The sequence below is a fragment of the Furipterus horrens genome, unplaced genomic scaffold (genome assembly GCF_987537825.1).
Source record: "Furipterus horrens unplaced genomic scaffold, mFurHor1.1.pri manual_scaffold_7, whole genome shotgun sequence".
Taxonomy (NCBI): Eukaryota; Metazoa; Chordata; class Mammalia; order Chiroptera; family Furipteridae; genus Furipterus; species Furipterus horrens.
In genome coordinates, this window is record NW_028327177.1 from 57,817,777 (window position 1) to 57,889,865 (window position 72,089).

The 72,089-nt window shown below is 42.2% G+C and overlaps 1 protein-coding gene, 1 non-coding gene and 1 pseudogene across 2 annotated transcripts; 2 read left to right on the forward strand and 1 right to left on the reverse strand.

Annotated features, from left to right (window-relative positions):
• The first annotated feature begins 265 nt into the window (after nt 1-265).
• RDH10 (retinol dehydrogenase 10) lies at nt 266-26,298 on the forward strand. The gene is made up of 6 exons (XM_090283729.1): nt 266-1,317; nt 2,929-3,164; nt 22,991-23,089; nt 24,240-24,385; nt 25,815-25,946; nt 26,041-26,298. Exons 1-6 carry the CDS (start codon nt 1,029-1,031, stop codon nt 26,162-26,164), a joined length of 1,026 nt encoding a protein of 341 aa, XP_090139855.1. The 5' UTR covers nt 266-1,028; the 3' UTR covers nt 26,165-26,298.
• An 11,820-nt stretch (nt 26,299-38,118) lies between these two features.
• On the forward strand, nt 38,119-39,417 carry LOC150004507 (small ribosomal subunit protein eS27-like pseudogene; annotated as a pseudogene).
• A 3,412-nt stretch (nt 39,418-42,829) lies between these two features.
• On the reverse strand, nt 42,830-42,933 carry LOC150004508 (U6 spliceosomal RNA). The gene has a single exon (XR_016512495.1). It is a non-coding gene; the product is annotated as a U6 spliceosomal RNA (small nuclear RNA).
• Between the last annotated feature and the right edge of the window lie 29,156 nt (nt 42,934-72,089).

Sequence of the window (72,089 nt, forward strand, 5' to 3'; positions counted from 1 at the left end):
CGTCCAGAGTCCCACGGTTAAGGAAAGTAGTAAGACAGGGTCAGTGAAGATCGGACGCCCGGAGGAGGATGGCCTGGGCACTGCCAACAGCTGGGCCTGGCAGGCGGAGGCTAGGACACCCCACGGCAGGGGGCGTGAGCAGAGAAGGGAGGTGCGACGAAGGCTGGAGGCTGCGGCCACGGCCATGTGAGAGGGTCTGTCCCGCCGCAGTTCGGCGGACGACGGGCGGGCAGGGGGCTGGGCTGGGGGCGGGGTGCGCCCGGGGGCGGGGAGGGCCGAGCGGAGGGAGGGCAGATGCCGCCGCTGGCTCTTCCCGGTCGCGGGTTATATAGCGCGGAGCGTGGAGCCCGTTCAGAGGCGGCCAGGAGTGCTCCGATTTGCGAGTGGTTCCTCGTTGGGGAGTCGGGTGCCCGAGTGACAGCCGCAGGGAGTGCAGGGCAGGGGGACACTAGACTGCGAGGGCAGCTGCAGGCGGTGCAGCAGTGCTCGCCTGCGCGGAGCGACTCTCCCCTTCCCGGCGCTCCCGCTGCCCCGCACCCCACTCTCTCACCCTCTCGCAACTTCGGTCAAGTTGACAACTCGCGCAGCGTCCAGGCTGCCGGCGCCTTCTCCGCCGCGCGCGCCCCTCCTCCGGGGTGAGAAGGAGCCGCCGCTCCGGCTCCGGGGACTCTTGGGCTGCGACGGCTTGGCCATGAGGGCAGCGCGAGCCGCCTAACTAGTGGCTGTCACCGCTGCTGCAGCGGGACCAGCCGGCCAGGCGGGCGCTCCGGGACGGGCAGGCGGCCGCCAGCAGGAGGCGCCGAGCCGGATAGCCACCGCAGCGAGCACAGCCCGGGGCCACCGCGCCGAGCCCAGGCGGGAGTGACCCCGTGCACTCCAACCCGGCGGGCACCTCGGGGGCGGGCACGGGGCGCAGCCTTCTAGTACCTGCCACTCTTACAGACGCCCCGGGGCGGGGAGCCGGGCTGTCCTGCGCGGGGTGAGCGCGGACGAGGGTGCTGGGCTCGTGCGTTGCCTCGGGCTTCGCGATGAACATCGTGGTGGAGTTCTTCGTGGTCACTTTCAAAGTGCTCTGGGCTTTCGTGTTGGCCGCAGCGCGCTGGCTTGTGCGGCCCAAAGAGAAAAGTGTGGCGGGCCAGGTGTGCCTGATCACTGGCGCCGGCAGCGGCCTGGGCCGCCTCTTTGCCCTCGAGTTTGCCAGGCGCCGGGCGCTGCTGGTGCTCTGGGACATCAACACTCAGAGCAACGAGGAGACGGCGGGCATGGTGCGCCACATCTATCGCGACCTGGAGGCGGCGGACGCCGCGGCACTGCAAGGTAACTCGGAACTGCGCCCGAGCATTGTTGGGTCAAGTCCCTCCCCGCCCCCGCGCGCACCCGGGAGGGCCCCGGAACCCCACTGTCACGGCCAACCCGGCTCTCGAGGAAGAGAACCACCTGCCACACCGACTCGGACTTCAGCGAGTGGATTTTTCCCGATAAAGGAACATGATCTCTGTTTTAGAAGGGGAAAGGTGTGCCAAACAAACCCTTGTCTTAAGGAAGGTCCTGTCTCTTTCGGGACGACTGTGGGGTTTCCTAAACCCTCTGAGGACAGTGAAGGCAGAGGGAATTTGTTTTCACAGGTTTGAACTTCAAAGAAATGCCTCCATCGTCTTTGCGATGGGAAACTTGTCTGGGAAGTTGTTCTCAGAGTCGATGGATGCACGTATCTATGTTAATGTGGTATGAACCTCTTAGATTAGGGGCAGCACTGATTTCACTATAACTTAACCAGGAGAAAATAATTACATTGTTTCAGTAAAGATAAGTAAGTAGTACTTCAGTTACACACTTAGCCTGACTGAAAGACGCTCTGCCTCTTAAGACAAAGCGTTAGAAGGATTTAAGCCTTCTTATAAATTTATTCCATGTTTTTGGTAACCTCAAGAAATCTGCATTTTTGCATATTTATGAACTGGCCTGAAGCTGAGACTTTTTAAAACAAATTTAAATGGGGACCATAGCAACCATAAGCATTGGTCCAGGAAATTTGATAATCACTTGCTTTTTGACAAAATTTTTCATTTCCAGGGTAAACATTGAACTATACAGTTAAGATTAACTAGGGCACCACTCCTACCCCATATTGATCATTTGTCACCAAAATTATTGGCACTGCTTTTTAGGTCAGGAAATCAAAAGTTAAAAATGTTACATTTTCAACAATGGTTTGGAGGGCAGCAAATAAAGATTTTTGTGCTCCCTGCCAAAACCTAAGAGATAGTATTATTTGTTTTCCCAGGAAGAGATTTTTGAGTTTTTAATTGGGTCCTTGTGTGATAAAATGGCATATTTACCTGTGAACTTGATTTGTGTTATGGTGCTATGCTGGTTAGAACACACAAGTGTGACCTCCACTTTTCATGAAAAACTTTAGGTTCATTTATTGGCTTTGAATGAATTCAGATTATTAATTACAGTTATAATTTGTGAGCCTTGAGGTGAGTTTCCATTTTAAAGGTGCTCATACTAAAGAGTAAAAGCCATTTTTGGCCACTTTTCCCCCCTGAAAAAGAGGAGTGTGTTTGGGAGGAGGGGTGTTAACTCCGGGCTGAGATCAGTTCTTTCCAGGTGTCTTTAGCTCCAGGAAGCTGATCCCATAAGGTCTGACTTGTATTGGGCTTGTCACAGTTACATGATTTTCCCCTAAGCAAAGTTCTCCAGCAAATTGCTGTAATTCCCCAAGACTTTTAGGGGAGGAAGGCAGCTGTAAGTTCAGTCATTGGCAAGCCTCACAGTGTTAGAAATTTGAAGCTCACTGTAGTATTTTTGTTTTGTGTGATCTTTGTCCTACTGATTGCCATGTGACTCACGTTTTGCAATCCCCCCTCCCCCATCCCGTTGCATTTTTCCCCCCACCCCGCTCATCTGGACTTCTGAAAACAGCTGGGAATGGTGAGGAAGAAATTCTGCCCCACTGTAACCTGCAGGTTTTTACCTACACCTGTGATGTGGGAAAGAGGGAGAATGTCTACCTGACAGCTGAAAGGGTCCGCAAGGAGGTTGGCGAGGTCTCAGTCCTGGTCAATAATGCTGGTGTGGTCTCTGGGCATCACCTCCTGGAATGTCCTGATGAGCTCATTGAGAGAACCATGATGGTCAATTGCCACGCACACTTCTGGGTAAATATAAACATCCTTATTTTCATTTCTGGGCCCTCCTCCAATGAGAAGCTTGGGAAGGAGAGAGACTTCAGTACCAGCCTGAAAGCCACCTGCACATTTCACCACAAAGCTTCCTTCTAACTCACTATTCCCCATGGTGAATTACTTCGTACACCAGTTACTATTAAATAGCTGTTTGCTTCCCCTCCTCCCCTACCCTACCCTCCCCCCCAGTTCAGTATTTCTTGAGAGGGTAGAGGACTGAACATTTTGAATTAGTTTGAAAGACTGCCATAAAAATAACAAGAGGAAGCATAAAATCCTGGGTTTGTTTATTTTACTTTCTGTTAAGTTTGTAAAACATCGGTTGTTCTTATGAATTCCTAAAGTCAGAGTTTAGGCTTCCAAATTACTGCTCAGCCACATTTTGGGAAGTGCCAAAGAGTTTGAGATCAGCATTTGTGGCCCACTGTGAGTGGTCATGCCACCCTGGCAGGCACTTAACATCCATTGGCCATCTCAGGGTCTGTGGCATTGTCCTGTTGGAGTATACCTCAGCTCAGAAGGTGCCTCTCTCAGGACAGAAGTCACTCTGATAGGACCACAGAGTCAGCATATAGGGCTCAGGAAGATTGTGAGATCTGGTAGACCAGGGAATTAAATCATAGCAGCTTCTAGATGGTTAGAACGTGAGAGCTACTATAGCAACTAAGGATGAGAGGGAGGGCTTTCTACTGCTCTGGGGACAAAACTAACCTGTTTTCAGCTGAACTGATTCAGTAATGGCAGGTGTGAAACCCTTCCCTATAACTATGTTGTTGACCCATTTTATGCTTTTCTTCCTCCATAGTATTTTCTCTTTACTTTTGTAGACAGATAGGATTCGATAAAGAGAAGGAGAGAAGGTGGTGTGTTTTGTTTTGTTTTCCCATAGGTGGATTAGCCTTCTAATCAAACATAACAAAGAACTGTTTCTCCTAAATAGGTCACATTAAACCTCATTAATTTTTTAGCAACTGCTTAAAAACTTAATCTGGTTTTAGAAGTACTTATTCAGATGTTGCTTTTTGAACATCAAAGCCACTTTCCTGATCCTGGAAGAGTTTATATATTTTATTTTCAAACATGAACTTTATTTAGTTCATTTCCAAACCTCTAGAAATGAACATATAAACGACATGAACTATCATGTTTCCAAGGAGGAAGGAGATTACCAGATACAGTTTCGGGAAATTAAGTGTGCTTATGTGTGTGCATAGGGGTGTGTGTGTGTGTGTGTGTGTTGAGGGCAGTGGGGGTGGGGAATGAGTAAAAGTCCTTGCTGCCTGGGGGTCCACAAAAACAGGTGGTGAAGTGGGGTGGGGTCAGACAAGGAAAGGCCAGTACAGCTGAACAAACTGGGCAATACAGCTTATTAAGAATCTTGTGTGTTTGTAATTCTGAGTAAAACAATCACCATTTGAAATAAAAGATGTACATAATTTGCAGGTGGACTAGTTTTCTTATTTGAAGATGTTAACAGTGAAGCTGACATAGAAACTTGAGTTGATTTTAATTAACTTTTTTATCCTTAAACATATATTCAGCCATCGATAGGCTAGTTATGAACCACAGACACCCAGACTGGTCTTTTCCAATAACATTTGAGATGATGCACAGTTTCTGAACTATAAACATTTACCTACACAAAATACTCCATAAACTCTAACCATCATGCCTACTTTCTCTGCATGATTATTTTGCTGAATTATAAAAAATTTCAAAGGGAACCAGATTTTTAAAGGAATACCATATGACCTGCAATTAAATACTTATAAGAGAAAAGCAGCTTCTCTTCTCTAAATGTCCTGTGAAATGAGAGCTAATTTAGAATGTGTTAAGTACAGAAAATCCATAGCTTCAGCTTTGAAAATGCACATCAGTTGATGTACTTTAAACATTAGGTTACTTTCTAGCTAAGGAGAAAATTAAATCTCCAGTAGCAAAATTATTGAGGAGCTGAATCTATACAGCAAGAAGAAACAAATCACCTTCCCAGAGACTTTTTGGCTTTGAGATGTTGCTTAAGTACACAATTTAGGGAGTTCTTGGAAGCCTTGACAGTAATGACGTCACTTCGTATTAAAATATGGGAGGCTCCTGAATTCTCCAGCTGTTTTTCCCCCAAGCATCTAAACTTAAGAATTTATTTTCAATATTGAGTCAGAAAATTCATTTTCAAATTGGAATTGTTAACTTCTTCCCGAGACTTAGAAACCTTTTAAGAAGTTGAGATCTATCAACTAAAATGTAAAAGAAGTCTTACTATAACTTTCAGTGATTTTTTGAGGGGTAGGGGTGGAATTTACATGGCTTCAGAGGCACCTGGATTCAGCTTCCCTTCCAGTAGTCTGGATGGGAAAATGCTCATGGTAACTGTTCAGAGATGTACAGTGTTGGCATGTGCTATTCCCTTCCAGAAAAATAACCAGTATGTCTTTCTACTATATCCAGGTAGGGAAAAGAAGTTGCCCCAAACGTTTTAAAAAGTACATCGGCTGAGCAAAGACTTATTTGGTCATTTGAATAGATCTTGAGCCAGTCTCTTAAGTAGTCTGTTTTCATAGATTAATCAATAGTATGCAATCCTGACCCTGAGTTAAAGACATACGCAGTGAAATAGAAAACCATGTCAGTTTCAAGTGGGCATTCACCCAAAAGCTGTGTTTGCTGCTACTTCCAAACCATTCTTCACACTGTTGCCCCTGCCTAGAGGGAGGCCTTTCCCACTCCAATTACCTTTGAAGGCCTAGCCCAAGTTCTTCCTATAACCTTCCCTCCCCGCTCCAGCCGTTTTCTGGCATTTTTGCACATTAGAGCTTCAAGGGTCCTTAGAGATCATCTTGTCCAACCTCTTGTTTTCTTATGAAGGTGCACTTAAATGACTTGTTGAAGCTTTTTCTCTTCTTACCATGACTCTTTTGCAGCCTTTGTTGTCATTCCCATCCTCTGGTGCACAGTACGTTTTCTTTGATGTAACTTTTTATACCTTGTACTCTGAAACCCAGACGTAGATGGCAAGCTGTCTGAAGGCAGTTTATTATTTGCATCTATTTGTTTTCCCCCACTGGGCACCGATCTCTATTCATAACTCACTCAATAAATGTTTGATAATAAAGGCAAGGCTTCTGCTTAAATATTTAGAAAATAACCTATTCAGAGAACGCTCACGTGGGTCTGTCTTCTGAAATTTCAAAAGGTAAGCATTATGCTAGACTAATTTAAGCTGGGTAAGATGATGAGATTTCAAAGAGGGACTGGCTCACATTCGTTATTGTTTGTATCTCCTTTTGTTTTCCTACACAATTTCCATTCTCCCTGCCCCACCTGCATGCTCATCTCTACCATAATGTAATTAAGTCTGCTCAGTGGTGTGAGGCTAGCAACTTTGAGAAGGCTGATGTGGATATACCAATATGAAATTAAGCTCAAGTTTAATGTCTGGCAACTATTCCTATTTCCCAGTGATTGGGCCTCAAGGAGAGGACTCCTACTCTCTTTTCTTGCTTCTTGCTATTTCCGTGCATGTTGGCAGTTTTTACATTATTTGGCATTATTTTGCACAGTCCTCCAGTCTGCTGTGATTCTTCATCCTCCAGTATTCTTCCATCACCAGCTTTCCTAGAACCCTTCTCTTGGTCACCAGTCAAGGAGCGGTAGATTTGGAGTAGGTTCTAGTCAGCATAATCTGTTGTGCACCATTCACGGTGGGGACAAGACCATGAAGAATGTATACAATCAATGCACTTTGTTTGCCATAATCATAGAAACCATCTTAGGCTCTCTGTACTTTGATGAGATGCAAAAGCTTGAAAATGCCTCCCTAGTCTTCCACACCTGCAAACCCATGTTTTTCCCTGAACATTACCATGGCTTCACTTGTTTTTTTTTTTATAAGAGGAGTAGAATCCCAGCTTGCTCTTTCTAAAAGATAAAGTCATTTGTCCTTTCTACGTGAGCAGCACACTGATCCCTGATTAACCAAAAGGGGGAAGCAAAAGCATTTAGCTGCAGGCCTTTTATGTTCTGAAAAAATTTTGCATTGCAAAGGACTAAATCTGTCAAATAGCTAGTCGGTAATTTACTTCTATTGATATGGTAGTAAGACAAGATAATTGGTAGTTAATTAATAGACCACTTAACTTAAAAGGTTTCACAGTTTTAAAATACTAATTACTGAATTTGGCATTTATCTATATCCAACTGTCTAAAGTCTATTTAGTTAAAATCCATCCAGGAAAAGTAAAAGCCCACCAGTAGACCTGAGTAATGTAGCACTTAACTACATTAGTACCTAATATCTCATGAATGGTTCCTAATCATTAATGTTCAAGTTTTCTTTTTGTGATTTACTAGATTTTAATCTCAAATACTGTAATTCTCTTTTCTCTGGTTAGAGAAACCTAGTTTTTAAAAAAATTATTTCTAAAGTATTCATATAAAATTATATAGCCAATGCTTTCTCCTCCAAGCCATAATATTAAGAATTGTGTTTAAAAATTGTTAGACTATATATTATAGAGCATTGTTTTCCTGTCTTATGATAACTCCTCAAAACTTGCAATTAAAGGCCTCTTTTAAAGTCTATACTAGGACTGGCTTCTCTTAGTAAATAAATATATGTATAAAGATCAAATGTTTAAGCTTTAGAAATACTTTTTATGTCTTGAACTGAACTATAAATTGACATGGGGTAAGCTTACTTTGTCTTATTAATTCTTGTGGTCACAGTTAAAAACTGAGTAAAGCATTTATTGAGATAGCAACTACAGTAGTCCCTCACTATATCGTGGTTTATTTATCACGGCCTCACTGTATCGCGGGATTTTTAAAAATATATTTAATTATTTATCGCGGATTTTTTGCTGTATCGCAGGATTTTGCGGTACTGTACAGTAAATACTAAAATAAATGTAAGGTTCCTACTTCGTGGATTTTCACCTATCGATAATACCTGTGATAGGTGAGGGATCACTGTACTTGGGTACCTGGGACTGTACCTAACAAAGTTCTGTCATAGCCTTCTTTCCTAACACAGAAAAAGAGCACATGCTCATTGACTTTGAGGACTATTTTTGATATATTTCATGCTGGGCCCATGTCTGTTGTTAGTAGAAGTCAACATCTATGACATGATAAAATGTCACTTTACATACTGGTGTGGGCAGGGAACCATCCTATAAAAGTCTCCCCTACATCTTTGATATATGTTCTCATCTGTCTGGTTATCTCAGTTGTTTAGACGATGTTACTAAGTAACCAGTATCATAGGAAAAAATAACAGTGCTCCCCTATTGCCAAATCCAATGTGTAGCTTGGTCTTTCTGCTGAAGGTGACCCTGTTGACCATCTCCTTAAAACTTCGTGCTTTAACTTCCATGATAAGCCCAGTTCCTTCTGCTTCTCTTCCTGGGAATACTCTTAGCCTCCCTGCCTCCAAAATGTAATGACTCTTCAGCATTGCATGCTCAAACCTCTTCTCACTGTGCACTTCTAACTGGATAATCTATTTATTTCAGTGGCTTCAACTGATTTCTGTGGCAGTTCCCAAGTTTACACTACTATCTTGTGTGTTCCACACATTCCCTAATATCATCAAGTCTCAGTACCAGGTTTGAAGATATAAGCAGTATCTTTAATTGTCCATCCTGCACACATGCACAGGTCACCAAATCCTGACTGCTCTGTTGCTTCCATGTCCTTTGATCCCTGCTTTCCACTCTGGCCTCCACCTGTATGCTTCCATCACCTCTTGCCTGGACTCTGGAAAGTCTCTCCCAATGTCTTTCCCTGTTTCCAGCCATTGGTCTCCAACCTAGGGTTACCTAAGCATACTTGGGTTTATGGTATACCTGTTTAATGGTTATACTGACTGGAACCTACCCCAAGCCCCTGCTTGACCATTGTGTTCACAGCATGAAGTCCAGGTTCATTCACATGGCAGCTGATTTCCACCTGCCTTCAAGCTCATCACTTAAATATCCCCTGGTGTGCCTTAAATAAGGTCCAGCAGGGCTGGACACCTCACTGTCCCTTAAAGGAGCCCTGGCCTCTCACCTGTTCTGCCATTTGAGTACTGTCCTACTGGGAGACACAGTTAAATAGTTCAGACAAAATGTATCCCTACTCCGGTGAAAGAAAAACAAACACAATCAAAATGTTTTCATGTTGACTAACTAGAATCTTTATATATTAAGGGTCAGTCCTTGTAGAATTACCTCCAATTCCTAGTCCAGGGAATGCCGCCTTATTGGATTATGTGCTGTTCATCTCAACTGCTGGAAGCAAAGTTGGTATTTGTTCTTTTCTCCCTGGTTATTTCTGTGTCCAGGGCCTTAGCCACTATCTGACCAGGTAGAAATGAATCTATAGGACACGTCAAAGTGGAAGCAATCTTTACCTTGTGCTCATGCTAACACTGACTTAATAGCTTTTTCCAAAAGACTATCTACATTGTCCAAAACAGTCCTTCCCTGCTCACGGTGGGAGTGGGCCCCCAGGGCCTGGAGAAGAGCTCCAAATCCAATGGCTAAATGCTCAGCTGCCCACATTCTCTCTGTTCTCTTCCTTTAACTTTGTTTTTACCCTAATCATTCTTCAGATTTTCAAGTGAACTGACTTTAGTAACTTGACTGTATCTCTTAAGATATGGCAACCAGAAAATTCCTTCCAAGCAGTCTTAATAACCTCACTTGGGAGTTAGAATACATTTTTTAAGTGGGAAACCCCTTTTTAAGTTTTTCTTATGTTAAAGGATGTTAATAGATTCATCTAAAATTTGTCTCTTGTAAACTACAATTAAATCTTTCATCTATCATAAATAGCCAGTTTGCCTCTGTCTAATCCAGATAGCTGCCTGTATGTGGGGATGTACAGATTTGTGTGTTGGCTTGTTTTGGAATGCCCAGTGAATGATAAATGCCAAGGGTCATGGCTGTGGTGCAATTATACCCTCTGGACTTGAGAAAGTCCATCTCAGCCTGTGTTAAGTCCTCAATACTCAGGATGTTTTGGGACCACCCCACCCCCGCACCCCATTCCCCACCCACCCACAACCCCACCACCCACCCCACCCCCGCCACAAATTGTACTATGCTGAAATTCCACTAGGGGGTGTACTGGCAGGGTGGATTTGTATCTTATTTCCTTCTAAACACAGTAATTTTCCCAAGATAAAGGGCCTTTTGTAGCTAATCTTTGAAGTGTGACAAACTCTGATAGTCCTTAAGAAATAGGAAACTATTCCCTGCTTCCACTGAATTGGTTAAATCCAGTGTTTTAAGCCTGTAACTCCTGGGATTGGTTAAAAATGTGTTAAATCTCTCTTTGTTTAATTAATGATTTCTTATCTCAGAAGTTACTATCGTAGTTAGCTATTCAAAGAACTAACCCCTCTTATAATTTCCATTTACTGACCTAAACACTCCTTTTAGGCTCAGACCCCTTGTAACCATACCTGGAAAATAACTTGGAGGATGGAATCTTTTAGTTCTTTCATTGTGAATATATATAGACACAGAGCTTACAGATGGTCCCCATAATGGGGCAGCCTGAGAGGTGGGTCGTCCCTGTGTTGTGACCTAACACTATTAGACACCACTATTCAGAGTGGAGGTTGTCAGAGCGTGGCCTTAGGATTGCATCCCACTTACCCTGACATACTTGGCCAGTTCCAGTCACCTGGATCTCTGGGTTTACAAAGGCTTGGGCCATCTCAGCCCTTGAAGGGATGCTTTCATCAGCAGGAAGGCTAACATCTTTTTCTTCATCTTAACACCACATGGCCTGTTCCTAAGTTCTTTTTTCTTTTTTACTTTGTCAGTTATCAAACTCAAGTTCACACCTGTCAGGGACCATTTTCCTAAATGCTCTGAAAGTAAAATTAAGTGAACCAAGGGGAAAAAATTGAATATCCTCTCATAATGATCATAAAACTTTCAACACTTCAGCAAATGCTGCTAGAATATTTAACAAGTAAGGGCAATTACTGCTGAAGCCTTGAGTGCTGTCAAATTAGCCCACTGACAAGCCACTTACAATGAATGACTTCACATTTGGAAACAAAACATTACTTGGTCTGTGAAACTTTCAGAGATCACACAGAGCTGTGTGAAAGTTGGCAATGGTGTTAACATTGGCAACATAGGCGATTTTTGGTTTGAGGAAACTACAGTGTTTCTCATTTGCTGCTTGAATAAAATTTGAATTTCTTTTTCTTCAGATAACTTAGTACTGGAATTTTTGGATATTAATATGGTTCAGCTTCTTAGTGTTATTCTAAACAATGGGGCTCAAAGTAACACTTCCAAATCAGTGTAACTGAGAAAATGTTTGTGGTGTAACTTATATAAGTACATGGGTATTTTGAGGATAAGTGAAACTTAAAATTCAAAGCCTGAATTTTCCCACCTGCAAATAATAATTAACATACTACCCCCAACTGATTTCTCAAGGATTTTTTTTTAACAAGGTAGTTCTAAATCTCTTGGGAAAGCGGAAATAGCAGATATAAAAATAGTTCTGTACTAACTGTTGGTATTTTTACATTTGCTGGACACTCCTCTCTCAAGCATTGTAATTTATATTTTAAAACAGTTGTCTGGTCTTACTGAAACAAGACTAAAGAAAAGGATTAGAAAGGGGTATTATGGGAAAGTGTTTGGTGTTTGCCAGCAAGATCTATGGTTCTGGGAGAAAAGGTGGCTGAACAACTACTCAGCAATGTGTTTTTGAGGTTTCCTCTAGTGGTCAGGATGAGTTTTTGCTGGAAGTGTGGTCTAGTGCTGTGGGGAGGGCAGGGAGGCCTGGGAGCCATACCTAGCAAGAACCAGGAATTATAGGAACTTGAAAAAACAACATAACTGAAAATAGATAGCACTTAAAACCAAAATAGCCTATAAGTATGTGCTTAATGAACCTTGTGTGCACTTACTGTACTTTTATACAGCCTTTAAATTTTACAAAGCCTTTTCATGCACTCTTCTGAATTTAGTAGAGCTTCTCCCCATTTTTATGGATGAGGAAACAAACCAAGACAGGTTATGGAACTTGCCTAAGGTCACAACTCCTGGGAAGGGAAGGAGCAAGGATGCAGACCCTCATCCTAGGGCTTTAGTTTGGAACCTCTACAAAGTACAGTAAGTCCTCACTTAAGGTCAGTAGGTTCTGTGACTTTAAGCGAAACAACAAATAACAAGACCACCTTTATCACAGGCTAATTGATATAAACAAGAGTTAAGTTTCCTAGAGCATCTCATCAGTGTTAATGAAATGATGTCAAATGAAGTGATGTTGTTTGTTATTCAAGGAACTGTTGTACTTACTTGGGCTACATGTTCAAAGCACCTAGATTTGCCTGTGTGTCACTTAGGCTTCTGTCCTGTTGTATGATGTAAGAATCCATTTTCAAATGTTGGTTTTTTTGTTTGTTTTTTTATTAGCATGGTTAATTTAGCAATGACTAGTTAACTCTAACTTAATATCCCCAGAAAGTTTGCTCCATAAATTAGACACGCATGTAAAAATTGTAGACTAAAGAACAAATACCATACTAGATTTTTATTACCAAATCCCAATTGATATGTTTTTCTGTGTCTTTCTGTAATTTTCATGGAGCATAATGCAGTACATCCTTGCTCACCTAGCTTACTTCCTCCTCTTTCTCATGGCATGTCAACACTGACAAACTGGATATGGAAAGCAGTGAATAAAAAGGGCTCTTCTAAGAAGGGCTGGCTGAACAAAGCTCTATAAATATTGATACTTGGTACCAAAATGTCAATAACAGTGTGGTTTTAGTTTAGTTTTATTTTTAAGCTCATTATCTCCTGGAAAATGTAAAGCCTTTATTCTGTTATATAGTCTTATGGGATCAGAATTCCAGATAACTTCATAAGCTTTGCCTTTGAAAATGCTAATCATAGTTTTCCAAAATTGTACAGTGTTGGCTGGCTGGTGGTGTCCCAACCATTAGAATTTTAACGGGGTACTTTTTTCCTAGGTAGAGTTTTCTCACAGGCTTACCAAAGCATGAAAGTTTCAGAAAGGTAAATGTGAAAATGACAAAGATAAATGCTGAAGTTAAAATGGTCTGAATTTCCTGTCTTGAAAGCTGAGCCTTCAAAGCCTCTGTGGATGAGAGGAAATGATTTTGAAGACTTCTAGGTCTTTTAGGTCTTGAGAGCTTGTTCTAATGTGGACAGGGACATCTGAGTCTGTTCAGGCTTCTATAACATACCATAGATTGAGTGGCTTTTAATCAAAAGAAATGTATTTCTCACAGTTCTGGAGGTTTGTCCAAGATCAAGGCTCTGGCAAATTTGGTGTCTGGTCAGGACCCACTTCCTGGTTCGCAGGCAGCTGTCTTTGCTGTAACCTCACGTGGTTGAGGGGGTAAGGGAACTCTCTGGGTCTCTCTTATAAGGGCACTAATCCCATTTATGAGGATCCAGCCTCATGACCTAATTACCTCCAAAAGCCCCAACTCCTAATACCATCACCTTAAGAATGAGGTTTCAACATGAATTTAGAGGGGGCCGCAGACATTCACAGACCACAGCAGAGGGGCCTGCAAAAAATGAACCCAAGGCAAATATGCATACAGTCAGTCTGTAAATTCCTACAGTAGTCCTTCAGAACTCTGGGGCTCTTGACTTTGACTTGACCGGCCTTTATCTGATAAACATTGTTGAGAGAAGGGTATGGGGACTGGAGCATGGGCCTTCCCAACCCCTAAAATCCTGGTTTGAAGAACATGAGTGGGATAGAGAGCAATTAGTCTGCCTGTTTTGCTCAATTTGTGGGAGAAATTGATGTGAAGCCACATGAGGTTTGGAGTGGACAGATTATGTGGCTCACTCTAGAACTTGATGATTGGCCTGTGGTCGAGTAGCAGCATCACCCAGATGGCCACATGCTAGAAAGCAGACTTGGGCCCCTCCCAGGCCTTCTGGGTCAGAATCTGTGTTTGATTCAGGTCCCAGGTGATCTTGCACATCAAAGTTTCAGGAGGAACTGTTCTCAAATACTTATTTTCCTTCCCACTTTCTCAATATTCTCCTTCCCCTACCTTTTTTTTTTTTCCCCTCCTGAGCTAATCAGACCTTCAGGAACCTTGTAGACTAGGAAAATGGCAGACCGTGCACTCTAGGATCCACCCTAGTTGGGATTTAATTCTTTGTTCTGGGTTCTAGTCCAGTATCTAAAAGGAAGAGTCCAGGTGCTTCCTTGTCATTATTCCCCATGGTCACTGTGCCCAGGATGGAGTTTCCAAAGCCATAAGCATCATAGCACAGAGTCAAGACCATGCATTGAATTGATGCATTCTTCCTGCTCAAGACAAAATGGCTTTCTAGAAGTAAGTTACATGAGGGAGGGGGCCTCTCCTGTTACGCAACCCCTGCTTCACTCCTAGCCCCTGACATCATGTAGTCGGCATTGTTGTCCTTCAAAGAGATTTCTTTTTTTTCCTTCCTTTTTTTATTTTTGCCTATGAGGATACATTTATTAAAATTGGAAGATATTTCTTAATTTAGTAGTGAAGTGGTGGTTTTAAGGTATTGCCATATAAGCTAAAAGTGATGGGTGTTTGAACCCAGTTTTAAGTTGTTTTTTTTAAGCCCATAGTGTTTTCCAAACCTAGAAAAGTGTCATAACAATGTGAGAATTAGAGCTTAGAAAAAAATCATTGATGATTATATGGGACTTGATTTGCTATTGTGTGTGTTCCTTCTACAGAGGGTTCTCTTGGAGGCTATTTCCCCCTTGGGCATTGAGCAACGTCTAAAAACATTTTTGCTTGTCAGCCCTGGAGGGTTGTTACTAGCTTCTAGTGATGGGTAGAGGTCAGGGGTGCTGCTAAACATTCTGCCACGCACAGGACAGCTCCTCCCACGACAAAATAACCGAGCCCAAAATGTCAGTGGTGCTGGGATTGAGATCCTCTTCTAGAGCACTGGTTCTCGAATGTGGCTCCATATTGTAGTCACCTGGGGAATATTGTCTCTTAATGCCTCATCCCTCCCTGGTATAAATAGCCTGGAATGCAACCAGGACCTCAGAAGTAAAACCACCCTTAGGTGATTCTATGTGTAGCAAAGTTTATGAACCACTGATTTATAGAAAAGGTAGTTTCTGTAATCCTTAAATTTATCTAACATGCCTAATACAGTATAAGTACTTTATAGACCCTCCATACATAGTGAGTAAATTGTAAGTTGTGATAATGCATACTTGAGAATAAAGTAAGTTTTCAGGAGTAACCTTTTTACTATATTTCTTTCATTTAGGTTAAGATTTTAATTGTTTTAAAGACTCCACAGTAAGCAAACTAGAAAACAGAGAAGAATTTGAACTGTTTACACATATGAAACACAAGGGATGATGGAAGGTGATCATGGGGGCAATGCTGGCCTGGGCTGCTGGAGGGGGTAGGGTGGGGAAGGGCCCTGCCACTTTAGATGGCCTGAGCAGTGGCAAGCCTGTGAGCACGTGTGTTCATGCCTCATGGAAGTGGTTACCAGTCAGTAGAGCAGAACAAAACCTCTGCCCTTTGGAAGATCTGTCTTTATTATAATTTCTGAGATGTTACTTGAGTATGAGGCAAAGCAAAGGGATTAATGACAACCTGTTGTTCAGCCAACGATTTGGCTGCAATTTTGTGGGTTATTTTCATTATTCTATAAAGTTATTAAATAGGGGAAGGGGCCTGAGCTTGAGGGAGATCCTGGGACACTCCTTTGATCATCTGGGACTCAGCCAGGGGGAGGGTCAGGGAAAACAATCTTTCAGAAACAGTGCTCAGCATTCATAGTTTCTTTTAACACACCGACTTCCCATTGGTTGAAGTAAAACACAGAAAAGCAATAATCGTTTCGCAGATAATTTGTAATTTTTTAATATAAGAGGCATGAATTTGAGTTACATTATATTAAGGCACAGGCATGACAACATATACGTGTTTGATGAATAGATATTTTTACTGCTTACCAGATGCTGGCGCTAATGGAATGATACCTTACTGAGTCATTTACGAGAGTCTTATGCAAGTAATACCTCAGTGTTACAACTTGTATTTTGAAAGCATGGCAGGAATTGAAGAAAGAATTATTGGATGTAAGTCATCATAACATTTTTGAGCTAAGAGACTTGGAGATCTCCTTTTCATCTCACAAATGAGTTAAGTCAAGAGGTCAAGTAACAAGGAAAGTTAAGTGATTGGCAGTCAGGACCATGTGGTTCCTGGACTCTAAAGGCCAGTGTACTTTCCAAACACTGTGAGTTTTAAGTCACCTCCTTTTTTGGTATTTCTGTGCAGCACTCTCTAAAACATAAGGGAACGTTGATATCTGAGTCTCTGCCTTGGGGTAGATTCATCTCATGCGTCAGCAGCGGTAAGGCAAGTTAATGAAGCACTCATTTTTGCTGAATAACTCGTGGTGTCATCATCTAGTTGTTGGTTTGAAAAGCCTCACTCTTTTATTAGCTTGTTGGTTGCAGGACAGCTCTAGGAGTGGACTTGTGCGTGTGTGTTAAGGATTAACTGCTTCTGCCTGCAAATGGGAAGCTAATCCTACAGCCTCAACACAGTCGTAAAAAAGGACAGTAAATGGTACGAGTTTGATGATTATGACCTCTTCTTGCATCTCTCCTCTATAGCTAAAGACAGAACATTTTGTGTAAATCTGATGGAGATTTTGATGAACATTTTGTTAAGACAGAGAGAACAGTTCCAGGCTTCACTGGCTTGGGGCTCTATTTTCCCCTTTCTGTCTACAAACATACCCAAGTAGGAAAGGGGGAAAAAAGCCAGGATCCAGTTACATGCTGTTGACTACATCTAAAATAATTCAGTCAATATATTAGTAGCATATATAGATTCAGGTTTTACTTCTTAATTGAAGAAAAATTTGTAATGTAAAATTTCAAGTAGCATTTTCTATGTTAAAGTGAAATTCCTAAAGTTTGGTGGTCAGCATATGCATTAAGCAGATATCTGTAAATATATAGCATGAAGAATATACATTTAACCATAGGTTCCTTTCCAAGATTACATTGGAGGTATGTCACCATTTTTTAGTCTCTGAACATGCTAATGATTTATCCTGGTAACCTTTGTAACACAGTTCACTACATTTTCAGCACCTTCAATAGTTGGTACTGTTAAATCATAGTTTTCCAGGAGCGGGATCTCAGTTTTCAGCAAAGAGTGCCACCAGATGTCATTTTAGCCTTGTAAATAAACAGCATGGTTCTTTGTGATTCAGACAAAAATAAGTTACTTTGGTAGCTATATCGACAGAAGAAGCAGTGCACCTCAGGGAGCATTGTTGAACCACCTAGAGTGGTGGGCACCCTAAGGATGTCCAGCTAGATGTTCTTTGTTCAGTGGAGTCTTGAATGTATTATTTTTAATTGTATATATTGCTATTATTTGGAGATTGTAAAAACCTTTAAACATACATCAGAAAACTATGCTGATGGTATTAATCTTCCCATCATAATATGATTTATGGATCTCTTTAGAAAGTCTCTTTTTCTTGGACATTTAAATGAGAGATAAATACTTCAAAACAATTCTTTTAAAATATGCCTTTCCTTGAGTTGACTACAGAACATTTGTAAAAATGCACAAAAATACAGTATGAGGCCTATTCTTGCTGTGAGAAACTATCTTTACTTTCCTCTTCATACCCATTAACTTGGACTTGCTAGCAAATATGGAGAACACATTCTGGGCACATTCTTACCTACATACATGTAGGTAAGATTACCTACACCTTTAAAACGTCATCAATCTTGCAGTTTCAAAAGTTAGACTTTGCCAGGTACCACATTTCTTCACACTCTGCCTTGTTTAACTTTAAGCTAATTTGTCCTGACATTGCAGCTGCAGGCTCTGTGCTGCAGTCTGTCATTAGAGCACTAGGAATGATCTGGACAGTTGGGACTGTTGGAAGTTAATTAGGTATAAACCTAACATTCAAAGATCTCTCGAGATATGACATGTCATATCTATATCCAGTCACACTTCTGTTCAAGAAGTTCTTGTTTATATTATAAATATGACCTTTACAGTTATCTTTCAAAGTGCCTGGTTCCAAGTGCCTGGTTCTTTGAAGAGGACCCCTGAGGAGCTTGGAGATACTAGACTTGTTAAGTATGTTCCATAGGAATGTCAGTGTCCATATGAATGTCCCTTTTCCTTCTGTTTTCTTTTAAGTCACACATAGCAACCCTGTCAGCTGGTGGCAGACTGTGGTATTAGAGTCTTGTGATGAAAGTTAATCATGGGTAATCAAAGGTGTTGCTCCACGCTTTTTAGCCAGGGGCCATTAAGCGTTTTCAAGGTAAAATAATCCCTAGGTTCATTCCAACTCTTAATTCTCTCACTGAACAGACCAATCAGTGTACATTGGTTACTGACTGAGTCCCACCAAGATCAAGAGTCAACCCTATTTTCCTGATGAGGAACTGAATGTCCTCCTCAGTTTCTTAGACATTTGAGTAAGAGAACAAAGCGATAGAGTGTAATTCTTTGACTTAGGTTAAGTGTCTAGCCAACCTTGCCAACCACCATTGGCACCAACCAGCTCTGTACTTTCTTTAGAGATCCTTTTAGCAGGTACTTGCTCCCAGTCCACACAGTCCATCCCTATAGGAGAGAACTCACAGCAGTCTGGTGTTCAGTGAGCTGTGAGCCATGCCGCTTGGATTCACCAATAGAGGCACAGCTGTGAACTTACACTCAAGCCATTTGGGTGTGCGCTTCAGATCTGTCCTTTACGTTCTGCTCAAGACTCTTTGAGACAAAGTGAAAGATCACGAGCCTGAGCTTGAACTGACTGGTGTCATGGCAACTAGCACTTCACCTTTTGCTGGTCCCCATTTCATACATGCTGCAGTATTTGTGCACATTAATAATTCATTACAGAGTGCCAGATTTCTGTGTGCTGTCAGACTGTGTCAAGGACGGAATATGCTGTGCTATCTCAGATGTCATCTACCAGACTGTTGAGGGCAAGAGTAATTAGAAAAGAAAACTAGTCAGGTTACTTGGGAAAATTTCTGAAAGTGTGATGCTTTCTAGCCACTCTTAGCATTTTTCTTGTAAAGTAAGGGATAGAATTCGTGTTGATCAAAGTTTATTTGGTAATGTGCTCCAGACGTAAGGCAGGAATTCGGCTGTGGAAATAACACATGAGCAGTAATTGCTTGCCTCCATTCAGGCAGTAAAGAAAATGATTAACAGTCTTAGTGCTCAGTCACTTGGATCAGACTCCAGGGTGAACCCTGAAAACTCAGGTTTAAAAAGAAGCCCAAGTGGCCCCTATGTGAATGCTCTTGTCCCAGGCCAGCCTTGGCCTGGGACACAGTAGGAGCTGAGTGTTTGACACCAGCTTTGGAAGACAAGCAGTGTGGGTTCCAAGGCCAACTGTGGCCTCGGATGCTTACTTCACCCCTCACTTTCCGCAACACCTAGTTTTTCCTGACATTGTTTGTAGCTGTTGCAGTAACTGTAGTATTAGACCTGTAACTGGTAAGCCTTTCTAAATAAAGAATATAGGCTTTTGTCTTAGAATGAGAAAATACAATGACACATTGGATTTCATTCATACAGAGGCCAGATCTGTATGAATGAAAACATTAATCTGACACTACTTTTTTCTAAACTAATCCCTCCCTCTCAGAAGAAACCTTCAGATTAACACAAACAAACCTGTTATACCTTACTAGCTACTTAAAGTGAAGCCTATTTCCCTGAAAAATATGTGTACATCCCACAATTGGAAAAGATTCGTCACTTAGCCCTGTTTTGATTCTTTTGTTTCTTTTTTTCTTTTTCGTTTATATACAAAACCAGGAGCTTAAATGTCTATCCAACTACTTTGGAGAGGGTACAAGAGGAAGAAGCTCAAATGGCATTTTTTTAATAGAATATGCAGCCATAATACCTTGCTTTTGTGAAGGATAAATTAGAACTGCTTTATATTTGATATTCTGATTTAACCCAGTTAAGTGCTAGTGCATATAAATTCTGCATAGAGACAGGAAGGGGGATCCACTGCCATTTTCCCATCAGTAGTCAGATCAGAATACAGAACCTGTATGTAGTAGATGTTCAAGAAACACTTGTCGAATAAATAAGTTAATACCACCTGACTAATTTCAGGGGAGGGCAACTAAATTCATCAGTTTCAGAAACTTGCAACAGATTAAACTTTAAAAACTGTTAGGAATTCATTAATCTTTTATCACCTACTTTTGTATGGTGCTGGGACCTAAATTAGTCCTTTAGAAATGCCGGCAACACTGTGGCACAGGAATACGGAGAGTCATTAGAACCAGCCCACTTAGTTCCCATGTTTCTAGTCAGAGCCAGCCACCATCCAGAGTGAGAGTGGACACTGCCATTCGGATTTTTCAGAGCACCAAGTAGCATATAATTATTAGTATTTTATACTGTGTGTAATTTCTTGAGATTGAACATTGAGTTCTTATACTTAAGAATTTAAAAATAAGACCCTTCATACTAAATCTATACTTGTCTTTCAAAACTAGCAAACTTTTAATACTTAAAAATGATTTCTGAATAACATAAAAAATAAATTTTATGTTTTTAGCTAATCTGGAGACAATCATAATCAGATACTTAAAAGAACACTTATAGACTTGATTATTTAAGGACAGGTTTTCTAGTTTAGATTGGAATGTATAAACTGCTCTGTGATGTTACTTTGTTGCAGTTCTGCGATATAATGGCTACATGTAAGCTATAGAGCCTGAAGGTCATCCTGTAATGACCACAAGTACCACAGATTGCCTTTTTTTTGGCTATCAAGGAGACTAAAGTCACAATTACTATCATAATTACTCTAGTCATTCCTGTCTACTATTACAAAGAAGTAAAATTAGGCTGACATGTGTATCTCTCATACACGCAGCACTGTGGCAGGTCTGTTAGGTATGTGAGGAGTACGGATCACTTTTTTTTACACAGTACCTGTCACAGCACAATAATTCTCCCTTAATAGTTGAAAGAGTCCTCATCTTCCAGCCTAGTTGGGGCAGCCAAACAAATAAAAACCATCAAAATCAAAATACCATAAAACATCACAGTGAATGGTACCAACTATATGTCTTAAAAGAAATATGGACAAAGTCAAGGTGAATAGAATAATATTAGATAAAGACTTAACACCCTGACTGCTTTTAATAGAGAAGTATTGGGAAACTCTGGTGACATAAGCACTTTGAAAAGCATAAGAGGCTGTGTAAATCTGTGATGAATATTATACTTTGAATTACATAGGGCATTGGGGGTAGAATGTCAGGGAAGAGTTCATAGATAAAACCTTACAGGTGAGAATAAGCATGACATAGGTGACAACAGCAAGGAGGTCCAGACTGGTGCAGTCTGAGTTGGGGGATAAGGAGTGTTGCATGCTGGTCAGGAGTCAGACTAGGGAAGACCTTAGGACATGGCTCCAAGATTCATCTGGCAATTGTATGTGTCATGGATTGGAACATGGAAAAACTTCAGAATTGATGGGATGACTTTCTGATCTTGAACATGCAAAAACTATAACAAATTAGATATTTATGCAAAAATTCAGTGATCTCTTAGGCAGGAAATCCTCTGAGAAGGGAACACAGCTCTTCTTAAAGTCCATTGTATAGCGTTTGGGTTTTTTAACCTCATAAATCTTGGGAAGCTGTGTTGGCAATGGGCTATAACTCAACAGTAGACAGATTGCTCTTTGCTGCTTTCTTTTAAGAAGCAGGTTATAAAACTGTTGGGAGCCTGGTAGAGTAGTTCATAGATCATCTTAAGCAATTTGAAGTAATTTTTTTTTAAATACAGCCTTGCTTCTTGAAAGCAATAGAGCTAGAGGGAGAAGAGAATTTAGTAAGTAAGAAATCAGTGCCGCCTGAGTCCACTGTCCTGGAATTTGTGCCACATGCTCAGCTACACTGAGCAGCCAGTCACCTGCCTCCATGGGAAAGTTGCTCTCCAGCACACCCACAGTGGAGTGTGGTCATTCAGAAGTTTTTGTCAATGCAGAGTTAGCATTATGACACAGTTTTCATTAAAACAATTCCGTACTTTCACCCAGTTTCTTTTTACATACTAAAATACTTTACTCTTGTTAGTATGCTTTGGCAATAAAGCTCTGCATGCTGGAAGATGGTGCTGGAACATCCCTCCATTCATGGGTATCTATTAGGGAAGTATTAATACAAGGCATCTGTTTGTGGGGAGGCTGGAGGCCCTTCACAGACCATGCGAGAGCTGCAATCAAGTGTCATGAGCATAAAAAGATCTCTGACTAGGAATTGTTTAGATTAACAGATAACTATCACTTGAAAGGTGATAAAAAGCCTTATACTGACAGCTTTCTTTTCATCTGGACATTGTCCTGAAAGGGTCTTGTGTTACAGTCTCCTTGGTCATGGCTAATAATAGACCTGCCATGCCAATGACATGATGCAAAATTAACCATTCACTTAAAGGATCTTCTCTTTTTGATAAATATAAAATTTTGTTCTGTGATGTTGGGTTGGGTTTTAGATGAAACTTTTTTTTTTTTAAGATTTTATTTATTCACTTCTAGAGAGGTGGAGGGGAGGGAGAAAGAAAGGAAGAGAAACATCAATGGGGCAACCAAGGCATGTGCCCTGAGCAGGAAGTAAACTGGCAACCTTTTGGTTCATAGGCCAGTGTTCAACCCACTGAGCCACACCAGCCAGGGCTAGATGAGACTCTTAATGTCAGTTCTGAAGCCTGCATCTCCCTTTCCTTTCAGACCACGAAGGCTTTTCTTCCAACCATGCTGGAGATTAATCACGGTCACATCGTGACAGTTGCAAGTTCCTTGGGATTGTTCAGTACTGCTGGAGTAGAGGTTTGTCAGCTACAAAGCATTTCCTTCACTCAGTTCTTTTATCTCCTGACGATTACCCCCAAATCCTAAAGAAGAGTACCTGCTGCTCAGACGTTCCTGAAAGCCCTCTACCTGTGCCCCAGGGCCATCTAGTGTGACCTAACAGCAGCAGGGACAGAAGGTGCTGCGCCCCATTTCCACTAGTAGTTTTGATCTGTGAGGGTGGGGAGACAGGGGGTCAAGAGTGAAGCCATGGAGAGCCATGGCAGTGTCACGGGGAGCAGACAAATGAAACTAAAGGTTGACCTTCTGTTTTGGTCAACTCGCCAAAAGTGAGCTATCTCGTGTCAGCTCATCAGATGAGAAGGTTATGGCAGATGTGAGGGGGCCTGCATTGTAAGTTTGTGGAACTGGCCCTAATCAAATCCTGTTCTTCACCGTATTCAAATTATAAAACGTATGGATGTATATTATTCCATACTGTTTGTCCTATGGGTGGCTGTAGTGTTCACATTGAAATCATCACCCCACACAAATACACAAAAAGGAAAAAATATATATGCAAAGGGACACAGAATGGATGGCTTCTACATTCTACATAGCCATTCCTAAATTTAAAGTTTGGCAATGGAGAACTTTGTTATTCCATGTTTCCTTAGGTTAAGTTCTAATTTAAAGTTCATGAGGTGTAGTTATCATTTTCATTTGTACTTCACTCTAAAAAGATAATCAGATTATAACAATTTATAACCTAAGCTAGACTTGCCTTTGTTCTCTTAACATTAAACAAACGGTTTTTCAGTTTCCTTTGCTGAACAAGAGGCCATTTGTAAATTTTTCCAGACACTTCAAAGTGAACCTCTCCATTTTTAACTCCAGCTCATTGGCTTTCATAGAGTCCTTTGTGGTAACTTCCCCAAAGTAATATGATACTTCGTTGATGTGGCAAAAAGTGTTCATCTGTTTTTGCTGTTGCTTTGAAAATATTATTTCTGCACTGAACCACATCAGATATCTGTCTTTTAAAATGCTTTCCTTTTCTTTGCTTAGTCACCTGTAACCTTTTGTAGCAAACATGTAACCAGAGTAATAGGCCAGGGAGAAAGCTTGGGTTTGTCTGGGATCTGTGCATGTACTTAGTACATTGCCCTCCTCTCTCCCTCTAACTCAGGATTACTGTGCTAGTAAATTTGGAGTTGTGGGTTTCCATGAATCCCTGAGCCATGAGTTAAAGGCTGCTGAAAAGGATGGAATTAAAACAACGTTGGTTTGCCCTTACCTGGTAGACACTGGCATGTTCAGAGGCTGCCGGATCAGGTCAGTGAGAACCTATCTTATTACTGATAAAAAGCAGTTTTAAAAATGATTTTTCCTTATCAGGAGAATATGTGAAATTGGATCCTCAGACATAGTCGGCCTTTTACTTTGACTGTTATTTGACAGTCAACCTGTAGTTTTCATTGGTCAGAGGCTTTGTAAAACTGAGGTAAGATTAACAAGCAGGGGTCTGGTGTCACGCTGGGATCACCATGCAGAAGTCAGTCTAGAAGCATCAGACATAACATGGCTTCTCTACATCTTCAAGAAGAAAACGTGGATACCCAGGATTTTTCTTAGAAGCCACTTCTTTAGGAGGTGTTTTATTTTTTTAATACTGGCATTGGAATGTCAATATCACAGAAGGGTTATACACTCCAGATTTAGGAGTTTCCTTTCTGCAGATAATGTATGTAGCTAGATTCACTCTGACAAAATGAGAAGAAACGATTCTGTTTACTCGACATGAAATAAAATACCCACCCACTTTGAAAAGAGGCACATGGAAATATAAATGTCAAGTCACATCTGACTTGAGCTAAGCAAAATAAACAACACCATGAATCACTAAGAGGGTACTTGTGAAGACATGCTTACTTTAAGGTCTTTACTTGGATGAATTTGAAAGGCAAAGGAAGATAACCAAATGAGTTCTCTGTTGGTCACATGATGAACCTGACCAAGTAGCGAAATAGGTGGAAGGTGATTTGCGTCACTGCAGTCTGAGGCTGACTCCTCCTTTCCCATGTGTGTGATTTTTCCCTCTCATATATTAGGAATCAGTTGCTGGGGTTGGAGAAGCTGTTTCCTATTTAGCATCACAGCAGGTGTCCTAAGCTGTGGTGGGAAAGGAAAGAAAAGTAAAAGGAAAGAAAAGTAAAAGTAAAATGTTATTAGGCTATTTCAACATGTAACTTATTGAATTCAGCTAAAGGTAGATATCTCCATGCACTTCATGTCAGAGAGCCCTAGAGAAAATACCTTGGCTTCTTCCTATTCAAGCATCCGGGGAAATATGCAGCTGACTTTTATTTCACTCAGAAAGCCTCTGCCAGTGTTTACTCACCATCATTTGAACCACACTGAATACCAAAAGTTTGGTATCTTGGTGGGTTTAGTGTTCGTTATGTCAAACACCCTCTCCTTTTTATGTTGAAAGGAAAAATAGAAAAGTAATTTGAAACACCTTTTGAGGCATTTTTAAAATTTGACTTACTACAATTTTGCCACTTTTTAAATTTGATTTTTGGACTATGTCCCTTCATAGTAGGAAAATTTAGAAAATACAGAAAAGCTCAATGAAGTAAACAAAGTGGATACAAAACCTTGTCACTCAAGTAACATCATTGTTAATGTTCTGATATGTATGTTCAGTCTTGCCTATTTCGTGTTCATTCTTAATTGCATTTTTTAATTATATAACTTTCAGAAAAGAAATTGAGCCTTTTCTGCCCCCTCTGAAGCCCGATTACTGTGTACAGCAAGCCATGCGGGCCATCCTCACTGACCAGCCCATGATCTGCACCCCGCGCCTCATGTACATTGTGACTTTCATGAAGAGGTAACTGAGGGGTTCCTCTTGGGTCCAGTCTTTCTATATCCACGCCCAGAACTTAACGTCTCACATTGCTAACAACTGTGACTTTCCTTTTCAGCATCCTCCCTTTTGAAGCAGTTGTGTGCATGTATCGGTTCCTAGGAGCAGACAAGTGTATGTACCCTTTTATTGCTCAAAGAAAACAAGCCACAAACAATAATGAAGCAAAAAATGGAATCTAAAAATCCTTTTGTATGGAACATCATTTCAGAAGGCGATCAAAATGTTTCAGAACAGTGCACATCAGCATTACTGACATTCTCTGGATTCTAAATCCATGTTGACTTTTTAAAAATCAGCTTTTAAAAAATAAATAAATAAAGTGTAAATTAACCGACTAGAATACTTGGGAAACGTGATCAGCAAAAGTGAAGTCAGGTTGTTGCCAGCGGGATCCTTTTATGGCAGAACCCTAAAACCAGTCTATTCTTTTAGACAAGCACTGTGTGCCATCTCCGAGCTACCGTTATTTTTCTTAATGAGCAGAAAGTCTAGAGATAACTACTATGTGTTTCACATGTGTGGTTTTTCTTACTTTCCATAGAGTTTATTAATTCTTGTCATTCAACTCTAGCCAATTGACACCCTTGCAACTTCAAGGACTGATAGTGCTATGCTTTTTCATGTTTTCTGTTTCAGTTTTGCAAAGCCTGTGTGGCTCTTTCATGGTGTTTGTGTGGATAGCTCTTTTAAAAAAGAATTTTGAAGTCTCCATCAGTTTGAATTAAATGATGTTTGATTGTTAGAGTAAGATGATCAGGTCTCTTTCTTAAAATAATAATGACTAACGTGTTAGCCGAATATTTAAAATATATCTCTGAAATCTTTCCTTAAGTATCAGTTATTCTGGAGACCTAGTTATCCAAAAAAGATCATGCATTTCTACCTATGAATTTTGCTGCATACAGAAAGTGCCCTTTCCTCGGGAAATTGCTGTGTTTCATTTCTTTGGGTGGACTTTTATCTAGGATACATGGCAGCTCTGCAAAGAAAGCATTTCTAAAAATGGGAACTTCTAAACTTAAGAAAAGAAATAACATTTTTTGTGCCAACTATGATTAGTGAGGAAAGAAAATCTTATACTATAAGTACATAAGGAAGGGTGTAAAGATTCTTTTGAAAGTTTTATTCATCTTGTACAACAGCAAATGACATTTTGCAGTATTTTTTTGTAAAGCAAACTATTTTGTGCCTTGAATTTGGTAAATGTGTATTAGTGAAACGTAAAAGTGAACTTCTACCTCTGTATCTAAATGTATACCATCCACTTGTAAATGACTATAAACTATTATGTGATTGCTTTTTTTTAGAATGTCTTGTTTAAATAGTGACCAATGTTTAAGGCTATTAAAATAAGCCATCTTTTACTAATTAATTGGGAAGTTTTATAAAAGACTGATTAAATTTAAAGAATTAACATACATACAACTGAGTGTGTGACTTATTAGTTATCAGCAATGTTGAAGGGAAATCGTGTTCTTTTTTTTTTTCTCTGTGCCATATCACACCTTAAAGATAAGTGTTTGAGTGGGATGCTGTTCAGGAACAGACACTAACAGCTGAGGGTGCCATATACTCTTTATTTGCTTAGATTAGACCTATACTTTATCAGGGCCTTATTTATACTAAAAGTGGGAAAATAAAAAGAAACGCATTCCCTATGTGTTTGACTGCAGCACAGAGCAAATCTGCACTGTCACACACAGGCAGGTCCCATGCTCGTCTTTATAAGGAATAGCTTCCTGTTGTGTTTGAATTTCTCTTTATCAGTAATGGCCAAGCCTGAGGCCATTAAAACAGCTGAGGCACTGGCTGCCTCCTCATTTTCCATTTTGAATTTAAAGAAGTACTTTAAAGTATTCTTACAGCAATGTGAGTAGAGACATATTTCCGAGATGATTCAGGTCTGCCTCAGTTAGCCCCGAGCACCATCACATCACCTTAGAGAAATCTATTCTACTTTAATGAACCATTTATCCATCTCAAGACTAAGGAAACTCTTCCTAACACTTAATTTTATTCTCATGTATTATAATTTAAACCTATTCCTATTTTTGTTTGTTACTGCCCTTATGAGGTAGTGCATTTATGAATTCAATAAACCTAATTCATTTAACTTTTTTTTTTTTTGTAGAAGTCTTCAATATCCACATCCCAGCCTAGTTTAATTACATCTGTGGCTCTCCTTTGAACATTGCCCAAATTCTTTAGCTGTGGAGTTGGAAGGGGATACAGTTAATACAAGGTTAGGAGTCCAGGCCTCCACCACGTTGTAGCTCTTGTCTCAGCATCACAGTCTTCGTATATAACTCAGCACCCCTGGCCACTGTTCTCCTCCAATGTGGGTGCTGTTCCGGGCAGGCCTATGTACTCACTTAAGTAATTGCCAAGGTTACTGTTCTTGCCTCCACCCCACCTTGACAGGAAGCTGAGTTTGAATGTTGTTCTCTTTGCTGTCAGCTGGCCCCCTCAGGCAAATGTTCAGGGCTACTAGGCTCAAGGCTGACACCCCCCCCCCCCCCCCCCATGGAGACCACTTCTGTTCTCCAGCTAAGAACTGGCTCATGAGAGTGCGTTCTCTCTCCCCGGCTGTCTCCCTCTCTCTCTCCATGCGCACACACCTTTCAACCAGTTTAATGATAATCATGTTGAGTGGGACCCAGTAATCATGAAGCCAGCAAAGATAAATTCCAACCATTGTTTTCCCCCTTGATCTACCAGGTCTGCTGCTCTGTCACAAAAGATTAGGTCAGCTTGATAGGATTCCACTGCATGAAACCAGGCTGGGGTTTTTTTTTTTTTCTTTTCTTTTTCTAAGTATCCTGTTTCCTTGAAAGGCTATACCTTTCAAATTTTTCCCAAGTTAAAAAAAAAAAACAGTCAAATGTCTTTTTCAAAGTTTTCTTTTCCAACTGGCAGAAATACTTCCAAATTGGTGTTGACCTGAACCTTGGATATTTCCTTTTGCCTCCTCCAACAAAACATAAAATCAGTGGGGGTTAGGGAAGCAGGGTAGTTCTTTCTGTATTAAATCTATTGCCTGTGTCTGATTTAAAAAGTGAAATAGAGAAAGCATGGCTGTGATGGGTCCACAGGACTGGGCCCTGGGACCAGGGAGCAGTCAGCATTGGCCCGCAGGCAATTCAGGAAGTACACCGGGCATGGAAGCCCAAGGGCCTCTCCCAGGGACTCATGTAGCTTAGAGTGAACTCACAAGATCATATCCAAGTATCTTTCCGTGCAGCTTCTACAGATGAAGGCTGCTCAGAGTGTGATGAGGTCTCAGCGAGGTGGGGAGGCAGGCGGTGGCAATTGTGGCAAGCCTTTAAGGCTCGGGATGCAACAGGAGATGAGATGAGAACTGGGCCATGCCAAGGAGCAGGTTATCTGGAAAGGCTCAGAGATGAAAAAAGCAAGATTATACTCACGCCTCAAACAGGACATGGGTAGAGAATGCCACACATTCCCTAAGGAAGTCCCATATTGAAAATAACCTTCATTCTAGGAGGAGTGGGTGTGCTTCACTTGACAGGGAAGAGAGAAACCCTGGGGAACTTTCTAGTAGCTACACAAGCAGAGTTGTGAGGTTATCAGAATCAGTTCAGCAGCTATAAAGAATCTTGGGACACCAGAAGCTGGGAGACCAGTTGGGAGGGAAGCGGGGCAGGAGTCCAGCCGGAAGGAGGTAGACCTGCCAGTGAGAGCAGAAAGGAAAAGATGGCCCAGAGGGTGTGTGGACTGTACAGCTTGACAGTGAATGCACAGGGGACCTACCTTTTATGACAAGCATGCTCATTGTGAGCCAGGTTGTTTGCAAGTGGGAACAGCAGAACAAACCGTGAATCTGATGTCAAAAACGCACTGGAGAAGACAAAAACTGACAGGCAGGTGATGTCTAGATCTTGTCCCAGGAAAGAGTCCAGTGCTAAGACTCTGCAGTCCTCTGCAGGGAAGCTATGATGTGAATAAACCTGGGAGGGGGAATGCAGAATGAGGAGGTCCAGGGACCCAAACTTGGGGAACATGAGAGAGCAACTGGAAACAAAAAGTCATGAAAGGTGGCATTGGAACAAAGGAGAGGAACTTCCTCCTCCCAAGAAGAAACCAAACTAGAAACAGCTATCTCCTCTGCCTGGACCTAATCTCCAGTCTGAGTCACACTTAAGCAACCTCAGTCTGGCCCAAGAAAAAGAGTCTGTGCGGCCAGTTCTGGGGCCGCAGCCCAAAGGTGAAGGGCAGTGCTAACGGACAGAACATGAAGCTTTCACCACAGGCACTGGGGTTTCTAGTAACTGAATCCATTGTTCAAGTGACCAAAGGAAAGTTTCCTTCTAAGTAACCTGTTATTCTTTGGCAATTTTGTTAGCTTTGCCTCAGAGGCATGCCTCGCCTAAATGTGCAGGCAATGGTTCATGAGAACCCAGGGGAGGGGGAAAATAAATTGCATTTCGGTATCACCAAGTGGATACATGTTAGTTCAAATGAACATTTCCATGTGCCAAAAAGATGGAACACCATCAGCTTCTTATCAGTCTGTGCAACAGAACAGACTCCTATCTGGGTCCCTCCAGTACTGAACTCACACAGGTCAAGAAGTGCTCTGGGCAGACCCAGGTCAAGATGGACATCACCGCACTCCCAGGTCTCCTGGAAAATGTCCAGGCAGAGTGTTTAACCACGGTCCCAGGTACTATTAATTACGATTCTTCCTGCGGCTTGCTGTTCCTACATTACGACAGGTACTTCATCGCACTCAACATTTCCATGACTCTCTCTTCGGGAAAGCACTGCAAATGGTGCTGTCACTAGTCTACTAGAATCCTCCTCACTGAGTAATTATTTCTCCTTTAACTTTCTCCACTTCTGTAGACAAGATGTCTTCTAGGAGCTTCGCACAAGCTGTTTTTCTGTAATTGTTGAATCCTTTCTAACTACTAGCCAAAAGCAAGAGTATCAATTAGTAAGAAAAATAAAGCATCTTCAACCCAGATCTAAGTTTGAGGTTTTCCTGTCAAAGTGATTTAAACCATGCTGTAGGGAGAGATGTGTGTTCATAGCAGCCATGAAAAATGCCCCCTTGCCTTGCCCACATGTCCTGGGTGGTCCACCTGGACGCCACCTGGAAGGCCTCCCCAGCTCTACCACAGCCGAGCCTGTGCCTGGCTCCTCTGTCCCGGCCCTCTGCCTGCAGGTGTCTGTCTCCCCATCCAGCCTGGCTCTGTGCGTGGTCCAGGAGGCCAGCAGGCAGGTGGACATTCTGGCCCCCACCCAGGCACACAGTGTCCTGCCGCTGTAGTTGTCCCATTTAAGAGCTCAGTATTGAGGTTGACTCATGTCCCCCAAAAGATAATATCATCCTCCCCCTCAGTTCCTGTAAACATGACCGTTTCACAAAAAGAATCTGCAGATGCAATCATGATGAGGCCATATTAGATTTGTTGGGCCCTAAATGCAATCACTGGCCTCCTTTTAAGAAGAGAGACCGATACAGTGCCCCTGGCAGTCTCTCCTACCTCATCTGTCTCTTGCTTCAACAGTGTTTGGACAGATCAGACCCAGGGATGCCCCCTCATTCCAGCCTCCAACCACCCTCCAAACCTCTTTCCAGTCGCCACCTATGGAACAATCTCAGCCATCCTTGGCGCTGAGACCAACCAACACACCGTTTTTGAGTTTAACTCCCTATTGCCGAGCAACCATGGGCTCCCAAATTGTCAGAATTATTCCACTGAGGTGGAGGCCTCATCAAATGCCTGGTCACCCTGCATCTGTGGTCCTCATACTTACCTCTCGCTGCTGGCCTTTTTCCAAAAGTCAGCTGAGGAGAAGCACAGGGCTCCCAGCAGCTCTTGAAGATGCAAAACCAGTGCATGGCCACCTTCTCTTCCAGGACAAGTGGGGTGATACTCAGGACACCATGGAAGCTACCATGGTCTGGGAGAAGAACCTGACCCAGGCCCCTGTGGATCTGTAGGCCCTGGGTTCTGCCCACACAGACCATCTCTGTGACTCACTGAAGAACCGCGTCCTGGATGAGCAGGTGAAACTCATCAAGAAGAGCTACACCTGACTGGTCCTGGTGCTGGGCTAGACAAGTAGCCCTTCAAAGGGTCACCTTCGAGCACTAGGAGCCTTTAGAGCCCAGAGGCCTTTGAGGGGTCCCTCTGCATCTCTCTGGTGTTTGGCTTCTGCCTGAACTTTTCCCTAACACCACTAGGCAGCATTTTAATTACCCTGGAGCCTTCTCCAATGCCAAGAAAGAGAGAAAAAGGGAAGGAAAGAAAGAAGGAAGGAAGGACGGACGGAAGCAAGGAAGGAAAGAGAAGGAAGGAAGGGAGGGAGGAAGGAAGAATAACCCAGGAAGAATGGAAGTGATGACAGAGGCAGAGGCCGGGGTGATGAGGCTACAAGCCAAGGAGCACCATGATTGCCTGCAAAGACACAGCTAGGAAGAGGCAAGGAGCTCTCCCTCAGAGCCTCCAAAGAGGAATCAGCTTCGTCAACAGCTTGATTTAGGATTTCTAGCCTCTAGAACTTTGAGAGAATAAATTACAGTTGTTTCAGCCCCTCGGTTTGTGATGCTTTGTTTCATCAGCCCTGGGAAACCAACTGTCTGAGCTCAAATCCAGCCCTGTCCCTCACTCACCTTCCTGCCTGGGCCTTTTCCTGACCTCCATTAGTCTCAGTGTCCTGTGTAAGCGGGAATAATAGTACCTGTCTCAAGAGTATTGTGAGGAATACATGAGAGGTGTGGACGAAAAATGGGCCACACACTAAACCTGCCAAACTCAGGGAGGCCTGCATGGCTTCCCGCAAACTCAAGAGACCTAAAGTAATCACACAGGATGATCTGAATATAAAAGTTCCTAACTAAAAGCAAGTCATGGTGGGGGGTAGGTAGTCACACCCTGTAGCTTCCTTGACACAGCTCAATCTTTACCTTAAGTGAGCCCTGTCCATTGTTCTTATGCATCTAAGATAACATACTTTTGAAACATCAGAGTAATCTCCTCTTCAGACCCCTCAGGAAATACCTTTGGTACTCTTAGAGGGAACTGGACTTGGCCCTGAGGGGGTCAACCTAAGGCCAGCTGGTAGTGTGTGGGCTCCTGACTTCCGGTAGGAAAGATTTCACAACATGAGTTCAAGTGACTATGAGGATACATTTATTAAAGCTGGGGATGGTGAAACAAGGAAGGGCTCAGCATAGAAGAAGCAACAGGACAGTTTAGGTTGGGCTGCCCTAGCTCTCTGGGAAGTCAGAGAAAAGGGGGCTTTGGGGACAGGTTCAGGAGATTAGCCTGGGACAAGCTCCAGCTGCTTATTGCCTTAGAGTTTAAACACATGCCCATGGGGAAAGAAGTAGGGGAAGAAGAAGGGAAAGGGAATGGCTGGAGCCACAACCCAGAAGGAGAGTTCACACACTGGATCCTTTGTCTTGAAGTTTTTATCTCTTCCTTGTAGGTGGGAATCTTAGGGGAGGTCTCAGGAGAGGATTTCAGTAGAATATTCATCAGTTCTCCAGGTATGCCCATTTAGGGTCATGGTCTCCACTGATTGGCCAGTGTCAGGGCAGGGGGTTATTAGTCATTGCTATTTGTCTCAGTTTCCCTACTCCACTTGCCAAGGAATTTTCCTAGCTTCCTACTAACCCATCTCAGCATCAAAGGAGAGACCAGAACCCTCATTGTTATCTTGTTCCCCACATGCCATCCCTATGTGCTGTGAATGTGAATTATTAACCATCTTGCACCCACCAATGTAAAAAAGTATGTGTCTCTTTGTTTTACTTTTTGTCCAATCGCAGAGATTTCCTGCTTGGCTTTCTCCCGCTAGTTTTGACCTACCAAAAAAGGCCATTTCACATGGTTTGCCTAACAGTAAAGATGGGGGATAGGGGTAATACCAATATCAGAGTCCCTGTTTATAATACTATTTGATCTTTACAAGAACAATCTCAGTTCTCTGACACCAACTAGGTATACTACAATTCACTTAAGTTCTGACACTACTCAGAGTTAGCGCAGACCCACAGGTTAAGGGCTCAGTCCCACCAGACTCCCCCCACTTCAGACACCAGCTGCCAGCAAGGACCCCAGGCTGCTCACATATCTGCCTGGCTGACTACAGATTGGGGGCTCCCACACCCCCCTCCTCAGCTTTGATAATTGACTTAAACAACTCAGTACTCAGGTAAACACTATACTTACAGTTTATTAGAAAGGATACAAATGAACAGCCACATAAAGAGGTACACAGGGCCGGAGGGGACAGTGGGAGATGGCAGCCAGCTTCCGTGCCCTCTCCAGTCACACAATCTCCCAGCACTCGAAATGTTCACCAACCGGATGGTCTCCAAATCTCAAAGTTTAAGAGCTTTTATGGAAGTTTTGTTGCATAGGCATGATTGAGTAAATCACTGACCACAGGTGATTGAGCTCGATCTCCAGACCTTTTCCCTGCTCTGGAGGTTAGGAATGGGGTCATTAAAAATTTCAGTCCTCTAAGAGTGGCCAGCCCTCCCTTGAAACTAAGTACCCACCAGTGTTACCTCATTAGCATAAACTCAGGTATGGTGGAAAGGGACTCATTACAAATACAAAAGACACTTCCATTGCTCCAGAAATTCCAAGGGTTTTAGGAGCTTGTGCCAGCTCCTATGTATATATATATATATATATTATAGCACAAATACCTACTGTGTTGGAGTCAGTTTTTTGTATAGCTGAGGACAAAGGTCCTTATTCATCTTAGTAGTCCTAGACCTAGCACCTAACATAGAGCTAAGCACACAGTAGGTGCTCAATAAATGTTGACCTGAATTCTCTTTGCGCTCTGCAAATATCACCTGGGAAATCTAAACATACCTACCAAGTTTTCTGTGCATTAGAGTCCCCTCACCCACCCACCCCTGCTCTGTTACTTCTAAAGAAACTTTAAAGGACAAAACAAATACATGACCTTGGAGCCTTTGCTCTGAGCATCTCATCTGTGTGCAAATGTTACTGAAGATCAGAAGAGTGGGTGAGGCACCCCACCCCACAGACACTCTCCCTCCCACCCTTCAGAGTGTCTGACACTCTTGGAGAGTCAGGACAGAAAAACAAAACTTGGCTGTGTTGAGAAAAGGACAAGTATTGAGGCTGACACAAAAACAACTTTAATCTGACCCTTTTAACACCATTTTCTTCTGGCTTAAAGTGACAATGGAAAGTTCATCCTTTGTGGGGTGGTGATAAACAGAACTCTCTGTTGTCCAGAAGCTGCCTTTTATTTTCTACCCCTTTTCTCTAACTTTGACAATGGCATAGTCCAATGTTTCTGGGATTTACTGCAGGACTCTGGGGGCCTTTGCAGAAAACCTGGGTGTACCTAAGATGCCTCTCTCGCAAGGACTTCTGGAGCCCGATGCTGCCCTTGAATTCCTGAGGCGGACTGAGAGCTGGGAAAGGCAGAACCTGACCAGGGAGTGGAGAAATGAACACGGCTGTCGCGGAAGGAACTAGAGCAAAAGCTGTGTCCTCAGGGGACATTCCCTGACCACAGTTGCTCCAGCTGCTCCGACTTCCTCTTCCACCACCACATGGAGTCTGTCCCTGAGGACACTCCCGCCTCCAGCTGAAAGCCCAGAAATCATTTCTGCTTACCTGCTACAGATGCAATCAGGAACTTGAGCACTTTCTAGAGAGGAGGGGTTGGCTGGATCTCTCACTCTGGGATGAAGCTTTTGGGAGCAAGTTTCATTCACGCTTCTGAGTTTTAGCTCAGAGGGCCACAGAATGAGAAGCATGTGCAATCGGGCACTTCTGGTCTATTCCCAAGGAAGAAATGTCAGTTTGGAATGACTTAGCTTAGATGCAAAGAAGTAATGACTGATGTACCGGGGGAGGGAAAAATCAAGAAACTTCAAAGATCAGTGAAATGTCAGCTAAAGAGGTCATGGTGGATGAGAAGAAAATGCACAAAGTTGCAAGCTCTTCCCAGTAGTGGAGGCTTGTAAACTGAAATAGATTTCTTAATCAGCCTTAGGGTTTCTAGTATTTTCTCATTAAGTCAGTGCCCTAAAATCAGATTAATTTGCAGTCAAACCAGTTACACACTGGGAAACTTGGGAGGCAGGAAGATGAAAAAAGAAAGGAGAAAGGAAGAAAAAGGTTCTATACTTTCAACTTCAAATGAGATCTGCTTAGAGAGCACGCTCCAGTCTTAGAACAGCTATTTAAAAAACTTGAACCCTTGTGCAGTTGGTGGCAATATAAAATGGCTCAGCCACTAAGGAAAACAGTACGGTGGTCCCTCAAAAAATTAAAAATGGAACTAGCATATGACCCCACAATTTCACTTCTAGGTATATATCTAAAAGAATTAAAACAGGGTCTCCAAGAGATATTTGCACACTCATATTTATAGCAGCATTATTCACAGTAGTCAAAAAGTAGAAGCAACCCAAATATCCATTGACAAATAAATGGATAAATAAAATATAGTATGCATAAACATACAATGGAGTATTGTTCAGCTTTGAAAAGGAAAGAAGTTATGTCATATGCTACAACATGGATGAACCTTGAAGACATTATGCTAAGTGAAATTAACCAGTCACAAAAGGATGAATACTGCATGATTCCAGTTACATGAAGTACCTAGAGTAGTCAAATTCATAGGGACAGAAAGAATGGTGGTAGGCAGGGGCCGGTGTGGAAGGAAGGGAGTGGAGACTTTAGTGTTCAATGGGTACAGAGTTTTAGTTTTGCAAGACAAAAAGTTTTGGAGATTGGCTGCACAACAATGTGAATGTACTTAACACTATTAAACTGTACACTTAAAAATCTCCCTCTTCCCATACAGGCATGCATCTCCTAAACTCCAAGGGTCCCCACGAGACTTGAGTAATAGCAGCCTAAGCACAAATTGGTACAACCTCCCATTGCTGTATCTAAGGACAATTTTGCGAGGTCACCACCAAAATTCCAGGCACTTAGACAAAGTATTTGGGATCAGGGAATTCAAGAAGAGTAAAGTGATCCTGCTCATCATTACACCATGAAAATCGCCCAGGTCTAGGGGTCCTGTAGGTGAAAGATGGAGAGGAAGCCACAACAGAGAATATAGACCTGTGGTTTTGGATAAAGAGCCCCTGTCCCTCCCCCATGCAGAGCCCTGGGAGGTGGCAATAGCTAAGACACTCTGGGGGTTGAATGTAGAAGAGACCTTGCCCCTCTCCCAGACACATTGTCCATTCACCTGCTGCCTTAGCATGACTTGTATTCTGAGTGTGGAGCTAGACAATGCTGTTAGAGGAACACAGATTTCAATGGGTGTCATTTAACAGCTGTCCGAGCTGTGGTCCTAACAGACCAGGAGACTATTTGGGGGAGGGGGAATCTGAACAGCATCAGACAATAAACAAAAGACACAGCCTAGGAGTAAGGAGTTAGAGACTCAGAGAAGATGAGAGACTTGGGTGAGGGGACTCCTTGACCCTCGAGATTCCACCCCCCTGCAGACTTGGAGTTCTTGTTATGATAATTGAACTCTCTGAGAAGCCGGTGTCCACAGTACAATCTGTGGTGCTATCACCTCAGTCCACGGAGGGCGAAACAACAACTTGCTTTTTCAACTTTACTGTTTCCTCCATGAGTACATGTCTTTTGACCTTGGAAAGGGGTCAAATAAAATATTATTAATACGTTTCTATTAGGCTATGCAATAATTTGTGTATATTGGGCATCCTGAGTGTTTGTAATGTTTAAGAGGAATTAGTATTAAAGGATCTGATAGATCAGTCTCATGATTCCAATTTAAAGTGTATAATTGAGTAATTGTTTAGATTTGAGATTTCACTAGATTTGTAAACAATACTAGAATGTTTATGAAAAGATGAGATGCACTATATTTTTGTTTCCTTTATTATACTTATTAGAATTATTTTGGTGTTTGGGAATATTCTGATTGTTAGGTATTTGAAGTGCTTATAAATAAAACAAATATGTTAAATGTATAAATCTGTTTAAAATATAGAACGGCATTTAATTTGGGGGTTTTAAAATATATTACTTAAATAAACTGAGTACAATTTTTTAGAAGTAACTGCAAGTTGATGCTGTGGGCCTGATGGCGTGCTGGTGGCCTCAGAGATCTTGACAGACTGGACTTGCGAAAGGATCAACATGCCTTTGGTTAGAGATTTACTACATCCATCCTTGGAAGAGGAAAAGAAAAAACAAAAAGAAGCAGCTAGTTCAAAGTCCAGATTCTTATTTTACAAATGTAACATGTTCAAGTTGCCACAAGAACACTGCAGTTTTTAGTCATGCATGCTCAGATGGTGTTTTTTATTTTTTTTAAGTATATTTTATTGATTATGCTGTTACAATTGTCCTAATTATTTTCCCCTTTGCCCCCCTCTACCCAGTACTCTCCTCCCCTCCATCAATCCGCCCACCCTTAGTTCATGTCCATGGGTCATGCATGTAAGTCCGTTGGCGTCACCCTTTCCTATACAGTACTATTCTTAACTTCCCCATGTCTATTTTGTTCCTACCAATTATGCTTCTTGATCCCTGCTCCATTTCCCCACTTCTATCCTTTCCCCTCCCAGCTGATAACCCTCCAAATGATCTCCATACCTGTGATTCTATTCCTGTTCTGGTTGTTTGCTTAGTTTGTGTTTTTATTTTTTAGACTCATTTGTTGATAGTTGTGAGTTTGTTGTCATTTTAATGTTCATAGTTTTGATCTTCTTTTTCTTAAATAAGTCCCTTTAACATTTCCTATAATAAGGGCTTGATGATGATGAATTCCTTTAGCTTTATTTTGTCTGGGAAGCACTTTCTCTGCCCTTCCATTCTAAATGATAGCTTTGCTGGATAAAGTAATCTTGGTTGTAGGTCCTTGCTTTTCATCACTTTGAATATTTCTTGCCAAACCCTTCTTGACTGCAAAGTTTCTTTTGAGAAATTAGCTGACAGTCTCATGGCAACTCCTTTGTAGGTAATTCTCTGACTTTCTCTTGCTGCTTTTAAGAGTCTCTTTATCTTTAATCTTTGGCATTTTAATGATGATGTGTCTTGGTGTGGTCCTCATTGGGTCCAAATTGCTGGGACTCTCTGTGCTTCCTGGACTTGTATGTCTATTTCCTTCATTAAATTACAGAAGTTTTCTTGCATATTTTATTTTTCATATAAGTTTTCAATTTCTTGCTCTTCCTCCTCTCCTTCAGATGGTGGTTCTTTTTGTAGGTTGTTCAGCAGTGTTGTGCCAACCAACAGGAAGAAAGGCTAGACTCACAGCGTGGTGTTCATTTAGAGAAAGGAACACTAACCACCCACACAGCTTCTTCGACTTGTATTTGAGTCAGGGAGAAACACCTCAAATGCTTCTTTACTGGTCATTCTTCACATACAGCATGAGGGTAGCCGCAACTAATAGATGAACAAGCCACTCCTGTAAACGAGTAAGTAGAGGTGAGGCCTGACAGAGGAGCTTGACTTTGAAGCTATGGGCTGGAAACCCACAACCCTCAGCCCTAATTTACCAAATTGGAGACTGATTGACAGGCCCAGGAAGAAGCTCTGGGGATCCCAGAGCAAGGAGCCTCGGGTGTGTGTTCGACCTATCCTGAGGTGCCCAGAAATCTTCTCTCCTTGGGATCTCATTCTCCAGAAAGGATTTCCACAGATATCCATTGGATTCAGACCACAGGCTAGACTCCCTTGGGTCAATCACTAGAAGAGTCTGCTTAACATTCTCCTGAAGCTGATCGAAGCCTGTGTGACACTGTGTTATTTACAGAATGCCTTCACTTAACCCCACTGTGCAGACAGGACATAGCTACAGGTATGGAGCCAAGATTTGGACTGGAGCGCTTGCAGCTGGAAGAAAGGGTTATGTTATCCCTGTTGACATAAGGAATGGCCAAACCTGTAGAGAATTTTTATGAGTTTATTTGAGTCAAAACTAATGACAATTGCAGGGAAGCAAGATCTCAAATGCTCCAGAGAATAAGTTTTGCAGTTTCTTTTATGCATCTGAGATTAAGGAGGGAAGGCAAAGATAAACCTTTTACTGAAAAGTTCTAGGCCTGGGGCATGACTGCTCAAGTAGGAATTTATGATAAGAACACTCTGTGAGGTTACTTTCCATAAGACCTCTTTTTCATTCACATCACAAAGTGGTTTACCTGTCCTGTCATGAGCCTGACTGGCTCCTACTGAGGGTCCCAAATGTGCCCTCAAAACCAGATTGGCAGAACTTCCGACCAAGATGGAGGCGTAGACAGACACACTGCGTCTCCCTCCACAACTAAGAAGGAATACAACTACTTCAAAACTAGAAACAACCAGTTCAAGAAAATCAAACTGCATGGAAGTCCAGCAAACAAAGATATAAAGAAGAAATACTCATCTAGACAGTTAGGAAGGGTGGAGCCGGGGTGGAGAGGACACAGTGTGGTGGTGGCAGAAGCAGTGGCGGCAGTGGCGGCAGTGGTAGGCCAGCAGAAAGCACAGTCACACATTTTAAAAAATCAGGAGGGACACCCGGGGAGTGTTCCCAGCTCCTCACCGGACCTCACTGCTCATAGTCCCAGTACCATGGAAAATCAAGCCTCATTGCTTCTGACTGTTCACACCATTGGGGGTTGGGGTGGAGGCAGAAACTGCTGGTCTCAGCAGAGTCCACTTGTTTAAAGGGCCCCCATGGTCCTAGAACATCCGCAGACCCACCTACCCTGGGAATGACAGCCAGGGCAGCAGCCAGAGGGGCGCCAGCCTGGTGCAGAAGTGGGAGAAGTGCCTGGAAAAGGGGCAAGAGCTGGGCAGGCCGCATTGTTCCCTCCTGGACCCCTCTTCCACATACAGCAGCACAACGTGGTGAAACAGGTTGCCCTGTACTGACAAATCCCTAAGGCTCTGCCCCTTACAACATGACAGGAGTGACAGCTCTTCCTGGGATGCAGAGGCGAACAAACACAGGAGCCTGTCAGAATGAGGAGACAGAGAAGTATGGCCCAAAAGGGGAAACGGATCAAGGTTCCAGTGGGAGAACTAAGCGACGAGGAGATGGCTAACCTAACAGATGAGGAGATAGACAACCTAACAGATGAAAGATTCAAAACACTGGTGATAAAGATGCTCACAGGCTTGACGGATGTGCTTGAGTATGGCAAACACATAAGAGAAGAAGTGAAGGATATGCTAAGTGAAATGAAGGAAAATCCACACAAAACCAATGGTGAAGGGAAGGAAACCAGGGTTCAAATCAATGACTTGGAACATAAGGAAGAAAAAAAACAGTCAACCAGTGCAGAATGAGGAAGCAAGAATTGAAAAAAAAAATGAGGAAAACTTCTCAAATATTACGAAGGAGATGGACACACAGGTCTGGGAAGCACGGAGGGTCCTGAGCGAGCTGGACCCAGAGGGGACCACACCAGGATGTATCATGACTGAGATGCCAAAGGTGAAAGATAAAGACAGAGTCCTAGGGGCAGCAGGAGAGAGGCAGAGAGTTGCCTACAGTGGGGTGCCTATAGGACTATCAGCTGATTTTTCAGAGGACACTTTGTAGGCAAGAAGGGACTGGCAAGCAGTATTCAATGTGATGAAAAGCAACCTACAACCAAGATTACTCTATCCAGCAAAGCTATCATTTGAAATGGAAGGGCAGATGAAGTGCTTCCCAGACAAGGTGAAGCTAAAGGACCTCATCATCACCAAGCTATTATTATATGAAGTGTCAAAGGGACTTACTTTAGAAAAAGGAGCTCAAAACTATGAACATTAAAATGACAACAAACTCACAACTATCAACAAATGAATCTAAAAAACAAAACAAAACCCAACTAAGCAAACCAGAATAGGAACAGAATCATAGGTATGGGGATCATTTGGAGGGTTATCAGCTGGGAGTGGGGAGGGGAAAAAATGGGAAAATGGTGCAGGGACTAAGAAGCATAATCGGTTCATACAAAATAGACAGGAGTATGTTAAGAATAATATAAGAAAGAATGAAGCCAAAGAACTTATATGCACGAGCCATGGACATGAACTGAGGAGGGTGAGATTGCTGGAGGGTAGAGGGGTATTTGGCAGAGGGAACAAGGGGGAAAAATTGGAACTACTGTAACAACATAATCAACAAAATATACTTAAAAAAAAAAAAAGCAAATCGGCAACGTTGTTCTCCCTCTGCTCTCTGTCTCACAGGCCATTAAGTACCTGATTTCCTCTCCCAGGTTAGAACATTTCCCGCCATCTAAGACAGTTTGTGCTCATTGAGCTAGAAAATGGATAAAATAGACCCTCGAAGTGACTTTTTTCTCTTCCCAAAGTAAGAGCTTTACTGCCAAGATTTTGTTGTTGGAATATTGTGATGCTTTATTTAGTTGTAAATGACATGATGAAAACTCACTAAAAATTGATATACTTAACTGAAAAGACCAGTGTTGTGAGTGAGACCAGAGGCTGTGGAAACACTTCCTTTTTTTTCCTGACTCCACTTCCCTTTCCAGGCTTTACCTAGAGGCACGTGTTCCTCTTCTTCATGACAAGGAGTCCCATCTCACAAGTGTTCCACCCAGTAACTCAGGAGAAGAGAGCTCTTCCTGCTTCCTTAGCTACTTTGGATAAGCCTCTGACTTGTCTCCCTGCTTCTGCTTTGCCCAACTTCAGTCTGTTCTCCACCACATTCAGCACAGAAAGTTCTGGGAAGACCAAAATAAAGTGCAGGCAAGGTAGATGTCATCCTGAGGACCCTTCTCTTGGCTTCTAGGTGGCTGTTGTCTTGTCGTGTGCTCACATGACCTTTTCCTGTGTGTGCAGGCCTGGAGAGAGAAAAGGGATTTTTAAAAAATGGAACACTTCATGAATTGGTGTCATCTTTGCTTGGGGTCTTGCTAATCCTCTCTGTATCCTTCCAATTTTAGCATACATGCTGCCAAAACAAGCATGAAAAAAGGTTTTTTAAAAACTTATCTTAAGGCAAGGTAAGTGAGAGAATCAAGAGAGCATAAAGAACAACAGATGTGGCAGAGGAAGCCATTCTTAGGAAAGGTTCAAGATGAACTTCCCTAGAAGGATTTTCTGGAGTGTTGGGGTTAGGGTGTCTGAGCCTCATGCCAAAGGGACTGAAATTCACTGTGGGTCAGGGCAGGATTCAGAGTCCATGCGGGGAGGCCCGAGTTAAAAAGAGAAGTGGATTTTTCTTTCTGTCTGCAGTGACCAGGGAGCTGTGGTCTGGGGCACTAAACTGGCCTTTCAAGCTCTACTTCTACCATTCTAAGTTCCTGGCCCCATGTCTGATGATCAGAGATGCACAGTTTTTAAAAGTTTCAACAGTCTTGCTTAGACACAAGAGGAGCTATTAACTGAGATCACACTCCTTTTGCTTTAAATACTGATGCAGACAAACAACAGATAAAAGAGTGCTTATGTAGTTCAAATGGAAGGCGGTTGATAAAGACCTCTGAGGAGCTGGTGAGCCAGGCAGAACCTACATGAGCTTGATCGCCTGTGTCCAGCTGCAGCTGAAATGCAGAATGCGGGGATAACGATAGCAGACCCTTACTGAGTGCTGGCTTTCATATATTAACTCATCTAATCTTCCCAGAAATCCTGTTGAGGCAGTTACTATTAATAAACTCAGTTATAGACAAGAAACAGAGTCACAGAGACACTGACTCATTTAACCCAAGGTCACATAAATGGTGTAAGAGCCAGGATTGGAACCCTCGTAATCCAGTTTCAGAGTCTACACTCTTAGCTTCTCTGTTTTCTCACTAGTCTTCACTCTGAGTCAGAGACTAATTGTCCGTGTTTAACAGAGGAAGGTGAGCTCCAATTCCTCTGCCATGTGTGGAAATTAAACAGGATGCCAGAAGCCAACCCCACACCCTGGAGAAACCAAGGGGAGGAACCATATTGTCCAGATGCCTTTTCCTGTGAAGTACAACCTCAGACAAGGCAGTCACACCAGGTCGTGCACACAGTGAGTGAAAAGACACTCAATGTCATTAGTCATTAAGGAAATGCAAATCAAAACCCCAAACAGATACTACTTTACACCCAGCAGGGTAGTTATTATCAAAAAGACAGAAATTAAATGTTGGTGAGAATGTGGAGAAGTTGGAACCCTCCTATGATGCTGGAAGGAATGGGAAATGGTGCAGCCACATTGAAAATAGTCTAGCAATCCCTCAAAAAATGAAATATAGAGTAATCTTATGACCCATCAATTCCACTCCTAGATATATCCCTCAAGGAATTGAAAACGGACTCAGACAGAAAGTTGTGTACAAATATTCTATCCATGATAGGCAAAATGTGGAAACAGCCCAAATATCCAATACCGAATACATAAACAAAATGTGGTATATCCTCACAACAGAAAAACTCACCGTAATTCAAGCTTGGTGGAATTCATTTACCAGGGAGGAAAACTGAGACAGAGACAGTTTTGTAAGTCACCACAAGCTCTAGGGGTCAAGTGGTGAAGCTGGAATTTGGACCCAGACACCCTCAGTCCAGACCCAAGGTCCCCCTGTACACCGCCCCCGCTGCCCCAGCTCCATGTTACTTTCATCACAGGTCCTGCCAGCATTAGACTCATGACATTAGAAAATCACCTCCTCTCCCTCATACCTGACTCTCACTCCTGCACCCCTTTGCTCAAGGACAGGTATTACCTCTTCCTAGTCAGGCTAAATCCTTAGAGCTTTCTTCCTTCCCTGCTGCCCTCAGCACATCACCTGACACCAAATCCTGCCAGGCTACCACAAATCTATTCATTTTCTTTTCTCCACACCCAGTGTTCCATTGACTCTTTCCTTCTCTGCCTCACAGACTGGGGATGCAAAGACAATCAGACATGATCCCATCCTCAAGGAACTTACTGTCTAACAGAAACCAATGAGTAGACAATTTGTATACAGAAGTTAAGTTTGTGAGAAAGGAGGGCACAGGGTCATGCATACAAGTGGGGGAATGAGGGTGGACATCTAGATAAACTGAGGAAATCAGGAAAGGCTTCCTGGAGGAGGTGAAGCCTGAATTAAACTGCAGGACAATACGGACTACAGGCACTAGCCAGTTCATTCACAGCTCTCTGCGGTTCCAGCCCTGTACACCAGTCATCCTTCCCCAGCTCCCAGCCCCCAATAATTCTGTCTTTTGCATACTCTATCCTATAATTTTTGCACAAAGCAAACATTAACAGACTGGGTTCAAATCCCCATTCTGACACAATCCAGCAGCCTTGCACTGGTTGTTTAACCTCACTAAGCTTTCCTTTCTCCAGCTGTGAGACAATGAGGCCTCCCATGTGTAGCTGTTGGAAGAATTAGCAATAACATGTCAACCTAGCACATGTAGTTATTTAATAAGTGACTGCTCTTAATATTATATTTTTGTTCTGCCTGAAATCTCATTCCCTTCAAACCTCAATTTCTTTAAGAAATCACCAGAGATACAAGAGTTGAAATGAATGTGTCCTCTTCCAGACCTGTGTCACTTCTATGAATGAGCATCTCAGGGTTGGCCTTGCATGAGTGACATATGGCATGTAGGGTCTCCTACTTGATGCTCGGCTCTGGACAGGAGTAATTGTGTTTTATTCATTGCTAACCCCTCAGCCCAGCCGTTCATAAGATTAAAACATGGACCAAATCCTGTCCTGAGGAATGTCTGGGGCAACTGGGTGTGGGGGTATTGTGTTGGCCACAGGCCACAGCAGGAACAGGTCAGGGGCCAGGACCCAGTTGTCGAATTGCATTGGGGGTGGAGGGGCGTCATAGGTCAGATACAGAAAAGGTGAAAAATATGGGAAAAAGAACGTGGAAGTTAAGAGGACTAGCATGCTTCAAGCTGTCTGAACTTGTAAATTGGAGTCATTTTGCTTCACATTACATCTCCCACAAATAAGCAATCCCCAAAAAAAGACATTTGAGGAGACATTAGATATATACAAATTGGTCTGATTCTCTACAAGTCAAAAATTAAAATAAGACACAAGATGTCAGAGTGTAAAGACAAAAACAATGTGCGTGCCCACCAGTGAGCCTCCCAGCCACTGCATGCCCTTTGACTCTATGATCTTCCTTCTAGGGCTTCTCTTAAGGAAATTACCAAATAAGTGTGTGACAGCATCTTCAAAAATGTTTTATTACAGCATCACCCATAATAACAACAAAAAACTAGCAAACAGCTAATGCCCAATGACAGAATGCTATTAAATAAATCATGGCACAATATTATGTAGCCATAAAAATGAATGTAGAAAATCTATGTTTCTTAACATTGAAAGATGTTCATGATGTAGTGAGAGTGAAAAAAGCAGGTTACAAAGGGATAACAATCCTATTTTTGTATTTCCTTGCATATCTATAAATGCATAGGGAAATTTAAGTCTGGAAGAACATCTGGTTATTTATGCATACTTTCTAATTTTTCTGCAGTATAATAAAATAAAGTTTGTATTTCACGTGGGCTGTAAGTGGTGCACTCAGTAGCTGCCTCCCTCTGTGCACTGAACACCTGTTGGCCTGATGCCCACCAGTGATCCCAGTTACAGGGTCCCCATCAGGCATGAGTCTAAAGCCACCAGCAGAGAAACTCTTCCCAGACCAGAGCAGGTCAGCAGAGTGAAAGGCCCTTTCTTCCTCTCTTGCCTGTGAGCGCAGAGGAGGAAGTCTTTGTTCAGATTAACGTGTTTATGAGGACAGAGAATGGGCTGTCCCTGCTCTGCTCTGGCAGTAGGGGTCACACATTTAAATGAGCAGCCAGGGTAACCCATGGTTTACTCCACTAAGAAGATGTGGGCCTTGGGGAAGGAAGAGATGTAAAACCGCTTCCCCCAGGAAGTCACCAAGTTACTCTCTAATTATCCGCACAATGTCAGGTTCCCCCAAACTCAGATAAGAGAAACCCGAGATCACCCTTGGTATTAACTGATTGTCAGACAGTGTAAGAATCCCTGTGCTAGGCACATCTCTGAGCCCAGGAGTCCCTAGGAAGCCCACTCCAGACACCAACATACTATATTTGAAGTAAATCCTTGGGCTTCAACTTGCTCCAGACTGCAGGAAAGTGGAAACCTGTCTGGATGAATGGAGAAGCAAAAAGAACAGAATTTAGAAGGAAAGGTAGGGGATTGTCTCTTAAAGAAAGGTACTACTTCCTCTTAGAGTCCACCAGAACTTTTTCTACTTCTATGAATCATGGACAGTTAACACCTCCCAGTTGATACTAGTGTCTTTTCCTGTATTTCCTGGCATTTCACAGCTTAACTCTTGCTGACAGAGGGAAGGGCCAGTTTCAATAGTCTCCTTATTTCACTTCCTAAGTGCCAAGCATAGCATCTTGTGCAATGATATTATTCCTTCAACACAGAATTAGTGTGGGCCCACTATGTGCAAGCAAGGTTATAAGCACTGGAGAGTCTTTAATGAACAGGGAAGTTCTCAGTAAGAGAAAAATAACAATTTAAATAAGGGAAACAATTCCACCTACCTTTCCACTCACTGAGCCCACCTTCAGAGACCCACGCTGGGAGAAATCACTCTGGTGTTCCCTCCTGAGCATCTCACCAGGCAGAACAGGGTTAGGTGTTAATGCAGTTTTTCATAAAGCATCACTCTTCCATAAGAGCCAAGGGCTTCATCTACTGTCTGAACAAAGAAAACAGCCATCTGTTCCAACTTGGAGGAAGATGGTTCTGTCAAACTTACCAAGAGACGGTATGTGATTCTTTAACAGAGCATGTGCCTAGGGAGGTTTCAAGGGTTATATTGGTCACCTGTATAATATGGGCTTTTAGACCTGATTCCGATAGACTCTTGTTGGGGACCCCCAACCTGCAGAGATCCCCTGGTGTCACAGATGAAATGAAGACTTCCCAGGCAGCTTGTGCTTGGGGAGAGAAGGCCAACAAATGTCTGAGAGACAAATTCTACAATTGCCTTCCTTCAAGGTCTTTTATTGAGTGCAATAAGCGTAAGGGCATATAGCATGCACATAAACCTCATCAACAAATGTTAAATGGTGCTGATTACAGAAAATAGATATTGTTCAGGGATAACAATTGAAAGAACATTGAGGTCTCCCTCAGGTCAGGGTGTGTTGGACACAAAGACTTCAGATGGCCATAAAATAGGGAGGGTGAGTTCATTTTGAGTTAAAGATAAAACCTCTGCTGCTGGTACAACAAAGCAATCAAGCGAGGTAAAAGAACAGGGTAAGTTTCAAAGGACATAAAGCATTTTCTCATGGCCCAATTCCCACTGGGGCCCACTGGCTATAGCATCAAGGCACATATGCACCCAGCTTTCCCAGTTTTCCAGTCAGGTCTTACAGTTTTCATTTCCTTTGCCTGGCCTGCACGGGGCTCCAAGTCTCAATACTTTCCCAGGGGTACCTCGACAGACTCTGACTCCCCTGCACATATTTGCTAACTATCCAGTAACTCAGTAGCTGACATCCACTACTCCACACCATGTTTATGAAGTCCCTACCATGAGATGAACCCAGAGAAGGACCACTCTCAAAGGGTGAACAGTATCTCAGATGTGTGTTTTACATCTACAGAGTATTTTTTAATGCCAACCTAATGTTTATTTATTTATTTCTTTAATCTTGAAAGTACATTTATTAAAGTTGGGGACAGTGAAACAAAGGAAAGGCTTATGGTAGAAGAAGCAATAGGAGAACCTAGGGGGTGCTCCGCTTTGGCTTCCTAGAAATGTTATAGGAAAGAAGTGAGCCAAGGAGGGCCTGCTGTTAGCTCACTGGGACATGAGTGAAGGGGGCCTTGGAGACAGATTTAGCAGGTAAGCTCAGGACAAGCTGCCACTGCTCACTGCTCACTGCTCCCTGGTTGCATATTTCATGGGGATCCTTAGAGTTTAGGAGAGAAAAGTAAAGATGCAGACCTGAGAGGGAAGAAAGGCATGGGCATGCTCCAGAAGGAGCCTGCCTGACCTAATGTTTTATCTGTCCAGCACCTCTCCCCTTTTCTGAGACTTGCACCCTCTTGCACCCATACTTTAGGAAATTCTTTTCTCACCCTACAACCCTGAGTTCCAAATGGGAGCTACTGCCACTTTCAGCTGCTGCCTCCCTCCCTGCACACATGTAACTGGCTGAAGAGGGGCTACTAGACCCATACCTAGCAGATCACAGTAACTCATCCCCTGTCCATATTGACAGAGGATAGAAGAGTAGCCTGCTCCAACCTGGTCAAAGTCCCAGGATTTGTCCATCTGGATCTCAGACAAGAGCTGCAGACATTTCCAGTAGGGAGGCAACCTGAAGGACTGCACCAGCATTCCCATGGGAGCAGAACTGAGAGAGATGGAGAGACAGCCTCCCAGCAGCAAGCATTCCTGCCACCCTGAGGACCCCACCCACCCACCCCCAACATGAGATTTCCTATAAATCCTTCTTTTTGACTGAGCTTGTTCAAGGTGACTTTAGGTTACTTGCAGCCAAAATGTCTAAGATGCTCTATCTTACCATTTGTTCCTAACCCTGAGCAAGGAGCTCAGAGGGGTTAAGGGAGCTGTCCAATATCCTACTGCCATTAGAGAAAGCAGCAAGAATCAAAGCACTGTGTGGGGCCCTGGTGCACATCTGTGACCCGTAAAAGGGGTTTCCCTGCTTCAAATCTCACCCCCGCCTGCATGCATTTTGTACCCACTGGTGGTTATCTTTTTCACAATGCAAAGCTACGCATGTCACATCTGTGTTCCAGTCCTGCAGTGACACACAGTCACAGCAAAGACTCCTCCTCAGGTTTCCTGCCCACTTTCCCAGCTCACCATCCCCTCCTTCCCTCCCTTTCTCCCTCCCTCCCTACAACTCTCTCAGTGAGCATGCTGTTCTCTCCATCAGGAGCCCTGGCATGCCTGCCTGCTCCCTTGGAGGCCTGGCATGTTCTTCCAGTCCCCATGCACCCAGGAAGCCTCACTGCCACCCACCACCCTAAGAGGAGCCATGCTTTCTCTTTCTCTCCTCTTTCCTGGACCTGCCAATAACAAGACACCATTCTCCTTGTTTCTCATCCTCCTATGCCTTCCAGAATAGAAGTTCATGGAGACAGGGACAGTAATGGAATCTATCTCTAACAAAACACCTGGCACATAGTAGGTACTCCATAAGTGTTTGCTGAAGGCTGATGTAAATAACAAGTATTCATACTTTCTTAATAATCAGCATCAGGTTGGGGGTCGACTGATGTGATGCTTTGAAGCCAGGGATAGCTGACCTGGCAAATCTGAAATACCTTTGAGGAGATTCATCACTTCATGTACCCAATTAACGCTGAGCCATTAGTCCTTCCTGAAGCTGCCAGGATCTATTAAGCCATTTAACTTCTCCTCAGGCATTTTAGAATCAGTCCCAAGGGCTTTTTTTTTTTTTCAGGCCTGGGCAGCCAAAGCCTAAACGACATAAGTGGTGAGCGTTCCATCACTCCCACTGGGAACCCATCCACTGAGGCAAAGCTTTCATGGATCTAAAACACTATGGAGCAAGAAAGCTCCTGAAAGTCAGACTAGAATCAGCTTCAACCCTTAAAGAAATACTGAGCTGGTGTCTTTTTTAAGGACTGACCCTCTGAGTAATGAACAGAAAACCACCTGCTGTGTGCTGATTGGAATGGTCCAAGGAAAGTCCCCAGGCCTGATGGATGCCTCTCAGCAATTCACCACAATGCCTGAAATTCCCTCCATTAATCAGAACAAATATGTATTGAGCACCTACTAAGAGCCAAGCACTTTGAGACTGTTCCTTGAATCACTACAGTTTTGTTCTGTTGAGCTAAGTTAGGCCTTATGCTGAGTTCAAAAGCAAATATCCCTTGGAGGGTAATCCATTAAGCATCATCAGTCATTAAAACCATCCTTCCAAGAAGACACCAAGACAGAAGACAGTTGCATGGATGGGATCTTAGGACAGATAAGGATGCCAGTTGCCAGAGAAAAAGGGGTGTGAGCCTTAAGGGATATAGGCTAACTGTGCAGTGAGTAGGCACCTTGGGTGAGTTTATCATTTCTATCCAGTTCCCCACCCCTGTGGCCCTATGGAGTTGCCAGGTCAGAGATGCAAGCCAAGTGGGTGTGTTCAATAGACCTAGTTTATGGGATTAGCCTGTATTCCACAGCCTGCTCCAACTTTTAACTCTATCAAGAAAGGCCCTGGATTTGCCCTTGGAATGTAGAAGCAATCTAATCTTCCTAGTCTGTGCCTCTGGGAGCAAAACTTATTTACTCAGGGCTAGCTCTAAGATGCACCAATAATAATAACCCAACAACTACAGCTATCATTTATCAAGTACCCACTAGGTGTCACACACCCTACCAGATGTTCTATATAGTCATTTTCTCACAATAATGTCCAGGAAATGCATTTTTAAGAAACCAAGGCTGTGAGAGGCTATTTGCTCAAGGTCACACAATTCATCAGTGGCTGAGATAGAATTTCAACATGGTCCCTGTGCAGCTCTGGAACCAAGTTCTTTACTGCTCGGCTGCACAAATGATGAGCAGGGTAAATTTTCAGTACCATCCTTGTCTACACCCTATTGGGGCCACATGAGTGATCCCATGAGAACTGGGAAGGGGACCTGATTTATAACAATGAAGAGTTTCCCTAAAGAGATGGAATGGCTCAGTTGTAACCAGATTAAAGGTATGGAGAGAGGAAGAGGGTTTGATGGTCAACAGGGGATCCTACAACAGGGGCACACTCATCTATGCTGTCTTCTTAACACCAGTAAGAAAGTCATGTGCCTCTGGTGGAGATAGCATGTGCCAGGAAGTCCCACAGTCTGATGGAATGGCACCACCATCTTTCAGACTCTTCTTCTCCCACTGGTGTCAGTTCCCTACAACATGCTGCTCAGTGGCCATGGATATCTGATCCTTGACAGCTACAGCTCATTGTAAATGGATTGGTGGAATTGTGATTGGTCACCCCGCTCATGAACTTAGGGCCTGGTGTCTCCATATAGATCAGTAACAGGCCAGAGCCTGGACTATGGGGCCCACCTGTGAGTTCTGACTGGATGCTGAGCTGGCTGGTCCCAAGTGGACTCTCTAGCTGGTCCCAGGCCTTCTTTATTTTTCTTAATTTTTACTTTCTTAAATTTTTATTTATTGATTTTAGAGAGAGATAAAAGAAAGGAGAGAGAAAGAGAAAGAGAAACATAGATGTGAGAGAGAAAAACATCAATCAGTTGCCTCCCATACATGCCCTGACTGGGGATCAGAGCCACAGCCTTGGCATATGGGGATGATACTCTAAGCAGCTGAGCTACACAACCAGAGCCCTCATGCCTCCTTTAGATGGTTCCAAACCCTACCAACCTTCCCTTTCTCCATCCTTAAGAATTCATGCCTTTGAACTGTGGTTCTGGAGCATCTACCCTCCTCTCAGAAAACCCGGGGATGACCTGTTCATGAGTGGGTGGGTGTTTTATCACACTTCTGTCCCATTCCCGTTGGGCTTTGCCTTCTAAGATTTCATGAACCTTTACCTGATAAACCAACCATGTGCCACCCTGTCCACACATTGAAAATAAAAATAGTTTTTAAGGCATTAAGAATCTGCCATCTGTGTGACAACACAGGATGGACCTTGAGATTATGTGAAGTGAAATAAGTCAGTCAGAAAAAGCTAAGAATCATATGATTTCACTCATATGTGGGATTTAAAACTGAAACTGATAGACATAGACAAGAGTATGGTGGTTACCAGAGGGAAGAGGATTGAAGAGTTAGTAAAGGGTAAAGGGGACCAAATACATGGCAACAGAAAATGATTTGACTTTGGGTGGTGGGCACACAATACAATATACAGATGATGTATCATAGAAATGTACACTTGAAACCTAAATAAGCTTATTAACCAATGTCACCCCAATAAATTTGATACAATAAATAAATAAATACTTGCCCTTTAACTTGAAAAAAATCATTGCAACTTTTTATTATATAACATATTATACTAATAACTATATTATTAAATATAGTATTTAGAGATATATTATAAATATTATCTAGTTATAATTAAATTCTAGAACTTTTTGACATAGAAAAAACAGAGAGAAGACTATAATGAATTCCCACATCTTTATCACCTGGTTTTAACAAGAATCAACATTTTGTCCATCTGGTTTCATCTATTTCCCACACTTTTTTACTCTGAGTATTTTTAAAGCCAATACCAGAGAATATATGATTTCATCCACAAAAATTTGGTTATGTGTCCCTAACAGATAAGTACATTTTAAAAGACATAACCATAATGCCAGTATTATCTTTAACAAAATAAACAATAAACCCTTAATATTGATTTAATATTCAGCCCCAATGTTCAAACTTCACCGATTGTTTTAAAAATGTTTTATTTTAACAGATTTTTCAGGAAGTAAACAGAGTTCATGCACTGCATTTGGTTGCTATTATCTGTTTTTATCTAAAACTATCCTTCCTCCCTATTTGTTCTAATACTACTCATTTGTTGAAGAAAGTAAATCATTTATCTGGTAGAATTCCCCCACATTCTGGACTTGGCCAACTGTGTCCTCTTGGTGCAGTTAACTAGTTTCACTATTGTTGGTATTTTGTGTAAACTGTAAGTAAGATTGAGAGCAACAATGTTGACTGGAAATAGTATGCAGGCCACAGATGTGATTTTATATATTCTACCTTCCACACTTAAAAAATTAAAAGAAACCGGTAAAATAATTTGTATTCATATATATTATTTAATATAAAACAGTCAAACTATTATCATTTTACTGTGATTAATATAAAAAATTATATATGAGCTATTTTGTATTATTTTTTTCTACTCCATCTTTGAAGGTGAGTGTGCAGTGTACACTGTAAGCACAACTCAGTTCAGAATGCTGCATCTCAAGTGTTCAAAGACCATGCGTGGCTGCCAGGTTGGGTAGGGCAGATACAGAGACTAGTTTGGGTTCAGTTTTAAATTTCGTATGTGAGAAGAGTACTTTGTATGTGTTGCTGTAGATTTCCTATTTTAAAATTTGGTCAGTCTTTCACCAGACAGTTTTAGTGCCCATGGATAATCATTTCTAAATCCATTATTTTATTAGGGTTATAAATTTATGATTTTCTAATTTTATTATTCCTCTGCATTTATTAGAGAGAATTCTTACATAAAGATGAACTTGAACTCATCAGCTCTTTAGTGACACTGAAAATAAAGATCATGCAGGAAAGGTGGGCTATGGGCTTATTTTTCTTTCTGTCAATTTTCAGAGAAATCAGTTGGTACCCCAACAACAAACAATGATTAATAAGGGGTCATTTTTTATTATTGTGAACTCATAGTTTTCATATTTGTTACTTTTCAATTTTCCCTGGCTGGTTTAGCTCAGTGGATTGAGCGTCGGCCTGCGAGCTAAGTGTCGCTGGTTCGATCTTCCAGTCAGGGTACATCAGAGAAGGAAAACTCTAACTCCAAAAAACCTCCACTGCCTTGCGGCATACCTCTTCAGGGGAAAGGCTAAGGGAGTAAACCCCGACAGAAAATCCGGAGCCGGAGTCCCTAAGGCGGTTTGATGTTGTGGTCAACACCGGCAACTCCTGCGGCGCACCTGAAGCCAAGCTGTATTGACTCCGTCTTTCCCTTGGACCCTTCAGCTGCGAAGAGAGGGGGGGTCTGCTGCATGGGCAACAGCAGACCCTCCATATTACCCTGCCCAGGCTCTGTAGCTTCAGCGTCATCGCAAGATGTCGATTCAACACGGGAGGAGACAGATACCATGTCACTCCCGAGTCGGACTGCACAGCCATTCTCGGCGGTGCAGATGGACTCTTAAGAAGCTACACCATCGTCTCTCGAGACGGACGGCTGCCGACGGACTTTTCAATACATTGTAGTCTTTTTAAAAAGATCTTATTTATTTATTTTTAAAAGTATATTTTATAGATTATGTTGTTACAGTAGTCCCATTTTTTTCCCCTTTGCTCTCTTCTGCCCAGTACATCCCCTCCCTCTAACAATCCCACCACACTTAGTTTATGCCCATTGGTTGTGCATATAAGTTCTTCTGCTTCACCCTTTCCTATGTTATTCTTAACTTCCCCCTGTCTATTTTGTACCAACCAATTATGCTTCTTAATTCCTGCACCATTTCACCCTTTCCCCCCACCCCCCTCCCAGCTAATAACCCTCCAAATGATCCCCATATCTATGATTCTGTTCTTGTTCTGGTTTGCTTAGTTTAATTTTGTTTTTACTTTTTAGATTCAGTTGTTGATAGTTGTGAGTTTGTTGTTATTTTAATGTTCATAATTTTGATCTTCTTTTTCTTAAGTAAGTCCCTTTGACATTTCATATAATAATAGCTTGGTGATGATGAGGTCCTCTAGCTTTACCTTGTCTGGGAAGCTCTTTATCTGCCCTTCCATTTTAAATGATAGCATTGCTGGATAGAGTAATCTTGGTTGTAAGTTTTGCTTTTCATGACCTTGAATGTTTCTTGCCTGTCCCTTCTTGCATGCAAAGTTTATTTTGCGAAATCAGCTGATAGTCTTACAAGCAACCCTTTGTAGGTAACTCTCTGCTTTTCTCTTGCTGCTTTTGAGATTCTCTCTTTATCTTTCACCTTTGGCATTTTAATGATGATGATGTGTCTTGGTGTGGTCCTCTTTGGGTCTAGCTTGTTTGGGACTCTGTGCTTCCTGGACTTGTATGTCGATTTCCTTCGCCAAATTCAGGGAGTTTTCCTTCATTATTTTATCACATAAGTTTTCAATTTCTTGTGCTTCCTCTTCTCCTTCTGGCACCCCTATGGTTTGGATGTTTGCACATTTAAAGCTGTCCCAGAGGTTCCTAAGCCCCTCCTCATTTTTTTTCAATTCTTGTTTCCTCATTCTGTACTGGTTGACTGTTTCTTTCTCCTTTACATTTCAAATCATTGATTTGAACCCTGGTTTCCTTCCCTTCACCATTGGTTTTGTGTGGATTGTCCTTTGTTTCATTTAGCATAGCCTTCACTTCTTCCCATGTGTTTGCTGTACTCAAGCATATCTGTCAAGCCTGTGAGCATCTTTATCACCAGCGTTTTGAACTCTGCATCTGTTAGGTTGGCTATCTCCTCATCGCTTAGTTCTCCCACTGGAACCTTGATCCGACCCCCTTTTGCGCAATACTTCTCTGTCTCCTCATCTTGACAGGTTCCTGTGTTTGTTTGCCTCTGTGTCTTAGACAGAGCTGTCGCTCCTGTTACGTTGTAAGGGGCGGAGCCTTAGGTATTCATCAGTTCGGGCGACCCATTTCACCACGTTGTGACACTGTATGTGGGGGAGGGGTCTGAGAGGGAACAATATCACCTGCTCAGCACTCGCCCCTTTTCCAGGCACTTCTCCCACTTCGTACAGGACTGGCACCCCTCTATCTGTTGCCTTGGCTGTCGTTCCCAGAGTGGGTGGGTCTGCAGACATTCTAGGACTGTGGGGCCCTTTAAACAAGCGGACTCTGCTGAGAGACCGGCAGTTTCTGCCTCCACCCCAACTCCCACTGGTTTGCACAGTCAGAAGCAGTAAGGCTTTATTTTCCCTGGCGCTGGGACCGTAAGCTGAGCGGTCTGGTCTAGTGTTGGTCGCGCCTTCCAGGTGTCCCTCCTAGCTGTTTAAAACGTGTGACTCCACGTTCCACTGGCCTGCCACTGCTGCTGCCACCATACCGCATCTTCTCCACCCCAGCTCCGCCCATCCTACCTGCCTGGATAAGTATTTCTTCTTTATATATTTGTTTATTGGACTTCCATGCAGCTTGATTTTCTGGAACTTCTGGTTGTCTCTAGTTTGGAAGTAGTTGTATTCTTTCTTAGTTGTGGAGAGAGACACACTAGGCCTCTGTCTTGGTCAGAAGTCTTATTTATTTTTAAAGAGAGGGTAAGGGAGGAAGAAAGAGAAGGAGAGAAACATCAGTGTGTAGATGACTGTCGCACACCCCCAACCGGGACCTGACCCCAAAACCCAGGCATGTTACCTGACTAGGAATCGAACCAGCGATCTTTTGGTTTGTAGGCTGGCACTCAATCCACTGAGCCACACCAGCCAGAGTGCAGTCTTTATTTTTTATGATGCTAACGGTTTCCCATTTGGGCCAATAGGAGTCTGCAGCCAGCTGTTAGGTCAGTTTTGGCAGGTCCCTTGCTTTCTGACACAATCACGTAGGCTCATCTTGGACCTTCCCTACTCTAATCAGAACTCGGCTATTTTTTCAAGGAGCCCTGGTTCCTTTCAGTGTTCCAGGCATCTTTAATGGATCCCCTTGGGATGATAACATAACCTAGAAAAAGTAAACAAAGTTAGGAAATTGAAAGCATCAAGATGAGTCAATAGAACAAAGGTTTTCTTCTCTTTGGGTGGAGAGGGTAGAATAAGAAGAGAAAGAAAGCTTTCAGGGTCCTATACAACTTGATCTGCCCTGCTCTACCCTTTCACTGAATTTCTTCTCTCCATACCATTTACTCTCAGGACTAGAACCTTCTCTTGCCACTAAGTGCAGGTGAAAGTTCAGCCAACTGGGAACCCAGGGGTCCCACCTGACCTTCACTGGAAAAAAGCCCAGAGCCTTTGTCCAAAGTTGCATCACTTCCCACCCAGCACTTTCTGATCCAACTCCCTGATGTCTCCGGGACAACACAGTTGGCATCATCCCGATGACATCAGGGAAACTCCTATTTCTAGCAGTTTCTTCTTCAGCTGCAAAAATGTGCAGTGGTAGACAGGGTGTGAGCTTTTGAAGTCTCTGCAGGAAGTGGAGTTGTTTTCTCAGCACCACATTAGAGTGCATCTTTTGTGATAGCCATGGTTGCTCAGCTGGTGTGGAGCCCTCCCGTGCCCTCGCCCTGTCCAGCAACATCCCCAATGGCCAGGACAGCAGACCCCACAACACGTGGGTGGGTGTGAAGGAACTCAAAGGACTAGCATGGAGGTGCAAAACATAACGGAGGCTGGTGAGGGGGGAACCTGCCATCTCTTGTAGTTTTCCCGAGTGCTTCTTGTTTCCCCCAACTCCTGCTCAAAAAAGCAATAATTACCCCTGCAGTGAAACTCACAACATTAGGAGAGCCCCTCAATGCTTGTCACACCTCACAGTATGATCATGAACCTAGAATGGTCATTTCATATTGATCCCTGGCACTCCTGGCCAGAAATGTTCTTTTTTTTTTAATCCTCATCGGAGAGCGATTTTTCATTGCTTTTATAGAGAGGAGAAGGGAGAGAGGGAGAAACATTCATGTGAGAAAGAAACATCCATTGGTTGCCTTCTTGTAGGAGCCCCAATTAGAGATCAAACTAGCAACCAGGGCATGTGCTCTAACCAGGAATTGAACACACAACACTTCGGTCTATGGGATGACACTCCAACCAACTGAGCCATACCAGCTAGGGACAGGAATGTTTTTATCATCACAATTTCCTCACTGTGCCTTCAATCATGGAAGACAAGGAAAGAAGAAGTTCTACTTTGATAACACTCATACACCTGCTAATCCTGGCACACAGCTCAGAGGACAATCACATCAGTTGAGGGCCTACTGTGTGCCTGGGGTGCTTTCACATGAGTTCTGTTTGCTTCCCTCAGCAGTCTTGTAGAAAAATATTGTATTCCCATTACACAACATAAGAAGTTGAGGATTCCTAGAGGTTAAGTCATCAGTCCTACATCACATGGTTGTCTCAGATCAGGTCTCAATGTCTCTGAGGCGCAGCTCTGAAGGTCAAGGTGGCCACCATTGGGTATGGATACCTTCCCTCAACCAGGCATTTTGTGTTTATTATCTCATTTAAGCTCTGCTCCACTTATGAAGTGACTGTTATTATGCCCCTTTTACAAATGAGGAGCCTTGTCTAATGCCACTGAGATTTGTATGTAGGCATAATTCCAAAGCTTGTGTGTTTTCCGATGAGCTGCTCTAATTTTCACAAGTAAGTAACCTCTCCATTCCTCCCAACCCTGCAATTTCTGTCTGTGTGACACATTAAATGCACAAAAATGCAAAGACACGTGGCAATACTTTCCTGTCTGAATGGCATTCACCTCTGTTAACCTTAGAAGAAACCCCAGTAGGAGGCTGGAATCTGGGCTCTAGTCAGGTGCAGTGCCTATCAGAGCATGTCACTATTCAGGACTACTGAGCATTTTAAGTGACATTCAACATTTTAAAATTTTAATATGCTTCAGAAAAAAATACAATGAGCACACCACATCTATTACTGAAGATAATAATTAGGATAAAATTAAGTTTTAAAAAGCCACTAAAAATAATAAGGAACTACTGCTACAATTGGTTCACAGATATGGCAGAACCAAGACTGTAAATGACAAGTTTGAGAAACTTGTGAGCTCCGGTGTGTAATTAGCATTCTCCTGTCCTCTTCATGTCCCAGCCAGGACACTGACTTTTTAGCGAGTTAAAGATTATTGCAAAACACTACTGAGTTCTCTAACTAGAATCATCTATTGCTGGCTTTTATCACTATCTAAAAAAAAAAGTATCGTTTCCTTTTCTCTGGCACATTAAAGTAAGATATTGGGTTGGCCAAAAAGTTCATGTGGCTTATTTTGTAAGATGGTTATAGTAGCGCTTAGTTGTCTTTAACTTCATTCAGAACAATTTTGTTAGCTTGTATTGTGACAGCTGTCATATCAGCATGCATTTAAAAAAACTTAATGTACTTAGAAAATAAAATAAAATAAAGAACTTAACAAAATTGGTGAATTTTAGTGCAGCCATTTTAATACTGAAGATGAAAGAAAATAAGCAACACTTTCAGCATATTATGCTTTATTATTTCAAGAAATGTCTGAGTCAGGGCCCATTACTAGGTTGCACATCAGGTCCCCAGTTGGGGGCGCAAATGAAAGACAACCACACAGTGATGTTTCTCTCCCTCTCTTTCTCCTTTCCCCTCTCTCTAAAAATAAAATAAATGAACAAACAAATAAATAAATTATTTTAAAAAGTAAAAACACAACTGAAATGCAAAAACATGATTTGTGCTGTGTATAGAGAAGGTGCTGTGACTGATCAAACGTGTCAGAAGTAGTTTGCGAAGTTTCGTGCTGGAAATTTTTCACTGGATGATGCTCCATGGTCATGTAAAGCAGTTGAAGTTGATAGTGATCAAATCAAGACATTAATTGAGAACAAAGTTATAACATGTGGGAGATAGCTGACACACTCAAAATATCTAACTCAATAAAGTTACTAGTGAAAACAAAAAAATGTCTGTTAAGGAAAAAAAAACCCACAAAATTTTTGTCCATCCCAATAAAAAACCTAAAAGAACACCTTTTCCCCCTTTCCATAGACATCTCCTGAGATTTACTGGAAAACTACCTTTAGTGCTAGGACAGTTTATGGGGAACAATAATCCACCTCAAGAATAAACACTAAGTGAAATGACGATTTTTTAGGAAGTGCTATATCTGGCTGAGGTAGCAGCAGCCATGAGCCGAGAGGATTTTTGGCAGCCCTGACAGCACGGAGAACTGTGATTAAGAAAGCATTCATCCGGTTATCTCCGTGGGAGTGGGGAGTGCCTTCTGTGAGGCAGGAGGGTGTCCCCTTATCTGGGGATTTCCTTTGGCATTACAGAAAATGATGCAGGAGTGTCTCCATGCCCCAGAATGAGAGGTGAGAGGCTGGCGACCAGGGCAGTGACTCTGTGGGGTCTGGATCATCAACCTCATTATCACTGATGTTCACTCAGCAACCCTGGCGCTGTGATTTGTCCACGGCCCAGCACTGCACGGAGGGCAGATTGAAGTTGAGTCTCTAAAGCTGAGCCTTGCTGCCCAGGGGAAACACAATCTTGTTTGGTCCCCTCCTAAATAAGAGCCATGGTAAGAAGGCACAGTGGTTCATGGAATCTCTTTTAACAAGGCTGTTTTATGTGCAGAATTGTTTATTGTAGCATTATGGGAAATAGCTAAAAGTTAGAGACAACAACATTGTTCATGAGTGGGAAATTGTTTTAGCACATTATGGTATGTCTGGATTGTCACATAATGAAATAGTTGTACAATGAAATTATTTGCAAAAGATTACACTAGATCCATGTGAATTGACAGTGAGAGACATCCAGTATGTTTAAATGGAAAAGATAAACTGCAGAACCATATGTAGAGAGTGATCCAATTTTTGTGTATAATGCATATCTATGTATGACAATGCATAGAGAAAGGTCTGGGAGAAAATTTGCCTGTGGGAAGGGGCAGGACAGGACTGCTTGATGAACTCAGTGTAAGGGGGTGATAAACGGGTCCAATGTGATTTGCTGTTTTAGGAGAGGGAAAAAGACGCTGACTTAGTAGGACGGAACGAGTGGGTAACGAAGCTTGTTCCCAGGACACACTTGGGGACACGCAACTTTTTGCCCTTTTCCAGGACTCAGAAGAAACTGCCTTGAGACATAGCCAGTGGGCCTCCTTCACTGTCACTGGAGGTAGTCAGATTCTGCACCCTGAGGACCAGACAGCCCAGGGTGAAACTGAAGAGGAAAAGGCCTGTTCCACCCTTGAGACTAGAACCACTTCCTCCCACTCCTCCAGGTGTTCAGGCCCTCTGGGGTGCACCTAAATTCTTCAGGGCTCACTCTTTGCCCTTGCATTTCCCTAAACTCCAGGGCCTCCCCTTCCTTCATCCTTTAGTCCTATCAAGTCATCCCTCAAAACCTTGTTCTCTGCGAGGGAACCAAGAAATTCCAGATATCTTTGTCAGGCAACACATTTGCATATTAACTGGGATTTTCTGGGAAAAACTCCTATAGGGAACAAGCCCATCCATTCTCGAGGCCAGGTGCTAGGAATACACAGTGAGCCCTGCCTCATGCAATTGCCCTGCAGGGTCTGGAGCTGGCAGAGGGAGGCAGGTAGTGGGGATTTCAAACAAGAGGGCAGCGGGTACAAAAGATATTTTGGGAGAAGTGAGCTTCATCAATGTGATCAAAGCAGACCAAGTAGGTACCTTCCCACCATCTGTGGGAAAGTGTGTTCCTGGGAGCAATCAACTTAAGAATACCAGAGCTGGGTTCAAATCTTGTCTCCACCACCTACTGAATGACTTTGGACAAATCAAGTCATTTGAACCCACAGTTTCCTCATGAGAAAAATAAAGATGAAAACAGAATCTGCACCATCCTAACCCATGGGATTCTAGTCATACTGACTGAGATGTGTTCAATTTACTTTCCATATCACAGCATCCCAGATGAACATTATTAAGATGCCCACTAGCTCTTGCCAAAGGTAAGTGTGGCCTTGTAGCTGGTTCTTCCCCTGCCTCAGGGGGCAGGCACTGTCACACAGCATTTTGGCACAGTGATCAAGTGCCAACCAATAGTGCCAGTTGTAGCCAAGTGCACAGACTCGGAGGCCAGTCATCTGGATAAAACTCTGTGATTTTAGGCAGGTGACTTAATCTTTCAAGACCCCAGTTTCCTCCTTTTAAAATAGAGAAAATAATACAACTCACTATTAAAAATAAAATAAAATAAAATATACTTAAAAAACTATGTGTTTTGATGGACATTAACTAGACTTATTATGTTGATCACTTTGCAATAGATACAATTATCAAGTCAATATGTTGTACCCTTGAAACTGATATAAGGTTATATGTCAATTATATCTCAGTTTTTTAAAACCCACATAAAGCTGGTGAACAATACCTGATTCAAGCTGGTTCAGTGTGAGCTATTGGCAGGGACCACTGAGGAAGGGTCACATCTTCGATAAGGATGAAGGCTAGGTTGGGGGCATACAGGGCATTCTGGTTCTTAGTGAATTCTGCTTCATTTCCCAGCAATGCACTGTAGGAGCAATGCATGACTAGTAGTCCCTATTACACTGCTTCTCTGATTATAGCATTAGTCACAGATAAAAATGTCATGTCACAGGATGTGAGATTTCACTTTTTTTCTGAAACAAGAATGGAATCTAAATAATAAAGCTAACAGTTGGCTATTTAAAACAAGCAAATCTGGAGATGTCTATCAGTTTTTTTAAAAATATTTTTTCTTGATTATGCTATTACAGTTGTCCAAAATTGTTTTCCCTGTGCTCCCCTCCACCGAGTGACCCCCCTCCCTCCATTGGTTGTGTATATAGTTCTTCTCAACATCTCCCTGTCTACTCCATTCCTTCCTACTCGTCGTCGTCCTGCATCACCTCCCTCCCTTTTCCCCCTTCCTCCCCTCTGCTGACCTCCCCTCAATATGTTCCCCATACCTATAATTCTTTTTCCTCTTTCGTTGCCTACTTACTTTGCCTTTGCTTCGATTCTCTAGCTTCTGTTGTTGGTTGTTGTGATACAGTTTTCATTTTAATGTTCATAGTTTTGATCCTCCTTCTTCTAAACAAGTCCCTTTAACATCTCATATAACAGTGGTTTGGATTTGATGAACTCCTTCACTTTTGCTTTGTCCTGGAAGCACTTTCTCTGACCTTCTATTCTGAATGATAGCTTCACTGGATAGAGTATTTGTGGCTGTAGGTTTTTGATTTTCATTACTTTGAATATTTCTTGCCAGTCCCTTCTTGCCTGCAGAGTCTCCTTTGAGAAATCAGCTGATAGTCTAATTGGGACCCCTTTGTACATAATTCTTTTCTTCTCTCTTCCTGCTTTTAAGATTCTCTCTTTATTTTTAATTTTTGACATTTTGATTATAATATGTCTTGGTGTGGTTCTCCCTGGGTCCAGTTTTTCTGAAACTCTCTGTGCTTCCTGGATCTGTAAGTCTATTTCCTTCCCCAAGTTAGGGAAGTTCTGCTTCATTATTTTTTCACATAATTTTTCAATTTCTAGTTCTTCTTCTGGCAACCCTTTAATTCTAATGTTTGTTCACTTATAGTTGTCCCAGAGGTTTCTGAGCCTCTCCTCATTTTTCTCACTTTTTGTTTCTTCTTTCTGCACTGGTTGACTGTTCCTTCCCTATGTTCTGATTTGTTGATTTGATATCTGGTTTTCGTTTCCTCACCACCTGTCTCATATGTGTTTTCATTTATTTTGGCAGGCCTAGCTTTCATTCCTTCCCCATCTTGTTCAATGTCTTTTGTTAATTCCGTAAGCTGCCTTATGACTATAGCTCTGAACTGAGCCTCAGAAAGATTTTCTATTTGTTCAACAGTTAATTCACATATTTGCTTTTTGGTCAGCTGCGTGATTGGTATTTCAATTATTATTCTTGTCTTCCTGACAGTTTTCACTTATCTTTCCTTCTTGGGTGGGGCTGTCACACCTCCTACGCTATCAGGTGCAGAGCCCCGTGCACTCATCACTACCCAGTGACCCTTCTCACCACACTTGGTGCTTTGTGTGGGGGTGGGGGCCCAAGATGGATTCCTACCATTACTCTTTGATGGGAGACCAGGAGCCTCTTCCTCTGTCCCCACGCCCTCTGGGCTTCACAGTCCGAGGCAATGGGGGTCTGCCTTCCCCAACGTTGTAATCACGAGCTGATGGGTCTCAACTACAGCCGGGACTGCTCCCCTGGCATTTCTTGCAGTCCCGCCACTGTTGTCGCTGCTGCTGCCAACAGCATAGCTTGATCTGTCCATGTTGGCTTTGCCCCTCCTACCTGTCCGGACAAGCACCACTTGTTTATAACTTCATATGTTGGATTTCCATGTAGTTTTTTTTTAACTATATTTTATTGATTATATTGTTACAATAGTTCCAATTTTTTTCCCTTTGCTCCCCTCCGCCCAGCACCACCCTCCCCCAGCAATACCCCCCCCCAAGTCCATGCCCATGGGTCATACATACAAGCCCTCCCGCTTCACTCTTTCATATATTCTTCTTGTTCTTTTTAAAAATAATTAATTAATTAATTATTTTAACAATAAAAAATAACAATCCCTCCCTCTCAGACTTAAGACCCTTTATAATCTTATAAAGGACAATGGGCGAAGGTCTCGAGCTCCTCTAGCTGCTTCAAGCTGGACATGGTCATCGTCCTACCTACTCCTGGGTCCAGAAATCCCTAATAAGAGTGGCGGTATGGAGGGGAGGGTGGCCTTTCCACATGTGGAAGGATCGTGCAGACTTCAGGTCAGGTGGCTGTCCCTGGAAAATGGCATGCTTGGTTTAACAGGCTGGCATCCTTGTTGTATTCTGGGGGCAACAAATTTGGCAACAGGGTTAAAAGACTTAAAAGACATCATTCAATCCATAACCACTAGATGACAAAAGGCAAGTATTAATTTTTCAATGTCCCACATTAGGGAAAAAAAGGGCTTCTTTGGAGGAAGGTGTGCCAGGCATATCTCACCTGTCCAAAACCGTTTTGCCCATTATACTTATTTTGGGCTGAGGGAAATATTTTAGGTTTCCCCCCCTCTCAGACCTCTGGGCTCTTTCTGTCCAAGCCATTAGAATAGAAAAGAGAAACCAGTTTTAAAGTGAGGACCACAGGCCACCCCATTCTTCACCAACCCAGCCACTTAGTTCAGCGAAACCATTCAGTCTCAGGAGGCAGCGATGCAGATAGGATTAAGTGAGGCCTATACATACAGACAATCACTCAGGTAATGAGATCATAGGCTTATGCTCTATGGAAACAGAAAACACATGTTAATTTCTGTAACATAACCCACAAACAAGTTTCTAAATCTGTAAGACTGTCTTATTGGAAAGACATCCAGTTATAAGGCATTTGACATTCTTCTTGCCTGTAAATTAAGCATCTTTGATGATACCACAGACATAGTTTAACTTTCAAATGAAAACAAATTTTAAATGAAAAGAAACTTTAAAGACAGCTGCACTGAGCATTGTGATTTTCCTTGAATCACGATTTTTCTCCCTAAGATTACCCTCCTTGTCATTAAAGGGACTGCATTAAGTCCATTTTTAATTTATCCTGTTCATTTGCATAAACACAACAAGAGCAGCAAATGATCACTTATGATCTTTAGATCTGCTTTGCTGGAACTTATGCAAGAAACATTTAGGATGACCTTCAGTCTGCCCTTCAGGGCACAGAAGCTGAGCCACATACCTGGCATTAAGCCTTGCCTGTAAACACCTGTCATTTCCAAGTCCCTCTGGTTTTCCACTGTGCCTTAAGGTCCCTTCTAGCCATCTTTCAGGAAAACAACCTTCATTCCTTCCCTGGAAAGATTGCCATGGACCGCACATCCAACCAAGGTACCAGGCCTTTTATCTCATGGGCTTTTATTGCCTTTGAAAGTCAATCCCAGTTCCTCGGGGCTTTTTGGTAACAACCAAAGCCCAAGCATGTCTCCTTTAGGCATGACATTCCAGTCAAAGTCTTGGTCAAAAAAGCCTCTATTAATGACTGGTCTTATTAGTTTTATACAAAAAACTTATGTCATTACTTACTTCTTTAGAATGCCAAACTCTGGAGGGATCAGATAGGGAGAAAAATATACAGTGTGAAGAAAAACCTTGTCCTTCTAATATTCACTGAACTTGCATTTCCATTCTTTATATTTTCATTTTTTCCCCCCACTAAAATTTTTTGGTTTATTTTTCCATTACAGTTGTCCCACTTTTTCCCCCCTTTTGCTTCCCCGCACGCTGCCCCCCCTTCTCCTACATTCAGTCTCCACCCAGTTGTCCATATCCGTGGGTCATTTATACATGTTCTTTGACTAGACCCTTTCCCTTCTTACCCCCTTCTCTCCCTCACTCCTCCCCCCTTGTTACTGTTAGTTTATTTCTTGTTTACATACCTCTGGTTCAATTTTGCTCATTTGTATGTGTTGTTCATTAGTTTCCTGTAATAGGTGATAGCATAAGGTATTTTTCTTTTGTTGCCTGGCTTATTTCGCTAAGCATAATTCTCTCTAGTTCCATCCATGTTGTTGCAAATGGTAGAAGTTCCTTCATATATGTGGGTCATGCTTTCTAATCCATTCAGCTACCCTATGTCTTTTTTTTTTTTAATGTTTTTTATTGATTATATTGTTACAACAGTTCCAGTTTTCTCCCCCTTGTTCCCCTCCACCCAGCACCCCCCTCCCCCAGCAATCACCCCCAAGTCCATACCCCTGGTTCGTAAAAATTAACTATCCCCCCCCTCTCAAATATTAGGACCCTTTGTAATCTTGTAAAGGACAATGGGCGAAGGTCTCAAGCTCCTCTAGCTGCTTCAAGCTGGACATGGTCGTCGTCCTACCTACCCTTGGGTCCAGAAAACCCTAATAAGAGTGGGGGTGTGGAGGGGAGGGTGGCCTTCCCACATGGGGAAGGATCGTGCAGACTCCAGGTCAGTTGGCTGTCTCCGGTCAATGGCGTGCTTGGTTTAACAGGCTGGTGTCCTTGTTGTGTTCTGGGGGCAACAGATTTGGCGAAAAGGGTTAAAAGACATCATTCAATCCATAACTACTAGATGACAAAAGGCAGGGATTAATTTTTCAATGTTCCATATTAGGGAAAAAAAAAAAAAAAAAAAAAAAAAGCTTCTTTGTAAGAAGGTGTGTTAGGCACATCTCGCCTGTCCAAAACCCTTTTGCCCATTATACTTAGTTTGGGCTGAGGTAAATAGTTTAGGTTTTTCCCCCTCTCAGACCTCTGGGCCTTTTCTGTCCAAGCCATTAGGATAGAAAAGAGAAACCCGTTTTAAAGTGAAGCCCACAGACCACCCCATTCTTCCCCAACCCAGCCATTTAGTTCAGCCAAACCATTGAGTCTCAGGAGGCAGCGAAGCAGAGAGGATTAAGTGAGGCTTATGCGTACAGATAATCACTCAGGTAATGCAATCATAGGCTTATGTCCTTTGAAAACAAAAAACACGTGTTAATTTATGTAACATAACCCGCAAACAAGTCTCTAAATCTGGAGAGGAAACTTTTAAGATGGTTAGTTGCCCTGTTTTATACTCTACTACTGATCATTGTGATTTTCCTTGAATAATAATTTTTCTCCCTAAGGTTACCCTCCTTGTCTTTAAAGGGACTACATTAAGTCCATTTTTAATTTATCCTGTTCGTTTGCATAAACATAACAAGAGCAGCAAATGATCACTTATGATCTTTAGTTCTGCTTTGCTGGAACTTACCCAAGGAATATTTGGGGTGACCTTCAGTCTGTTCTTCAGGGCACAGAAGCTGTGCCACATATCTGGCATTCATCCTTGCCTGTACACACCTGTTTTTTCCAAGTCTTTCTGGTCTTTCCTTGTGCCTTAAGGTCCCTTCTAGCCATCTTTCGGGAAAACAACCTTCGTTCCTTCCCTGGAAAGATTGCTGTGGACCGCACAACCAACCATGGTACCAGGCCTTTTATCTCACGGGCTTTTATTACCTTTGAAAGTCATTCCCAGTTCCTCAGGGCTTTGGTAACAATCTGAGCCCAAGTATGTTTCCTTTAGGCTTGACATTCCAGTCAAAGACTTGGTCAAAAAAAAAAAAAGAACCTCTGTTGACAACTGGTCTTATTAGTTCTATGCAAAGGAACTTAAGTCATTACTTACTTGTTTAGAATGCCAAACTCTGGAGGGATCAAATAGGGAGAAAAATATACAACGTGAAGGAAAATCTTTGTCCTAATATTCACTGAACTGGCATTTCCATTCTTCATATTTTCATTTTTCCCCCACTAAAAAATTTTGGTTTGTTTTTCCATTACAGTTGTCTCACTTTTTTAGCCCTCTTGTTTCCCTGAACCCTGTCCCTCCCCTCCCCCACATTTAGTCCCCACTCAGTTGCACCTGTCTGTGGGTCATTCATATATATATATATTTTTTAACTTCACCCATCCCCTTACACCTTTCTTTTCCTCCCCCCCGGCCCCCTTGTTACTGTTAGTCTACTTCTTGTTTACATACCTCTGGTTCAATTTTGCTCATTTGTTTGTGTTGTTCATTAGTTTCCTGTAATAGGTGACAGCATAAGGTATTTTTCTTTTGTTGCCTGGCTTATTTCACTAAGCATAATTTTCTCTAGTTCCATCCATGTTGTTGCAAATGGTAGAAGTTCCTTCTTTCTTTCTGCTACATAGAATTCCATTGTGTAAATGTACCACAGTTTTTGATCCACTCATCTACAGATGGGTACTTAGGTTGTTTCCAGCACTTGGCTATTGTAAATAGTGCTGCTATGAACATTGGAGTGGATAGGTTCTTTTGAATTGGTGTTTCGGGATTTTTTGGATATAATCCTAGCAATGGAATTGCTGGTTCAAAAGGCAGTTCCATTTTTAGTTTTTTAAGGAAATTCCAAACTGTTTTCCACAGTGGCTGCACCAATCTGCATTCCCACCAGCAATGCACCAGGGTTCCCGTTTCTCCGCATCCTCTCCAGCACAAGTTGTTTGTTGATTTGTTGATGATTGCTATTTTGACTGGTGTGAGGTGGTATCTCATCGTGGTTTTAATTTACATCTCTCGGATGGCTAGTGATGTTGAGCATACTTTCATATGTCTATGGGCCCTCTGTATGTCTTCTTTGGAGAAGTGTTTGTTCAGGTCCTTTGCCCATTTTTTAATTGGGTTGTCTGTCTTCTTCGTGTTGAGTCGTATGAGTTCTTTATATATTTTGGAGATCAATCCCTTGTCTGAGATGTCATTGGCGAATATATTTTCCCATATGGTTGGTTTCCTTTTCATCTTGCTGATGTTTTCTTTAGCTGAGCAGAAACTTTTTAGTTTGATGTAGTCCCATTTGTTCATTCTTTCCTTTATTTCCCTTGCCTTAGGAGATATATCAGTGAAAATGTTGCTACGTGGGATATCTGAAAATTTCCTGCCTATTTTTTCCTCTAGGACTTTTATGGTGTCACGGCTTACATTTAAGTCTTTGATCCATTTTGAGTTTATTCTGGTGTATGGTGTGAGCTGGTGGTCTAGTTTCATTTTTTTGCATGTCCCTGTCCAGTTCTCCCAACACCATTTGTTGAAGAGGCTCTTTTCATTCCATTTGATGTTCTTTCCCCCTTTGTCAAATATTAGTTGACCATATGAACCTGGGCTTATTTCTGGGCTCTCTATTCTGTTCCATTGATCTATATGTCTGTTTTTATGCCAGTACCAGACTGTTTTGATTACCGTGGCCTTGTAGTATAGTTTGATATCAGGTATTGTGATTCCTCCTACTGTGTTCTGCCTCAAAATTGCTGTGGCTATTCGGGCTCTTTTTTGGTTCCATATAAATTTTTGAAGTATTTGTTCTAGGTCTGTGAGATATGTTGCTGGTATTTTAATAGGGATTGCATTGAATCTATAAATTGCTTTGGGTAGTATGGACATTTTAATGATGTTGATTCTTCCCATCCATGAGCATGGTATACGCTTCCATTTATTTGTATCTTCTTTAATTTCTTTCTTCAGTGTTATGTAGTTTTCTGTGTACAGGTCTTTTACCTCTTTGGTTAAGTTTATTCCTAGGTATTTTATTTTTCTTGTTGCTATGGTAAATGGGATTTTTCTTTCAGTTTCTATCTCTGAGTTTTTATTGTTGGTGTATAAAAATGCCTTCGATTTCTTAATATTGACTTTGTATCCTGCTATTTTGCCGAATTCACTTATTAGATTGAGTAGTTTTTTTGTGGAGTCTAAAGGATTTTCTATGTACACTATCATGTCATCTGCAAATAATGACAGTTTTACTTCCTCTTTTCCAATTTGGATGCCTTTTATTTCTCTTTCTTGTCTGATTGCTGTGGCTAGAACTTCCAAGACTATGTTGAATAGGAGTGGAGAGAGTGGACATCCTTGTCTTGTTCCTGATCTCAGGGGGAATGCTCTCAGTTTTTGCCCATTGAGTATGATGTTGGCTTCAGGTTTCTCATATATGGCCTTTATTATGTTGAGGTATGCTCCCTCTATTCCCATTTTGCTGAGAGTTTTTATTATAAATGGGTGTTGTACTTTATCAAATGCTTTTTCCGCATCTATTGATATGATCATGTGGTTTTTGTCTTTCATTTTGTTTATGTGGTATATCATGTTTATTGATTTGCGAATATTAAACCATCCTTGCATCCCTGGGATGAATCCTACTTGATCGTGGTGTATGATCTTTCTAATGTGTTGCTGGATTCGGTTTGCCAATATTTTGTTGAGGATTTTAGCATCTATGTTCATCAGCGATATTGGCCTGTAGTTTTCTTTCTTTGTTGTGTCTTGACCTGGTTTTGGAATTAGGGTTATACTGGCTTCATAGAACGAGTTTGGGAGTCTTCCCTCTTCTTGTATCTTTTGGAATAGTCTGAGGAGGATAGGAGTTAGTTCTTTCCTAAATGTTTTGTAGAATTCACTTGTGAAGCCATCTGGTCCTGGGCTTTTGTGTGCTGGGAGTTTTTTGATTACTGCTTCAATTTCGCTAGCTGTTATTGGTCTATTCAGACTTTCTGCTTCTTCTTGATTCAGTTTGGGCAGACTATAGTTTTCCAGGAATCTGTCCATTTCCTCTAGGTTGTCAAATTTCTTGCCATACAGTTGTTCGTAATAATTTCTTATAATTCTTTGTATTTCTGTGGTATCAGTTGTGATTTCTCCTCTTTCATTTCTGATTTTATTTATTTGGGTTCTCTCTCTTTTTTTCTTGATGAGCCTGGCTAAAGGCTTGTCAATTTTGTTTATCTTTTCAGAGAACCAGCTCCTACTCTTGTTGATCTTTTGAATTGTTACTTTAGACTCTATGTCATTTAATTATGCTCTGATCTTGATGATTTCCTTCCTTCTACTTGATCTGGGTTTTGCCTGTTGTTCTTCCTCTAGTTCTTGTAGCTGTAGGGTTAAATTTTTTATTAGAGATTCTTCTAGCTTTTTTAGGTAGGCTTGTATTGCTATGAACTTTCCTCTTAGGACTGCTTTCGCTGTATCCCATAGGTTTTGGGTTGTTGTGTGTTCATTATCATTGGTTTCCAGGAACTTTTTGATTTCTTCCTTGATGTCATTGTTAACCCATTCATTATTTAATAGCATGTTATTCATTCTCCATGAGTTTGAATGTTTTTGAGTTTTTTCCTTGAGGTTGATTTCCAATTTTAAGGCATTGTGATCTGAGAAGATGCTTGATATAATTTCAATTTTCTTGAATTTATTGAGGCTTGTTTTGTGTCCTACCATGTGGTCTATCTTTGAAAATGTTC

Coding starts and splice junctions, on each gene's coding strand:
- RDH10 (XM_090283729.1), top strand. CDS start 1,029: ATGAACATCGTGGTGGAGTTCTTCGTGGTCACTTTCAAAGTGCTCTGG. Junction 3,165..22,990: donor ATTGCCACGCACACTTCTGG/GTAAATATAAAC, acceptor CTTTCCTTTCAG/ACCACGAAGGCTTTTCTTCC. Junction 25,947..26,040: donor ATTGTGACTTTCATGAAGAG/GTAACTGAGGGG, acceptor TTTCCTTTTCAG/CATCCTCCCTTTTGAAGCAG.